The 72089-nt window shown below is 42.4% G+C and overlaps 1 protein-coding gene across 1 annotated transcript; it reads left to right on the top strand.

Moving 5' to 3' along the window:
• Window positions 1-17306: 17306 nt before the first annotated feature.
• LOC133800573 (uncharacterized) lies at window positions 17307-41643 on the top strand. The gene is made up of 2 exons (XM_062238572.1): window positions 17307-17590; window positions 35745-41643. The coding sequence occupies exon 2, from the start codon at window positions 39416-39418 to the stop codon at window positions 40964-40966; it is 1551 nt and encodes a 516-aa protein (XP_062094556.1). The 5' UTR covers window positions 17307-17590; window positions 35745-39415; the 3' UTR covers window positions 40967-41643.
• Window positions 41644-72089: the final 30446 nt, after the last annotated feature.

Here is a 72089-nt window from a genome sequence, read left to right as displayed (position 1 = left end):
AAATAATTGTGTGAATCAATAAAAAAAAGTTTTTAAAAAAATTAAACATTAGATCATAGTATATTCACATGATTAATCATAAACAAACATATTATAAGCCATGTTGTTGACCCTCATTTTGGTCAACGACACGGAGTCAAATATACGACAGGAAAATAGTACGATGCTTGAGAAAACAATCTAATGGAAAGTAAAGAACACAAAGAATTATAGTGGTTCAGCCCCAGTGATTGGTAATGACCTACATCCACTTGATACTATTATTAATGTTGAGCTTCAAAGGTGTGATCAAAGAACTAGGGTTCTTGAGTTTCACAGACCTTAGAAGGAGAAACAATACAAACGATGGATAATAGTAATACAATTTGGAAAAGATCAAAAGATCCCTCGTTGAGCTATTTCTTGTATATTTATAGGCTCAAGGAGGGTTACATGAGCCAATTAATCATATCTTTCCTTAATAAACGGATATTCAGGTTATAATGAAGAGATATCCTCGGATATCATTACAACTATACAAATTTATACATAAATAAATGGAGTATACAACTAGGCTGGTCGTATATAAAACTTGAAATTTGCATGTGAAAGTATCCCTGGTCGATAGGCAAGCAGCATCTCTCCACGTGTCAAAAATTCTTGCCACGTCATCAACAGCTGTTTTTTGGATAAACATTTGCCCCCAAGTTTATTTATTGCGACCAGCAATAAGTAAACTTAGGAAACTAACCTTTCGTATACCCCATGAAATCTGTCAAAGCCACTCGTGCGTCCTCGAAAAAGGTGACCTAATCATGTCCAATCACGCCTTTTCAGTTTCCAAGTAATCCTATGACACTCTCCCATGCCTTGAAAAAGGTAACTCATGATTACCCCTTTTTATCATATCTCAGCCATTATAAATAATCCCCAAATTTACTTTTTCACTTTTTACTCACCATTTTCTTGCCAAGAACCCTCAAGAACTTCATCTCAGAGTTCAAAAACTTCGAAGATCCTCTGTCGCTTTGTTATGAAGATCCTCTGTCCGCACGTCCAAAGTTGCTTCATTTCAGAACCTTCGACCTTCATCTAGGTAAATTTCTTCAACTTTCAAGCTCTTTGACATGCCATGCATTCTGCTATACGCTTGCTTTGAGTTCTGAAATTTTTAGTGTTCTTGGGTAGAAATGCATGAAGATTGTGTGTATACTGATTGATGCTTGATAGGGTAGTGTAGTTTTGCTCTGTAGGAGTTAAGAGCCAGTTTGATAGTCAAGATCGTAAGTTTAGGGCGTAAAATCGAAGTAAAAATTCGATTTTTAGGCTAGTTGAAAATTTGGGTTTTTCCCGCCCCTTCAGAGTCGAAAAAGCTTTTTTTTCCAAAAAACTTTTTATTTCCGCTTTTCAATCTTTTTTTCAAATTGCTCGCGTAGAACTTAGTGTTTCTGTTAGAATGTTGCTGGTCGTAGACGCGAGCAACGTTATTCCAACTTTCAACATAAGCTCTCAGGCTGTGCGTCTTATCTCCTCCTTTCTCTGTTCGCAGCTGACATGCAAGATCCGTGGGGGGGAGAAAGACCTATCGATGACGACTTATTGGCTCAACAGCTTGACGACGAGGAGCAACCACCTTCACTGATACCTGACATTCCATTTTCTCGTGTCACTCCAAACACTCCACCTGTCCTTACTCAAAATATGGCTCGTGCTAAAACCAAAGCCCAGAAAAAGAAAACCCCCACTCCTTCACATCAGCCTACTCCTTGGGCTGAAACTCCCTCGACCAGTGGTTGAAGAGAAAATATTCCTGACCCTAACATCCAAAGACACTCTCAACCCTGACATGCCATTTAGCTAGATGCTGAGTGGTATTTGGTTCCTGAAAGCCAAGTGATGATCAGGATGATCGCCAACTACATCAGGAAGTATGGTCTCACAAGGGTGCCTTAGTCCGACCTAACCAAGACCAACGGGTGAACCTGCCTGGAGGCACCTTCAGCGCCTGGTCGAGGTTCCACCTCGAGGCAGGGGCTACCTTGCCTCTTCATTCATTTTTCCAAGGGGTGGCCAACTATTTCAGAGTTACCCCCTTTCAAATAACTCCAAATGGATATAGAATGCTCGCAGCACTCTATATCCTGTACAGCCACAAAAAATGGCCCGTGCCAACTCCTCACGAGGTTAACTACTTGTTTGATCTCAAGTCGAACCCCAACCAAGAAGGCATGAGGTTTTTTCACTTCTGTCATCAAGAAACTGGGCGCACCTTCCTGACTGACACCACCCATATATCAAATGTGGGGAGGTACTACCAGGATTACTTCCTCACGACCGACATGATCGCGGACAACCTAGCCTTTGCTCAAGGACGTAAAAAATTTGTATCACTGGCTGTTACTCTTTATTTAGTGTGCTCCTCCACTTTCTCTTAAATTTTTAATGCCTTTCAGGCCCATGGTTGCGACCAGACCCAACTCCAGACATGGAGTTGAGATCAACCCTCTTGGCCAGCATGACTGACGTAGAAAAAAGCGTCAAACATCTGGTCACAGAGGCTAATCTTAGGTTGGTTGGCCTCTTGGCCACTCATCAGGACGTGAGGGAGTCAACAGCAGGGAGTGCCACTGCCGAGGAGGAACCCGAGCAGCAACCACCAGTGTCGCCTCCATGAAGGAGACCAACCGAGGTCATGATCAAGGAACCTACTGGCACACCTCCAGCAGAGAGGCCCTCTGCCCCCTTGGGGAAGGGGAAAAAGAAGGCCACCGAGCCTGTTGAACACTTGGACGAGTCTTCAGACAAAAATGGTACAGTTATTTCGCTTTTAGATAGCTTGCCAATTCCTTGTCACCTATTCAACGGGGATGGCAATTTTATATATGCTCTAAATTTATGTCCAGACTTCTTCATGTCAGAGAGTGAGTATAAGACTAGTAGAGTCTATAGTATAGCGACCAGTAATAATAGCTCGGGTATTTGACTTTGCAATCTTTCTTTATTTATTTTCCTGATGTAATATACTTAGTCATTTATGCTATCTCATTGTTCGACATTTTGCTTCTTTTCCAGACATGGACTCCGTGAATGTGTTCGACATTTACAGCACTCTCGAGACTCTCGTGGCTCCCCCAAGTAAAAAGAAGGCAAGCAAGAGGCACCCTGGGGAAAGCAGCAAAGCGCCTCAGGCTAAGAAGCCTCGCAATGCAGGCCCCACAGAGGATGGGCCCTCAACTAATGCAACTCCACCCTCTCCTCGCGAGTAGCAGAGTCCCCTTGCTCAAGCCGGATCGACTCCTTCTCCAGCGGCCCCAACCGACCAGACTCAGTAGGCCGGTCTTGCTTCGACTGGGGGTGACATAACTAGTCGCGCTTTCAAATCGATCAAGGATAGGGTCGCGAAAATTGTAAAGCACGACCGCTGCTGAGAGCCGATGGCCACGACCGAGGCGATGGACGCCGACCTGATCTTAAACCGTGCCTTGAACGAGTTTACCAGTGTAAGTCATTTTTTTCTGCGGAGACAACCCTTCTATGCTCTACAGTTAGTCTAACTTCTACTCTGACCGCAGGCAATGCTGACCCTTACTGCCGGCCATCTCCGCTCGGGTGCTGTTACTGAGCAAGCCAAATCTTTGGAGCAATGGCATGCTGATGAACTCAAAGCTGCCGCAGAGAATTATGTCGAATAGCTTGCAGTGGTGCTCGAGGAGAAGAATAAATTGGCTGAGGAGTTGAAGGAGAAACAAAAGTCTCTAGACAAAGCCATCGATCAAAGGGACCAATTCAAGGAGCCTAACCTCGTTAACTACCGCGCGACTAAACAGCTCGAGGAGGACTTGGCTGGGAGCAGATAGGAGAATACAACCCTGGAGGGCCTGATTGAAGAGCTTGAGAAAGCCAATGCTAGCAACTTGGAAAGGTATAAGAATGCCACTCTCCGATGCTTCTACGATTTCTCGAAGCACAACCAAGGTGCCAACTTCAATTACCTTCCTGAGAATGCAAGAGACGCCAAGCTCGCTCGCTGTGCTGCTCGACTGGCAGAGGAAGAAAGAGCAAGGATTCCTGCTTACCCTGAGATCTCGCTGACCATTGGGATGGACGGGGCAGACAATGAGGTTGCAGACGTCGTCAATCAGGGCCCTCCTCAAGATCCTCTGGCTCCTCAAGATCCTCCGGCTCCTTGATCTTTTTCTGTTTATATCTTATCTTTTTAACTGCACGACCTACGGGTCGTGATGTAAAGACAATATATTTTTATTACTGCATGGGCAGCTTTTACTTTTATTTGAACAATTACATCCGAGCAACGACTGCTCGTGGTGTAAAAGGATACATTTTGATATTATAATATATATTTGCATATTATAATAACATCTGTTCGCATGACCGAACTTAGCATAGTACTTTGGTTTGATTTAACAAAATAACAATATTTTGAAAAATACTCTAAGTACCCCTAGCAGGCTTTCACTTATTTTGCTCATGTTTTTACATACCTTTTAACGATATGCTTTGCTTACTTGTACCTTATATTCCCCCCAAGTGATCGAGGAGCTTTAGGTCCTTGGTCACTTGCCTTGACCAGAACCTGTTCGAACATTACTGCTCGTAGCAATATGATTAGAATTATAATACAGCAAAACAACACACGTAATGAGCAAATACTTGTAATGAATACAATAATTGGCAAGAAATGACTGGCTGTGCACAGTCCCTTTTATTTCTCGTAATAAATGGACTAAACATGTATGTACGAGTGATCAATAAGATCTTACACTTATAAGCGATCAGGCACATAAAATGACCAACCCTTTTTCAAAACTTGTAAAAAGTAGAATTAATACAAGACAATTCTTTAAGAAGAATTGTTCATTGGTAATACTTGCGCAGGTGTTCTCCATTCCAATAGCGAGGAACAAGATCTCCATTTAAGCATGCAAGTTTATAGGTGCCTGGGTGAAGGACCTCATCAATCTGGTATGGCCCTTCCCAATTAGGCCCGAGTACTCCAGCAGCTTGGTCGCAGGTGTTTAGAAAAACTCTTCAAAGTACAAGATCTCCAACATTGAATTTTCTTTCTCGCACTTTAGAGTTGAAATACCGAGCGACCTTTTGCTGGTACGCAGCTACTCGGAGCTGGGCTTGTTCACGCTTCTCATCAATTGAGTCCAGGGATTCCATCAATAGCTGGCTATTAGAGTCTTGGTCGTATGTTAATCTGTGGTGCGAGGGTGGATCCAACTCGACAGGCAACATAGCTCATACCCGTATGCTAAGGAAAATGGGGTATGATCTGTTGTTGTTCGGTGGGAAGTTCTGTACGACCAGAGCACTTCAGGCAATTGTTCCCGCCACACTCCCTTAGCTTCCTCAAGTCTTTTCTTTAGGGTATCCTTCAACATTTGTTAACTGCTTCGACCTACCCATTCGCTTGGGGATGAGTAACTGAAGAAAAGCTTTTGATAATACGATGCCGTTTGCAGAAGTCCATGAATAAATACTGTCAAATTGGGTGTCGTTATCCGAGACTATCTTCCTTGGTAATCCATAGTGACAAATGATGTTCTTGACTACGCAGTCAAGCACTTTCTTGGTCGTTATGGTTGTGAGTGGCTCAGCCTCGGCCTATTTGGTGAAGTAGTCAACAGCAATCACTGCATACTTTACACCACCTTTTCCTGTAGGCAAAGATCCGATTAGATATATTCCCTAAACTGCGAAGGGCCATGGACCCTGCATTTGCTTTAACTCGTTAGGGGCTACTCATGAGATTTTGGAAAATCTCTGACACTTGTCACATCTCCGCACGAACTCCATTGAGTCTTCATTCATGGTTGGCCAGAAATATCCTTGCCTTAGGATCTTTATTGACAGACTTTGCCCCCCAGTGTGGTACCCGCAAAAACCTTCGTGCACCTCTTTCATCAACTCTTTAGCTTTCTCCTTTGTAATACATCTGAGGAGTGGCAGTGAGTATCCCCTTCGATACAGAATCTCATCGACCAGGATATACCTAGCAGCTTGCCGCTGAAGGGTCCTGTCTTTGTTTCTGTCTTCTGGTAGCATGCCGCTTGACAGACACTCTACATATGATGCCATCCATGTATCCGTCTTTTGGATTACCAGAGTGGTTTCTGCCGCTTGGATGCTTGGTACTGATAGTCGCTCGACTGGCACTATGTTCAGAGTATCAGCATCCTTTGCACTTGCCAATTTGCCAAAGCGTCCGCGTTGGAATTCTGATCGTTAGGTACCTGCTGGAGACTGTATCTGTCGAACTGGGCTAACAGATCCTTCATTTTGTTCAGATAGGCAACCATCTTTAAACCTCGAGCTTGGTACTCTCCCAGGACCTGATTCACCACCAACTGAGAATCGCTATAGATGTCAAGCACTTTTATGTTCATATCCTTGGCTAACTGCAATCCAGCGAGTAGTGCTTCATATTCAGCCTCATTGTTAGAAGCAGTGAAGTCAAATCTGATTGCACAGTGAAATCGATGCCCTTCCGGTGTTATCAATATCACTCCTGCCCCTGTGTGGGATTCGTTGGATGAACCATCTGTGAACAATTTCCACGAGGGTGCTTGGATTTAACACTCAGGCTCGTTGGGCTCTTTAGTCTGCTCGCCACCCGTGAGCTCTGTGAATTCCATGATGAAGTCAGCCAAGGCTTGTCCATTTATCGTTGCTCGCGACAAGTAAGATATGTCGAATTGCCCGAGTTCGACTGCCCACTTTAGCAATCTACCTGCAGCCTCTGGCTTTTGCAGAACTTGTCTAAGAGGCTGGTCGGTCAAGACCGTAATTGGATGAGCTTGGAAGTAAGGCCGCAGCTTCCTAGAGGCCAAAACTAAACAATAGGCTAACCTTTTGATGGGGGGGATACCTCAACTCTGCTCCAATCAGCCTTTTTCTTACATAATAGACAACCTTCTGCACCCCTTCTTCTTCTCTTTCTAGAACTGCACTAGCAGCGTAATCCGTGATTGCCAGGTAGATGAACAAAGTTTCTTTATCGATCGGCTTTGACAGGATGGGTGGTTGCACCATATGTGTCTTTAGTGCTTAAAAAGCCTGTTCGCACTCATCTGTCCATTCAAATTTCTTATTGTCTCTTAGTAGATTGAAAAATGGGACGCACTTGTCTGTCGATTTCGAAATGAATCTACTGAGAGCAACAATCCTCCCGGTCAGGCTTTGAGCATCTTTAATCTTTACTGGCAATTTCATCTCGATCAGGGCTTTTATTTTCTTGGGATTGGCTTCAATTCCTCTTGAGTTAACTATAAATCCCAAGAACTTCCCTGATCCTACTCTAAGGGAACATTTAAGGGGATTTAACTTCATCCGATATTTATTCAGGACGTTGAAGCATTCTTGCAAATCCCTTACATGCCCTTCTGCTTTCTTCGACTTAACCAGCATGTCGTCGACGTAAACCTCCATGTTTGTGCCGATCAGCTCCTTGAACATGTGGTTGACGAGTCTCTGGTAAGTTGCACCAGCATTTTTCAAACCGAAGGGTATCACCTTGTAACAGTAGAGCCCTGTATCAGTTCGAAAGCTAGTGTGATCCTCATTAGGGGGATGCATATTAATTTGATTATACCCGGAGTACGCATCCATGAATGAGAGGATCTCATGCATTACAGTGGCATCGACCAGCTGGTCGATCCTCGGGAGTGGGAAACAATCTTTGGGGCAGGCTTTATTTAGGTCTGTAAAATCCATGCACGTACGCCACTTGCCATTTGGCTTGGGCACTAGTACGGGATTAGAGACCCACGATGGATAAAATGCCACCCTTATGAACCCATTCTCCTTCAGCTTCTCGACTTCCTCTTTCAAGGCCTTTGATCTATCTTTGTCGAGCCGCCTTCTTTTTTGTTGCACTGGTGGAAAGTTTTGTCGATGTTCAGGACATGGCTGATAACTGCAGGATCTATCCTGACCATGTCTTTGTGCGACCAGGCAAAGACCTCCTGGTTCTTCTTTAAGAACTCCACCAGTGCTTGTTTTGTTGTTGTCTCTAAGTTTTTACCGACTTTCACAACTCTGGTCGGATTTTCCTCATCGAGTTGGACCTCTTCAAGGTCCTCGATGGGTCCTACTTCTTCTTCAAAATCCCCAAAGTGAGGATCTAAGTTTCTATCCTCACTTTGGGCAACGCCCTATTTGGTGAGATTATCACCCAAGCGGGCCTGAACATCAGTTGCCATTTGCAACTCCTTTCCGGTGGCATCTCTCAATACACCTTTCTTCGCCTTGGTGATCGAGGCATTGTAGCACTCCCTCGCCTCCCTCTGGTTTCCCAACACGCATCCTATCCCTGAGTCCATTGGGAATTTCATAGTGAGGTGCCATATAGAGGTGACGGCTCGCAGGTCGACCAAAATTGGTCTCCCTATCACAGCGTTGTACGCCGAAGGACAATCAACTACTATAAAAGTAGTGAGTAATGTCCTATTATCAGGTGTAGTGCCTGCTATGACTGGGAGTCTAATCGACCCTGTTGGGGCGAGCCCTTCTCCAAAAAAACCATAAATGGTTTGGTTGCATGGCTCTAGGTCCTCTATGGACAACTTCATCCTTTCTAGCGAGGACTTGTATAGGATGTTGACCGAACTTCCTGTATCGATCAACACCCTTTTCACCATCATGTTTGCAATCTATACGTCCATGACCAGCAGATCAGAGTGTGGGAATCGTGCGTGTTGGGCGTCGTCATCAGAGAAGACGATCAGTTCCTCCTTTGTTTGAGCCTTTTTTGGTGCTCGATCCTCAACACTCATCATCTCGATGTCTTGGTCGTGGCGCAGGGTTCAAGCATATCATTCCCTTGCTTTTCCACTATCTCCTACAAGATGTGGGCCTCCGCAGATGGTGAGTAGGGTACCTACCACAAGAGCTGGCTGTAAAGGTGGCGAGCGTTGGTGTGCAGGCGCTAACTCGTTGCCACCTTGAGCCTCTCGCTGAGAACCTCCCGCGGCTCGTACATATCTTCTTAAATGTCCCTGTCTTATCAGGAACTCAATTTTGTCCTTCATCTGGTTACATTCATTAGTGTCATGCCCGTAGTCGTTGTGAAAATAACAAAACTTTGTTGCATCTCTCTTGGAGATATCTTTCCTTATAGGTGCAGGTCGTTTGTAGGGCACGCTTGAGCTGGTCGCCTAGTAGACCTCGGCTCGGCTTTCAATAAGGGCAGTGTAGTTGGTGAATCTCGGTTCATACAGATTACCTTTGGGGCGCTTACTCTCAGAGGTCGAGGGTTCATTACTCGCCCACTTTCCACCATTCTTACCATTGCCATTCCTGTTGCCTTTGCTGTTGCCATTGGGCTTCGACCCGTTGGCAGCTTTGGTGGGTTCTTCCTTGGGCCCCTTGTCTATTGTTGGCGATTTCCCTTCGTTGGCAATCACATCCTCGAGCTTGATGTACCGATCAGCTCGATCTGAAAACTCCTGGGTACTTTTAACCCCATGCTTTCTGAGGCTACTCCAAAGGGGTGAATGGTGTTTAACCCCAGTAGTTAGGGCCATCATCTTACCTTCATCGCCCACAGTCTTGGCTCCAGATGTAGCTCGCATGAAGCATTGAACATATTCCTTCAATGGCTCCCCCTCTTTCTGGCGTATCGCAACCAGTTGGTTCGCCTTAGTGGGGTGTACACGACCCGCATAGATTTGTCCGTAAAACTCCTTCACGAACATCTCCCAGGAGACTATACTTGCAGGAGGGAACTTAAAGAACCACTCCTGGGCGGCATCAGAAAGTGTTGCTGGGAAGATCCTGCAGCGAGAGTCTTCAGAGACTTTCTGAATATCCATTTGTATCTCAAACTTGTTGACATGAGATACTGGGTCTCCATACCCGTCGAAATTTGGCAGTGTTGGCATCTTGAACTTACTGGGGGTTTCTGCCACAGCAATCCTCTGTACGAAAGGGTGCCTCTCCTCCGATCGTACTCAATGTGGGATGTTCGCCCCCCGACCAGCTGTTGCACAGCCTGGTTCAGGGCATCGATTTGAGCCTGAACAACTTCTAGAATTGCTGGGGCCTATAGTGCCGGGGGAATGTACTCATCGTACCTTTCTCGGCGGTCGTTAAGTACATCCCTCAAATCATCGTCTCTTCACCGCTGCTCGCTGGCTTCGAGCCGACTAAAGACGTTATTCTGCCTGGGCTGCCCCCCAGCGTTATGACCTGCAAGTCGGTCTTCTCTAGGTGGGGGGCTCCTGCCTCCACCTCTCTCTTCGTTCCTCTGACTAGCATTTTCTCTGCCAGAGTCAGCTTCATTGTAGCCGTGACCATCTCTGAATTGTGGCTGGCTATGGTGTGATAAACTATTCCCTTTGTTGTCTCCTTGGGCTGGCATTTCCTGAGCGTTAGGGGGAGGCCTGCGCTGGTTGGTGGGTCCCCGTGCATCGTTATGCCGTGGCGGGCCCCTGACCGCAGAGCCTGTCTCTGAGTTCTTCCTGTTGGCAGAAGGACGCTACTCCCTGCTCGGTGGATGCAGCTCTTCATCCCCTGGGCGTCTAGGGCTACGGGGTTATTGCCCAACCCTATTCTACCTCGGACACGGGGGATTGCCTAGACCAGCTTGAGACGGAGGCTGCTGCTCAGGATCCCTAGGTGGGACATCATCCTGAGCCATAGGTGGCTGCTCCGGCCTCTGAAGGCTTACTGGCTGGAGTGGAGGACTAGGATTGGGACCCCTTTGAGGTGGCCCGTTTGGTGGCTGATCTGGCTGGGAGGCTGGCGCAGCTTGATTCCTAGCCAGCTGGATGGCTGCTTCAAGGGCGGGCATGGCATCCCTCTGGCGATGGTCTATCTCAGCCTGCCGCTCGCTCAGCTCCTGACGCTGGCGTGCTATCTCCCTTTGCTGCGACACCATTATCTCGGCAGCATTCTCTTGATTGGCCCTCAGATTGGCCAACTCATCCTGCAACACCCCCAGTGTTGCCTTCAGGGTCTTAGAATCTAACTCCTCCTCATCAAACTCCAAATGAGGTTCATCTTCAGCCACATTTGGGGGAGGAGGCTGGGATGATGTAGCGGCAACAGCCTGCCCGGTCTTCTTGGTAGTTTTTGCCATTAGATTCTTTCACAAGCTCTCAATGAAAGCACCAGAATGTTGACCCTCGTTTTGGTCAACGACACGGAGTCAAATATACGACAGGAAAATAGTACGATGCTTGAGAAAACAATCTAATGGAAAGTAAAGAACACAAAGAATTATAGTGGTTCGACCCCAGTGATTGGTAATGACCTATGTCCACTTGATACTATTATTAATGTTGAGCTTCAAAGGTGTGATCAAAGAACTAGGGTTCCTGAGTTTCACAGACCTTAGAAGGAGAAACAATACAAACGATGGATAATAGTAATACAATTCGGAAAAAGATCAAAACATCCCCCCTTGAGCTATTTCTTGTATATTTATATGCTCAAGGAGGATTACATGAGCTAATTAATCATATATTTCCTTAATAAACGGATATTTAGGTTATAATGAAGAGATATCCTCGGATATCATTACAACTATACAAATTTATACATAAATAAATGGAGTATACGACCAGGCTGGTCTTACATAAAACTTGAACTCCGCATGTGGAAGTATCCCTGGTCGATAGGCGAGCAGCATCTCTGCCACGTGTCGAAAATTCTTGCCACGTCATCAACAATTGTTTTTGGATAAAAACATGCATTTAATAAAATATTGTGATAACAATGCCAAAATTGAGAAATTAATATTGGAGTCAAAAAATCGTCCCAAAAAATTTGATATAATAATAATAACCCCAAAACCGAAATAAAACGACATGTAGTTTGACGAAAATGACATGTAGTTTTGGTATAAAACGACATGTCATTTTATCGCTAGGAAAATGATATTTTACACAAAAATGACACATCGTTTCTCTCAGGTCATCCGTGGCCTCCAAACATGTCAACCCGACCCGTTTCGGACCCGGAAGTCGCACCAGTTGAGTTTTGACCCCCTAGAACTCTATTTTTGACGTTGTTTTGGGGGTTTTGCTCCAAATTTCATTTTCTATTGAACCATAACAATTATTTGGCTAAAACAAGCTTAAAAAATGATATCATCCCAAACCATTTTGAACTCAAAAAAGTTTGAAAAAACTCATTGAATTGGCCAAATATGTGACCAATAATCATAAAAAATATCACCCACAAGTCACATTCATGATGTTACAAACTCAGTGTAACATTTATTTGAAATAAAACTATGCATTTCGAAATTTGGATTGATAGAATCAACAAAAAACCCAAAAATCTGAAAAATAGTCAAAATATTAAAAAAAAAAACTATTTTGACAACCCCAAACTCTTATGAGTTGGGATGAGTAGAAAACAATAACAATCATATTCTACAACATCAATCACAATATATATAATCTCATAGAATATTGAGGCATGTCTTTAATGGAAATTGAGTTAGAAAATTACCTCCAACATCATCGTTCATGGGGCGATTAATGGCTGCGTACTACCTGCCAAAAGAAGCCAAAAATAACAAGAGGAGCAAGGGGTGTCTATGAACATTACTCTCTTGAATTTCTCTCTAAACCATACACACCACACCAACATATGCTAGGGTGTATCTCTCTTTTGTATGAACATAAATGGGCCTAGTGGGCCTTAATACATAAAGAGAGGGAGAGTTAGATGTCTTGGCCTAATGAGCTGGCCGAAAGACGTTGAGAGTGTGTCCATGGGCCCCGAGCATATTAGTATGTTATGTCCATCCCATTATGGCCCAATCATAATACCATGGATATAAATATATAGTTATCGTAATATGATAATGACACTAAGTAAGCAACGCTTAATTATGTCAGTCCAGATAAAGTATTCTAACATCACTGCCACAAAAATCATATGAACTTGAGCCAATTTAGTTTTCTTAAAGAAATAAGATCAAAATACAATTCAACAGCTTTTCAATACTCAATAAATCATTAAAAATATACTTTCATCATAGCCACCTATTTATAAGCTAACATTTGTTACATTTTAATTTAAAATAAATAACTAATCCTTCCAAAATGCCCGAAAGACAACTCATCCTTCATTTAAATCAAGCCAACAACTAAAATTGTTTCAATATGAATACGTTTTGTACCCTTTCTATGTATTTATTAGACAAGGATGATACTTAATTGAACAAGTCATTGTTGGGAAAGTCAGATTACAACACCTTAAAATTACAACTCTAAACAAAATAATAAAATTGAAATATCAAAGAGGGAATCACAAAAGATTATGGAAAACATAAAATCAAAAGCCAAACGCCTTTATGTTGTGAGAATTGACATGTTGCACAAAAGCTTGTCTACGATGAGAATCATTGTCCGAAATCTCCATTCCAAGCCTTATAAACGATGCTTGAAGCTTCTACACATATGGAATGAGAAGTGGGATATAACAAGCCTTGAAAATCACACAAGTCAAGAAATTCTTAGTGATTTTCTTGGAGAAATGAGTGTTATTGGTGAGCTAGAAAGAGAAAAGGAGAGGGAGGGTTGAGAAGTGTTATTAAGGCTTCACAACTCTAAAAGGATCATTTTATAGTATATGCATTGTCATTAAGTCTAACCAATAGGATTAGAGCTTTTATATTATAAACTTAGAGACAAAAAAATCCATGTTCGTACATGTCGCCAACTATGTGGAAGCATATCGTCTGTCAGGCAACATGTCACTATTGTAGGTTTCGTGACTTTTGAAGTCATGCACGATGGAGGCAATGCATCACCTTTTGGCCTGGTCAACTTGTAATAAACCTTAAACAACTCCACATGTTCCCAAAATTTTAGGAGATGCTCAAAAACCTCATTGTACTATTTTAGACCTAAAATGACAATTTTTAAATGCCTACAACAAAAGCTTAAATTTCATACCTCTTTTATGTGAAACTGTTAAAGGGTTATACACCTCAATGTATAAGACCCTATAGGCTTTGCATTTAACCAATTCTAATATTTCACCACTTGATTAAATACAACCCTCTTCCTCTGGCTCAAAAAAATATTAGTGTATAAAATAAAGTATTTTTTTATTTGAACTTTACCTTATTTAAGCATTACAAAGCTTTATCGAAATCATTTGTTTCATGTATGCATTGAAACAATTATTCCTAGTGATAAAATCAATAACTCCTCAGAAACCTCCACTTGACCACAAATTTTATCAGTGTTTGTGCTTAACACTAATGTAGCATTATGCTTATCCATCCAAGAACTTTCTGGGGAGAAACACCAAATCTTATGAAAGGAAGCACCACTTCTAAGTTCACATATTTTAAGTTCTTACAACATCGTTGCTACCTTTCGAGATGCTCATTAAACTCAGCTAAAGTTCATTAAAAGCCTTAGGCTTAACCGTCACTCTGTAGAAACCAACACTAACAATCTCATATGGTACTCACAATTATTTAGTGTTGAAAACTATCCACTTATCAATAACTTATTATGACCCATTGAACTATATACTCAATGTTGATGTGCTTTGAGTTGGGTTGCTATTATTGATGAATCTTTATTCAAAGAGTTTTAGTCCTATCCCTCTAGATGTAGAAATTCCCAAAACTGTTGTAAGAGAGTTAGTGAATTCTCACTTGTTTTGACAAAGAAGATCAATATGATTTCATATTGCATCAATTGTCTAACATAAACACTATTGATGCTCTAGCTAAAGTTTCTTTACTATTACAATGTATCAAGAATGTCGATACCTCAAGAAACTAAACCCTCACTAAGTGTAAACACCCAACAAGTGGTGGAGAGATGTCTCCAACACCCGATATCCAACTTACATCAAAATATCCTTTAAGTATCTTAGGAAACTTTAAGTAATGGAGGCTAAGTTCTATGGTTACTTTAGATATCGAAGAACTCTCTCAATAGTCTATTAATGCTTGATACTTGGACTGATAGTAAAACTGCTCAGTATACTAATCGCAATATGAAATATCCACTCTAGTTTAATGAGCAGCCTTTATTGGAACGATTTAGTCTTTCAAGCCAACCTAGATGAATATTATCCCTAGTTACCATTTTTGATCCTAATGTGATTCTTTTCTTGTTTAAAACCATGTAAATGAGCTTATTTGAAACCTTGTTATCTTTCCTTTCCTTTCGTTTGTTAATATTAAATAAGAAAAATATCAAAATATGCATCATAATGTATAGGGAAAAGATTTTTAAAAAAAAAAAAATCATTAATATCAGTCAGGATCATACATATATAAATATATTAAATAACACATATAAGGAATAAAGATTACTTCTCTTAGCCTATCAAGTGTCATTTAGTCTTTTAGTAAAATTAGCGATCTTCCTATTCTTATGAAAGATCACACCTCAGCCATCAAAGTCGTTCCTCTAACACACAATGACGTGTGTAGGCACGTAGGATTCACAGGTTAATTTAGGCTCTCTAGCTGTACTCAACACATGACATCTATAGAGGTTTGAGAAGAGAGAGGCTATGGAAATTTCTAGAATTTAAAACTTTGAAAATTCTATCATTTCTTTCTTTTTGTGAGAATTTGACAACCTAGAAATAACTGACTTAGAAAAGAATCACTTCTTTTCAAGTTTATAAAGATAATTAAAATATTTTAAATAATCTTCATTTAATTAAAATAAAATTGATGAGTTACAACATATTTAAAAATAATAATTAAATAAACAAATTAATTTGAAATTCAAAATTCAAATCTTTGGAATAAGGATGTGTGTGGCGCCACTCACTGTCAGATTCAATGAGTGGTGTGCGCCACTATTTTCTATCTCTAATTTTCTCATTTGTTTGTTTAATTGATTTTAAGAGGAGATATTTATCGCAAAATAAATATCAGTTAATTATAATTGACTTTATCTTAAAAAGTATCTGTTTTAAATAATTATCTTATAATAAGATAATAATTACTCTCCCAAATACTAACCCAAACATGATTAATATTTCTTTTAACTAATTTAATTTTTTTAAAAACTATATATTTAATTACTTAATTAATTCACAATTAATCAATTGTCCATAATTATTACAAAATTATTTTCTTGCCCTGGAAAATTAATTTCTTTTCAATTTAGTCATTCTCTATATTAATCTTCCTTGTGACATCCTTACCCTTGATAGTGTAGAACAGAGACGACCTGAGGAACATGGACCTATAATATGAAACTCCAATAAACCAGAATATTAATTAAACTCTTTAATTCAATATTCTTATTTATTCATTTCATGATTGCTCCACCATAAATATATAATTTCACTCACTACTACAAATTGTATTTAGACGATACACATGAGACAACAATTGTCGTAAAACTCTTGTCTCGTGTTAAAAATAGGCAAGGAATGACAGTAGCTCTCGAATTATTGTGTCATGCGAATTAAAACTTATATGAGAAGACAGTTCCAGTGAGACTGTTGTCACGTGTCTTCTTTTAACACGGGGTGACATTTTGACATAAATTGTGGTGTCGTGAATAAGAAAGAAGGAAAATGATGCGAATTCATAATGCCATATAATTTTTTTAGATTTATTAATTAAATTTTATGTTTTAATATAATTTAATAAATATACTTAATCTAACATATTTATAAAAAAGTATTAATTTGTAACACTAAAGTCTTAGTTAGAAGAAGTTATTTGAATAATTTGTCAAACTTTATAATAATATCTAATATTAGTTAATAATAACTTACTTATTATAATAATAATTAATTATTAATTAAATTATAATATTTTAATTAATTTAATAAATATGCTTAATATAGAAAATATTATTAATTAATAGTTTATAATATTAAATGTATTTTAGTTAAAAATAAGTTATTTAAATAATATATCCATTTTTAATAATATTTAATATTAGTTATAAATAAATTATTTATTATATTATATTTTTAATTAAATATAATTAGAGAAAGTTTCTTTATAGAAAAAATTATCAACAATATTTATTAAGATAATACAATAGTAATATATTTTTTTAAATAATAAAAACAGGTAGTTTTATAAAAAAAATAAAAAATTTCAAGTAATTATTACATATTATATATATTTAATTAAAAAATTGATGAAAATATATTACTTATTATATATTTTTTATTAAAAAATTGATTGAAAATTTATTAAGTTTATAGTTATATTTTTTTTTGGACAAATACAGTTAATTAAAAATTTGTTAAAATTAGCCTAACCATAATTCAATTAAAAATTGTCGTCTAGTTTGCTTTAATCCCACAAAAAAACACAGCTTCTCTCCCCTCTTACATTTAGGGTTAAAACATGGCAGTTCTTTATTTCTTCTCCAAAGTCGTGGCCCTAGAGCAGTCTGTGCCCTGCTCGAACCCTTTCCTCTCATGCGACGGAGCCCTTGCGACCATCCAGCCGTTCGACGGCAGAAGGAGAAGATGAGGTTGGCAGGTTGCTCCATTTTTCGACCTAGGCAACGTAGAGGACGATGCGGACCGCCATTTCTGGCGGCTCGGAGCTCTTGTCGCCGTTCGGTCTCCTTCTCGCACTAGCAAAATCACTTTCCCTTCTTGCCATAAACAGGTTCATCATTTTTGTCTTGGATGGTTTTCAGATTTTGAACAATGTGTTGCAATCTAACGTGATCAAATTTAGTTTTATTAGGTCTACATTACAATGTGTTGAGATCTTTTGTAATGTGGTTCTTTGTTTTGATCTGGCTCTGGGTTTGGCATTTGCGCTTGAGATGGGACTTAATATCTAAAATTCTTGTAGCTATTGTCTTAACTGTTGTTATTACTAATTTACTTGGATCAATTTCTACTTTTGTTATGAATCTTTCAACGAGCAAGGTCGTAGCATAGCTTGAATTTCACAACTATTATGTTGGAGCTCATTTTTGTTCAAAATGCTCATAGGTGTTTGGTTTTATTGGAGCTATTTTTGGTTCAAAATGTTCCTCAATATTTTTGGGAAATTTGTTTGTGAAAATATACAATTTTATGATAGTTGTTGAATCTTCTTAACTCAAACAATCATCATTGGTTTACATGGTCTCATGTACATGTAGATCAGTGGCTTACATGGTCTTATGTACATTGCCCACAGCTAGATCCAATAGAAATTCATTTTCTTGTCACCCCATGGTATGTGCAGGATTTATACTTCATAGGATAATAACGACCTTCGTCCACATGCATCTTACTTTTATATTATAAATCATCATCATATTTCCACGAGAATTTGCCTTGTTGAAGAGTCATACCATCTTTTGTTTTGGCTTATGATAAAACTATTAATTGGTGTAAGATGAATTTTTGTAGGGCAGAAAGGTGAATCTTTAGAATTTCGAGGATACAGTATTATATTTGCTAGAATCAATAATGATATGTTATATGATGTCAAGTCTTTTTCTCTCTGCTGAATTCTTGTTTTTTATTATATGATGTCAAGTGCTGAAGCATAGAGATACATTCTCATTTCCTCTTCTTCATGACGTGCCGTAGGACATTGCCCTTTGGACAGAGTACTTCTGTGTCTGGTCATTAACTGACCTTTTTTAGAACTCTCCAAGGAGAACCTTTCAACCACTTTATCTATATAATTTGTTTTTTCTATCCCCGAGGGATTCCCAGAACATAGCTCACTTCGCCCAAATTGTTCTTTGGAATTTTTCAGCTAACTATTTATTCACATTTGATAGTGTCTCTACATCATTGCCAATGAGAAGAATGTCATCCACATAAAGAACTAAGAAAATCACCACATTACCTTTGACATGTTTACACACATACATCGTCGACATTCTGTTCGAACCTATATGTTTTAATTGTCTCATCAAAGTTGATATTCCAACATATAGATGCTTTCTTCAATACATAAATGGATTTTAGCAATTTACACATCTTATAATCTTCTCCTTTTTTAACGAACCCTTCTGGTTGTACCTAGCCATTAAGGAAAGTTGTCTTTGTTGGTATTAAATTAGAAAAATAAGAATACGCGACAGAACAGGATAATTTACAAATCATTAATTCTAGTGAGGATCATACATATATAGATGTATTAAATACCACATAAAAAGAATAAAGACTATCTCTCGTAACCTATCAAGTGTCCTTGAATCTTGTTGTATAACTCAACTATCTTCTTATTCTTTCTGAAAGCTTACACCTTAGTTTTCCAAGCCAATCCCCAAACACACAACGACGTGTGTGGGCACATAGGATTCAAATGTTGATTTTGTTGATAACTGGTTTACTATATCCGCAGGGGGAAAGCATGGGGTGTTGGGCCCAAAGATTTCAAAAAAAAAATTATTTGAACAATCTTTAAATAATCGAATCCATTAATATGCAAAATATTAATCATAAAGAAATCAAAATACAAGAATTTACTAGTTGAAGAACTATCCAGAATCATTGTTATCTTTTTTTGTCTCCTGCGAACATCCAATCCAAAGCAATTCTTTAAATACTCTGACAAAGATCTTCCAAGATGTATCTGTATACCTCAAGATGTGTTTGGGCACATAGAGTAATGGTAAGAAAATTTATGTTTAAAAATATATTCTCAATACATGAGATCTTGGAGTATTAGGTCCGAGACATAGTCATAAGACAGATTTTAGGGATAGGAAAATATTACGATATATTTTATCTCTCTAGAACATTCTTAATATTACGTATATTATGAAAACTATACTCCTGATAGATTTATAAAAAGAACTACTTAAATTTAAAATTTAAATTCAAACTATAAATATATTATTATTAAATAAATAAAAGAAAAATATCAAGATCCAATCTTGATCTGTTACATAGAGTACACGCCAACTATAGTCCATGGACTGTGGTTGGCGTGTAACATCCTTATATTTAGGGATGTGTTACAACAAATTTTCTTTTAATTATATTTAATAATTTATTTATTAAAAAATATCTAAACTTGATAACTTATCTTATTAGATTAATAAAAAAATAAAATATTAATTTAAATTCAAAACTAATTTGCATTATCATAAATATCTTTTTCACATTTATTTAAATAAATAAAACCAATTAATTATAAACATATATTTATAGAGTACTTTTATACATAAAAGTGTCCATCGATTTTGTACGTCCTAATTTTCCACGGGCTATTAGCAAGCTGAGATATGGCATAGTTATATCAGCCACGTGGATACCACGTGGTCAGAGCTGCTGTCGTCAAGTCCTACCTCTTTAGCCCGAGGTAGCCAAAGGTTTATCAAGATTATTTAAGGGCCGAGACAGGGATATGAAGACCGTAAGCCAAAAAGGCATCCAGCTCGAGGTACGAGCTGGAGTGGGAAGCCATGACTCCTTATAAAGTTAACCACGCAATGTAAACGTGCATATATCAGACATCACGTGTCTGATATATCCCTGAATTCTCGGACATGCAGCATGAACGTGCGTATTCAGGCACCCCAACGATTGGGTTGGGCCGTGCGGCCCATTATCCCCCTTACTTATTGATTAGACCACACTTCATTTGTCAGGTTTTAGGAATTAATCATGAATGTCACAGAAGTGACATGATGGGTAAGAAGGTCACGGGATGACCACCTTACCAACTTCCAGGTGCCCTCTCCTATAAATATGGAGACCCTGGGAGTTGCAAGGGGTTGGATTCTATTGTGTAACTAAATATCCTGTAAAGAATACCAGAAATGTAGCAATAATATTGGCTGGTGGAGTAGAATGATTTTAACTTTTGAACCACCTAAAAACGTAATTGTGTCATCAGTCCATTTAAAGATCATTCATCTGTTTCGGTTCATTATTAAGCACTAATCTCTTTCTCTTATTTTCTTAATTGCCTGTTGGCGAAGAACTGCGTCAACAGTTTGGTGCTTTCATTGAGGCTTGTTAGATTGGCGCTATCGCGAATATCCAACTATGGTGACCACTCGATCAAGACACGGTAACGAGGTGGAACAACATGATGGGCAGGAGGCTCATCATGCCGCCATCTCCGGTGAGCAAAATCTTGAAGTCCAGCAGCAGCCGAGCAAGCAGCCGATAGGCCAGGATGACACTGGAAGTTCGGCACCCCGGCAACCTAATCCAAACCTGGATTTTTACACGGCGGTAGAGATGGAGAATGCTCAGCTGAGGAGCCAACTGGCGAATGCTAGTCAGCAGATTAAGGAGGTGTTGGCCCGATTACCCCCTCTTACAACCGACGCTAACGTCGGAAAGAGGAAAGGCGAGACTCGTAAGTCCCACCGGGGTAATCGGTCCAGGCCTAGCCGCTCGGTCAGACCTCCGGCGTCCAACTCTACTCCCTCATCGCACCGTCAAGAGGCAAACTTCGAAGAAATACCTAGAGCCGAACAACAGTATAGCCGCTCGGTCCGAACTTTAACTCCCAGCTCACTACCAGCCTCGAGCGCGCCCAGGAGGGCTCGAGGGAATTCTAGAAGGAGATCCGGGAAGGGCTCACAACACCAACCCGTCCCCGCCAGCTGTCCTGCGCCTCGTCCAGATCACTAGGCACAGGGCCCGCAGGTTGGAAAGGCCGAAAGGCCCCCACCTAACTTGATCCGCCCTGACGGAACCAGGATTGCATCCCCAATCAGACATCCTCCGTCACCAATAAGATATCCGTCTCCTCCTCGGCCTATCCGAAATATTTCAGTTTATGGAAGCAGCAGGAGAAACCCGCCATCTGCAGGACCTTCCCGTCGTAGCAGGGCGCCTAGAGGGAGCCCAGATCCTCACCCCCAGAGGCGGACTCCGAGCTTATCTAACGGGAGCTACTGGACCGGCAGTCGCCGGAGTGACCTTTCTGGCGGAGACCTGCGTCAACGCTTAAGCTCGGCGCAAAGTCCTCAAGCCACCCCGAGGGGCGACCTCCGAGATCGCCTTAACTCTCATAGGGGGGACCCGGTAGGAGGTGGCAGCCATGCTTGCTCAGGGGAAGACCTGTCCGAGGTACGTAACGGCGGGAATGTCCCAAATAACCTATCTCAAGATAGGAGGGGCAATAACCCACCAAACGTATACAATGGATCCGGAGCTGTTGAACAACCCTGGAGTAACCATGAAAATCAGGATAAAACCCTTGAGCGCCTGGCTCAGATGGAGGAGCTAATGAGGAAGCTCCTGTCGGAGAAAGATAAAGATGAATATGATTCGGGGGACGAGCTTGAGCTCTTCGCCCCCAGCATAGCAGCAACGACATACCCACCCGGTTTCCGTATGCTGCACCTGTCCAAATTCAACGGAGACGGAGATCCGTCAGATCATCTGGGGATGTTCAATACCCTGATGATGGCCCACAACATTGGCCCTGAGCTGAGGTGTCTGATATTTCCCTCCACACTGACCGGGCCAGCCAGACAGTGGTTCAAACAAAGCAAGAAACAATCAATCAGCTCCTGGAAAACTTTCTCTGCTGACTTCAAAAGGGCATTCCGAGCCTCCCAGGCTGCTCGCGTCAAGGCCGACTCCTTGGCTAACGTGAGGCAACAACCCGACGAGCCTTTGAAGGCTTACCTGAGTAGGTTTGCGAACGTCGCTGCTCGGGCCAAAGACGCAGATGATAACTCCAAGCTCATGGCTTTGAGAACTGGAATCCTCGTCGGAGGGGGACTCTGGAATGAAATACGAAGGAAGGGAGTCAGCTCAGTAAACGAATTCCTAAATAGGGCCCAAGGGTGGATCAACTTGGAGGAGGCTCAAGTCTCAGCTGTAGGAACCAGCCAGGTCTCTGAGTAGCCCACTGGAGTGGGAACGGAGGTTGCGACAGCGACCCAGAACGTTACGCAGAATAACCAGTTCGATGGAGGCAAAAGAAATGGGAACGACGAGGGCAACCAGCACGGCCCAAAGAAGAATAAGTCCGTAGAAAAATTTAAGCCGGTCTACGCAACTTATACAGAGCTCACCCACTCTAGGGAGAACATCTTCCTAGCGAACTCTGCTCGCCTCACCTGGAAGAGGCCGGAGCCGTTAAAGCACCAAAAGGGGAAGAGAGACACCTCCAAGTTTTGCCGTTTCCACAACGACGTTGGCCACAATATCGATGATTGTAGGCATTTGAAAGATGAGATCGAAACTCTCATCAAAGTTGGCCCCTTGGCTCAGTACGCGCGAAACAGGGTTCCAACAAGCCGACCTGCTCCGAAAGTCCCGGTCAGTCAGCCCAGGTCTCTGGTCGATCAAGACGTCCCTCCTCCAGTGATAGGAGGAGAGATATCCACAATCTCGGGAGGTCCGCATTTGTCTGGCATGAGCAGGGGTGCCCAAAAGAGGTACGTAAACGAACTCAAGGCACATAATGGAGTAGAGTTCGTCCCGGAGCAGCATCTGCCAAAGCAACAACGATTGGAGAGGCAACCAATCATTTTTACGGAAGAAGATGCTGGCAATGTTCAGTTCCCTCATAACGACCATCTGGTCGTAGCAGTGCAGCTCGCTAATCGGAGGGTTAGGAGAGTGCTGATCGATAATGGGAGCTCGGTAAACCTTCTATTCCAGTCCACGTTGGAGAAGATGGGTTTGACTGTCGCCGAGCTGAAGATGACCTCCATGATGCTGTATGGTTTTTCGGGAGAAGGATCAGCGACTATAGAGACGATCGAGCTGGTGATCACCTTAGGAGAGGGACCTCGGACAGTCTCAAAATTCCTCGAGTTCGTGGTCATCAACTGCCTCGCTGCATACAATGCTATTTTGGGCCAACCCACACTTATAGCTTTTGAGGCCATCACCTCCGTTCGCCACCTCGCGCTGAAATTCCCTTCTTCCACAGGAATATGCACGGTCCATGGCGATCAGCTCACTGCCAGGGAATGCTACAGCATTTCCATGAAGGGAAAATCGAAACCCGGGCAGCTAATGATGGCCATCCAAGGTGGAGGAGAGGAATCTGAGGAACCTTTGACTAATCCTGAGATTGAAAAACCTCAGAGCGCCGAGGGGGAAAGTATCATCCTAAGTAAGGATATTGACCCCCGAATAGGTGAGGACAAGTCCGAGCTCCAAGCTATTGAAGAGATCGAGGAAGTAAATATCAATCCACAAAATCCTTCACGGATGGTCAAGCTCGGGAAAAACCTCTGTGGCAAGAGGAAAGTGGAGCTGATCAAGTTTCTGCAGGATAACTTGGATGTGTTTGCATGGTCACACGAGGACATGGTGGGAATCATTCCAAATGTCATCATGCACACCCTTCATTTGGATAAGAGCGTTCCTGCAAAGTCCCAGAAGCAGAGGCGCCTGGGAACAACTCGGGTTGAGGCCTTAGAAGAAGAAGTAGCCCGGCTCAAGAAATGCGGCTTTATCCGTGAAGCCAAGTTTCCGGTTTGGGTCGCCAACCACGTGCTGGTCCCGAAGCCCAACGGGAAATGGCGGACCTGCATCGACTTCTCCGACCTGAATAAAGCCTGCCCCAAAGATTGTTTTCCCTTGCCAAGGATTGATCAATTGGTGGATGCCACGGCGGGGCACGAGCTCATGTCCTTTATGGACGCGTACTCAGGCTATAATCAGATCGCCATGAATCCGGCGGACCAGGAGCACACCAGCTTCATGACCCCAACTAACGTCTATTGTTACAAGGTCATGCCATTTGGGCTGAAGAACGCCGGTGCTACATACCAGATATTAGTGAATAGAATGTTCGCCAACCAGATCGGGAAGAACATGGAAGTGTACGTTGATGACATGCTGGTCAAGTCAAAGACTGCTGATAACCATGTTTCCGACCTGGAAGAATGCTTCAAGATACTAAGAGAATACGGCATGAGGCTTAACCCTCAAAAGTGCAATTTCGGGGTCGCGTCTGGAAAATTCCTGGGTTTCATTGTCAACACTAGAGGAATTGAGGCGAACCCCGATAAGATCAGGTCATTGCTCGAGTTTCCCTCACCTAGGTCGCGTAAGGACGTTCAAGGCCTGATAGGAAGGGTGGAAACCCTTAATCGGTTTATTTCAAAATCCACCGACAAGTGCCTGCCGTTCTACAACCTGTTCCGAGGAAATAAGAAATTCGAATGGATAGAGGAGTGCGAAAGTGCTTTCCTCGACCTGAAGGCACATCTGGCCGAGCCGCCTATATTGTCCAAACCAAAGGCAGGAGAGCCCCTTTTCCTCTACCTAGCTGTCACAGAGGATGCAGCTAGTGCCGTATTGGTCCGAGAAAAAGACCGGGTTCAGAAACCGGTCTACTACATCAGCAAGAGACTTCTCGGGGCTGAATCCCGATACCCGTTGATGGAAAAATTGGCGTTCTGTCTTATCACGGCCTCCCGAAAGCTCAGGCCGTATTTCCAATCCCACTCAATACATGTCATGACCGATCAGCCTTTAAAGCAGGTTTTGCAAAAACCTGACGCATCGGGACGCCTGTTGAAATGGGCTATCGAGCTCAGTCAGTTCGAGATTTTGTACACCCCACGAACTGTTATAAAAAGTCAAGCCCTGGCCGATTTTGTGGCAGAGTGCACAGGATTCAGGGAGGATCCTGTGGAAGACTCACCCCAGGTCACCTCGGCCCAGACGTCTTGGAAGATCTTCGTGGACGGCTCATCCAATGAGAACAGCTCAGGGGCTGGAATCATTTTGATATCCCCAAAGGGACATAGATTCCACTCGGCGCTGAGATTCGGATTCAAGGCCTCCAACAATGAGGCCGAATACAAAGCTTTGCTGGCCGGGCTAAGAGTAGCCTAGGAGCTGAAGGCGAGCTTCGTTCAGTGCTTTAGCGACTCCCAGCTCGTGGTAAACCAGGTGCTAGGTGAATATCAAGCACGAGGAGCCAAGATGGCTGCTTACCTGGCCAAGGTAAAAGTCGAACTGTCCGCGTTTGAGCGAGGCTCAATCGAGCAGATACCTCGAGAGCAGAACGCTAACGCAGACGCTCTCACCATGCTCGCTACCTCTGGGGAGACGGAGGCTCTGGGGTTAGTATCGGTAGAGTTCCTGGAGAAACCAAGTATAGAAGAGGTCGGGGCGGAGGTTGAGATGATCAACGCCAGACCGACCTGGATGACTCCCATCCTCGAGTACCTCACCGAAGGAAAGTTACCCGAGGGACGTAATGACGCACGGCGGGTACTATACCAGGCTCTAAGGTATATGATGGTAGATGGGGTGTTGTACCGATGTGGGCATTCCCTACCTCTCCTACGATGTGTTCTGCCATGCGAAGCAAAGACCATCTTGCAGGAAGTGCACGAAGGTTTTTGCGGGGATTACACTGGGGGGCAAAGCCTGGCCCTAAAAGTCTTAAGGCAAGGGTATTACTGGCCCACTCTATCAAAGGACTCGATCTCATATGTCAAGAAATGTGACAAGTGCCAGCGATTCGCCACAGTTGCCCGAGCTCCCCCAGTCGAGCTGAAGATGATCTCGTCCCCATGGCCATTTGCGGTCTGGGGAATCGACTTGGTTGGCGCCCTCTCTACTGGAAAGGGCGGGGTCTGCTACGCTGTAGTGGCCATCGACTACTTCACGAAGTGGGCTGAGGCAGAACCTTTGGCAACAATCACTTCTAAGAAAGTCCTTGACTTCGTGGTCAAGAGCATTATCTGCCGGTTCAGGTTGCCGAAGAAAATCGTATCCGACAATGGGACTCAGTTCGACAGCGACCTCTTCACCGAATTTTGTGAAAGGTACGGAATTGTGAAAAGCTTCTCGTCCGTAGCCTATCCCCAAGCAAATGGCTAGGTCGAGGCTGTCAATAAGACGCTAAAGGCGAGCCTTAAGAAGAAACTAGACGAAGCCAAGGGGGTCTGGCCAGAACAGCTCCCCCAGGTTCTGTGGGCATACCGGACCTCGCATCGGACTCCTACGGGTCATACTCCTTTCTCTCCGACTTTTGGGAGTGAGGCAGTCCTCCCTGTCGAGGTTAAGGTATCTTCGCTTCGAGTCCAGGCATATGACCAGGACCAAAACCGCGAACTACTTCGCGCCTCCCTCGACCTGATTAATGAAAGACGAGAAGATTCGCAGCTTCAGCTCGCGCATTACCAGCAAAAAATCACTCGTTATTTCAACTCAAAGGTCAAAAAACGCGCCTTTAGCATTGGCGACCTGGTCCTCAGAAGAGTCTTCTTGGCCGGTAAGGATCCCAAAGATGGAGTATTGGGACCGAACTGGGAAGGGCCATATCAAATCACCGAGGTCATTAAGGAAGGAACTTATAAAATAGCTCGGCTTAATGGAGGGGCAGTCCCATGAACTTGGAACGCCATCCATTTGAAGAAATATTATCAGTAGCACCCTTGTAAGGCTTAAATGCCACTTTTTTTTTTTAAGCAATGAGAATTAAATCTTTGTTTATTATTGTGTATATTTGTGGGTATAATCTCAAGTAACCACGAAAGACCCTTTCCTAGTTACTTGGGGGGCATATGGTGCCTGGATATAATCAGGTCGCCTTAAAGGCTTAGAAGTTGATTCAAATTGATTGATCGTTGTTTTTCTTAAAAAACACGAGATATTGATAAAGGATTAACGCGAACTAAATCCTATCCTGGATATAACCAGGTCGGCTCAAAACTTAGAAGTTGATTCAAATTGATTAATCAGTGTTTTTCTTAAAAAGCACAAGATATTAGTCAAGAATTAACACGAACTAAGTTTTCAAACTAACGTCCTGGACATAATCGGGTCATAAAACTTAGAAGTTAATTCAAATTGATTAATCGTTGTTTTTCTTAAAAAGCACGAGATATTGATAAAAATTAACGCGAACTAAGTTTTCAAACTAACGTCCTGGACATAATCGGGTCATAAAACTTAGAAGTTAATTCAAATTGATTGATCGTTGTTTTTCTTATAAAGCACGAGATATTGATAAAAATTAACGCGAACTAAGTTTTCAAACTAACGTCCTGGACATAACCAGGTCATAAAACTTAGAAATTAATTCAAATTGATTGATCGTTGTTTTTCTTAAAAAGCACGAGATACCAGTAAAAGGTTAACGTGAACTAAGTTTTTAATGCAATGTCCGGAGTGCAACCGGGACTTATCTTAGAAGTTGGGTCAAGATTGGTTAACGTGTTCTCTAAGAAAAGTATAAAAGCATCAATCATATCACCAACAAAAAGAAAAACCTCGAGGCAAAAAAAAGAAAAGTGTATAGAAGCAAAAATGGATAAAGCCAGTTGTCTCGAGGTGGAAAAACCTCATACAAAAGTTACAAAAAATAATAATAATACAAGTGTTCGAAAAAGAAATGCCCTAGGCCCCACCGGGCTGCTCCGTTGAGGTCGCCGTCTCGCCCTCCTGCTCGGCCGCTGTGGAGGTCTCCCCGGTCTCAGAGGGCGCTCTTGCTGAAGACGAGCTTTAAACCCCTCTAGGAAGGGCTCCCAGACTTCCGCTCATAGGAAGGAAAAGTCGCCGTCCGTGTTGAAGACTTAGCAGTGGTATAGAATGTCCTCCATGGCGGAGCTGGAAGCCGCCTTCTCCTTTTCCAAGGCGGCCTTAGCCTCCTCGGCCTCGGTTTTTGCTGAGTCCAGCGCGGCCCGGGCAGTCCTGGCCTCCTCGAGTTTGGCCGTTACAGCGGCTAGGGCGGCCTTGTTAGCCTCGGCCTCTTCCAGCTTGAGGCGGGGTGCGTCCAACTCAGCCCGCGCGGCTGCCAAGGCATCCTTGGCCTCCTGTTCCTGCTTTTGGGCAGTCTTCAGGGCGGCCAAAGTAGTCTGCTGGGCGGCCAAAACAGCCTGATGCTCGCCCCTCATGTCCTCGAGGCGAGCCTTGGACCTGGATATGCTCCGGTGAAGAGCCAAGGCACCCTGCAAAGCAAAGAGGCAACTGCCTTAGAAAAGAAAAAAGAAAGAACGTACGATGCATGGTAACCGAAGGGTACAAAATGTAAAGCCAGCTTACCGTTAGAGCCATTCCCAGTGAAGACTCCATCACGCTCTCCGAGCTCCTTGTTTCGATCGCCCGCAGGTCCCTTTCGATGGCGCCGTAGTAGTGGTCGACGGTGTAGGTCGTCGTCTCATACACCGTCCCCCGAAAGACGTCAGGAATTTTCTCCAGGTCCTGGGGGTCCACCGGAATGCGCACCTCGAGGGTTGCGGTTGCCAAAATCTCAGGCTCTGCCCCCATATCCCGAACAAAGGCGGGAGCTCATGGAGGGGGCGGGGGCATCTTCTCCACTGCGGCAAGAGGTGGAGGTACCTTGGTCTAGGCAGCTGGGGTCTGGTCTTTCCACTTTGCAGTGGACTTGGTTGGGGTCCCAGCTACTTTCTTCGCCACCTGGAGCTTCTTCATTTTGGGCCCAGAGGCTCCAGCAGAAGAGTTCCCTCCGGTGAACATAGCTCGCAGGTCTTTGTTCCCGGGCTGAGACATTTCCTCTGGCAAAACAAAGACACCATTAGTATACAAGTAAACATTTATGCAAAAACAAAAATAAGGGGGAAAAAGCAGAACTCAAGTATATATATTGAAAGGAATCCTACCCCCCGAGCTAGAAGAGGAATCTATGGTCATGACCATCGGCCCCGGAGCTCCTGCGGGGGAATCTAAGACAATGACTTCGCAAGCTGGAACAGGTTCTGGGTCTGAATCTGGTCCGGGACTAGACTCTTCTACATACTGTCTAAGACCCGGAGCTACAATACCCTCCCGAAGAGAGGGCCACGACCGGAGATTAGTCCCATACTCCTTAAAGAGGGCTGACCTAAAGACTAAGATGTTGTCTACGACTACAGTACCCCTAGGGCGGCTACTCTCGTAATCCAGCACGAGCTGGTCGACACACTGGAGTAGGGTTATGTCGAGGTCGGGGTTGTTTCGATGGCGTTGGACGGGCTGGTTGGGATTAAACCTAGCTAACCGAGGATCGGCGGTTGCCCTATTTAAGCCCTTAAACATGTAAGAATTACCTTGCCCAGAGGGACCTGCGACTGCTCCGGGCCGGATCCTCTCCTCGTCCGTTCTTTGGGCGACCTCCAGCGCCTGTTTCCTCCTCGTCCTTACGAGGGGCACCTCGTCCTCCTCGTCCTCATCCTCTCCTTCCCCCGCGGCCTCCTCCTCGGGGATGGGCCTCATCTCGCGAGCTGGGGGAAACCCCCGGGGTCTCCTCAGGGCCAAAGTATGGCCCAGAGAGATCAGTTTGCACGCCAACATCGTCTCGTCTGTCACGAGCTGGCGATAGTCATTTTCACTGGGGGCAAACCCGCCAGTGTCTCGTACTGACTCCTGAGGATCACAGACTTGTCTGTCCTCGCGAAAATGGCTGCAAAATTATTCTAAGTCAGATATGGATAAAGGGGGGAGCTAACCAATACTTAACCTACGAGCTAAGAGTAAAATGTACTTACGAGGACGGTTGAAGTAGTGCAGTTCGCAGTTGCGAAACCCCTTGGACATAAAGAACTGGTCTTTGAAGTCGTTGGGGTGGCTGGGCAGCTCGATGACCGTAGTCGTATTTGGAAATCGGGTCATGTAATAGAACCCGTCGCCTCGCCCCCGCTGCTCCAGGCTGGCCTTAAGGCAGAAAAAATACAAGATATCCGCCAGAGTGGGGACCTTCCATTCCTGTTTCAGGAACAGGTATCTCAACCCCGCCGATAAACAGTAGGACTTGGGGGGAGCTGGAAAGGATCCAACTTCACGTAATTGAGGAAGTCGGCGAAGTATTGGTCCAGCGGGAGGAAGGCCCCAGCCTTGAAGTGCTTGTCACTCTAAGCCGCATACTCCTCGTCGAGCGGTGCGCAGCTCCGCTCCCCTTCTGCGGGAGGTCGGGCGATCAGGGCGCCCCTTCCCAACTCGATGTTGTGGGAAATGAATATTTTATTCATTTTCCCCTGGTCAGTGATCTTCGAGACGATCCTCTTGGCTTCGAATAAAGCATTGGGCGCCACCTCGAGTTCCTGCTCCATGGCCGGCCCGAAGATGGGGATTGGGGAGTCTGTCATCACCTCCTTTCCTTTGGATTGTTGGGAGGACGAGCTGCCTACGATCCTCTTAGGAGCGTTCTTCTTGGGTCCCATCTGGTCGCTTAACGAACAAAAGAAGTAATTTTAAAAAAGGGCGACCTAAACATAAGGGAGAATCTAAAGAGAAGTGTTTCCTTTGCACGGGCTGAGGTAATCTCAGTCCGTGGAGAGTGTGACCACGCGGTTCTATGAACACACGCCTGTGCTCCCAACAGATCCCGGATTACTCAGAATTCGTGTGTTAGGAGGGTCAGGGTAAAATTTTGACTTGGAAGGAAAGTTTCAGTAGGCAAGAGGTGCAAAACCGCCTGTGAAGCGTGTCCCCTAAGCTACCCGGTTTTTCACCCAAAGTACTGGATATTTTAAACAAGCATACCAAAAATCCTACCCAGAAGATTTCCCCAGAAAACGCACCCTACTGAACCATGCTCCTAAATGGTTTCCTTCTACAATCGATGCCCTAAAATAAAAACCTACACCCTTCATACCCACAAAAAACCAACAGAATATTGCATGCAGCTACAGGAACTATTTACCTAGGCTACAGTGAAAAGAAAATTTAAAACATGCACAGTCAGAGAACTTACGAAGTGTTTTGCTGTGGGGGAGATGAAGCGGTCGTCTGAGTTGGGGCCTCGCCGGAATGACTGGTTCCAAGACCTCAAAGGAGTCCTTGCACCTGATCTTCTGGAGTGCTGGGAACGGTGACCGAGAGAAAAAGAGGGTTTTTTGAGAGTGAGAAGAAAGAAGAATATGAGAAATTTAGAAAATTTTCAAATAAACGGGTGACCCATGCGTAAGGTGGCCACCCCTCTTATATACATGAAAGGCCATGTGAGGAGGGCCGTTGGATTGCCCTAATGTGGGATCCGAGGCTCTCCACTCGAAAGGTGAAGCGACGGCTGGGCATAGGCTAGGCCATTTAATGTGGTTCTCGGAAGACGTACTGTCACCAACCACAATGCTCCACGTATTCGGCGCTTGCGTAATAGGTGGAATATGGAGAATCCATAGAGTAGCCTAAAAGCCCCCACTGTGGCCCTAGATGGCGTCGTATGCCACGAGCAGAGGCTTGGGGGGCAAATGTACGCCCTAATTTTCCACGGGCTATTAGCGGGCTGAGATATGGCATAGTCATATCAGCCACGTGGATACCACGTGGCCGTAGCTGTTGTCGTCAGGTCCTACCTCTTTAGCTCGAGGTAGCCAAAGGTTTATCAAGATTATTTAAGGGCCGAGACAGGGATATGAAGACCGCAAGCCAAGAAGGCATCCAGCTCGAGGTACGAGCTAGAGTGGGAAGCCGTGACTCCTTATAAAGTCAACCACGCAATGTAAACGTGCATATATCAGACATCACGTGTCTGATATATCCCTGAATTCTCGGACACGCAGCATGAACATGCGTATTCAGGCACCCCAACGACTGGGTTGGGCCGTGCGGCCCATTATCCCCCTTACCTATTGATTAGACCACACTTCATTTGTCAGATTTTAGGAATTAATCATGAATGTCACAGAAGTGACATGATGGGTAAGAAGGTCACGGGATGACCCCCCTTACCAACTCCCAGGTGCCCTCTCCTATAAATATGGAGACCCTGGGAGTTGCAAGGGGTTGGATTCTATTGTATAATGAAATATCCTGTAAAGAATACCAGAAATATAGCAATAATATTGGCTGGTGGAGTAGAAGGATTTTAACCTTTGAACCACCTAAAAACGTAATTGTGTCATCAGTCCATTTAAAGATCATTCATCTGTTTCGGTTCATTATTAAGCACTAATCTCTTTAACTTAATTTCTTAATTACCTGTTGGCGAAGAACCGCGTCAACAGATTTAATCACTACATTCAATTTAATCTTTGACTAATGGTTCATAATTAAAGTAGGAATTACTACTGTTTAACCTCTTTAATTATATCTTGTCTCCTTAAGTACAATTAACTTTACTAGTGAAAGTTAATTCATAAACTTATTTATGAATTTGAGCTCAATAACCTTTCAGTTACCAAAGTCAACCCTTAAGATAACCATTATTTAGTTCCTCTCGAAAAGGAATAGACTCCATATATGTATGTACGTCTTGAAATTCAGCACGAGTCTTTTTAGACAGCTCGGGTACAGCTGTCTAGCCCATTACTATAATAGATGACCCACAATTTCACATTTCCTCTGTAAAGACAATGCGATTCCCCAAGTAAATAGCACGAGCTGATGAGTACAAAGCAATAGGCACGAGCTAGGAACACTTACAGGCATCCAACACCACCTCGTTCCGCTCAAAACGTTCCTACTTATGGGGACAATAGGAAGAATCCTCCTCCGCTGCCCCTACTCATGCCCCAGAGCACACAGACATATCCCAGATCCTCATCCTCGACCGCAAGCTCTGAGTTTCTCTAATGGAAGTTATTGGACGGAGGGTTGTCGAAGTGGTAGGACCGACACAGATTTGAGAAATCAGCTGAGTTCGGCTCAAAGCCCTCAAGTTGATCCACAGATCGATCTACGAGATCGTCTGAATTCACAAAGGAGAAATCCAGCTCGTGATGGAGTCAGTAACACTCACCACGAGAGAAGTCCTTCCGAAGTACGTGATAACGGGAATGTCCCACCAAACCAAGCTTGAGCTTGGAGGGACAATAACTCGCCAAACGCATACGACCGAATGGGGGCTGTTCAACACCCTCAGGGAACCAATGACCAAACCCTCGAGAGGTTAGCCCAAATGGAGGAGCTGATGAAAAGACTCCTATCAGAAAAGGAAAAAGACGAATATGACTCAGGGGATAAGCTCGAGCTTTTCGCCCCCAACATCGCAGCAACGGCATACTCACCGAGTTTCAGGATGCCCCATTTATCGAAATTCGATGGAGATGGAGATTCGTTCGACCACTTGGGAATGTTCAATACTGTAATGCCCCGGATTCCCTAATGTGGTTTAACGGCTGGATTTGTAGGCCGGGAGGGCCATAATTGCTTAATTTTGCCATTTAACGTGTTTATGTATGTTTATAAGAATTATATTATAGTATAATGTTAATTGTATGCATGTCGGTGATATATGTTGAGACCACATTATGATGTGGGTTTGTTCGAGTTGTTCGACATGAGACGGTCGTAGATTATTGATTAGCGGTTTAGTCACAACAGGTTTAAGTGCCGGGACTTGGGTTGAGTCTCGGGGTGATTTTGATGATTAGAGCGTTACCGGGAGATAAATGGTAACGTGATGTGAATTATTGGTGTTTATGATTTTTGAGAATAGCGGGAATTAGAGAGCGTTAATTATGATTAACGAGTTAGGAGGAAAGTACCAAAAATGCCCTTGGGAGTCTTTAGAAACCATTAATTGACCTAGGGGTAAAATGGTCATTTCACCCATAGGATAGATATAACCTTATTTAGCTGAAAAAGGTGAAGGAAAAACAGAGTATCTTTGAGAGTTCTCCCGTACCTTCTTCTCCTCACTGTTCTTTGTGGTTTCTGAACCAATTTTGAGGATTCAAGCTTAGGAAGCAAGCCTTGGGAGTTTGGGAGTGTGTTCCATCATTGAAGAGCTTCATAAGCCAAGCTTTGGGTAAGTTTCTAACCATAGTTTCTCTGGTTTGCTCTGTTTTAGTTTTGTTTTGCAGCTGAGTTTTCTAGGGTGAATTCATGGGTTTTGTTGGGAGTTTTGGCTAGGGTTCCCATGCTTGTGATGTTTGGGATGTGTTGGGATGGTTTTTGGGTTTACTTGGCATCAAGAATAGGCTTTGGAAGCTTGGGAATCGAGTTAGAATCGAAGAAGATGAAGAAAGTCGGTTCAGGGGTGTTTTGGGCTGGAGGTAGCGCTACAGCGCCCACCCTAGGGCGCTATAGCTCCTCAGGAGGGTTTCTGGCACTTGGGCGGTTCTGAGTATAGCGCTGTAGCGCTAGGGGTTGAGCGCTGTAGCGCTACCCTGTTCCTTCCAAACCCCGTTTTGAGTGTTTTTAAGGGTTTTTGACTTGGGGTTTCAATCCTTAAGGCCCGGGATCGATTCTACTCACCGTGTGGGCATGTTTCGAGGTCCCGAGGGTGGTGCTTAGGTTAAAACCCTATTATTGTGGATTCTCATTAATGGAGGTTATAATTGGTTGTGATTAGGTAACCGCTAAGGAACTAAAAGACTGATCGTTCTTAGGGGTCGTCTTTATCATACTTCTCGCTCGAACTTGAGGTAAGAAAACAGTGTATGGATACAGTTGCACCCTGTACAGGTATATGACATGCATGGTTTGATATTGAAGCATGTTGGTTGATATATGTGAACGTGGATTGCATATTAAATGCTAATGAATGCTGATTACCTGTTTAAGACACTGACTAGTCAGGGACCGACTCTAAAGTCGATGATCACGCATTGAATGGCCCTATGGCATTAATGCGGGACCGACCCTAAGGTCGAAGAACTTATAAGCGCTTGCCTGGTCTACAACCAGATGATTATAGCCAAGGTATATGACCCCAGTGACCGTTTGTCACGTGGCTAAGGGACGTTGTCCATAGTTTCGACTCTAGAGTCGTGAGGAAGGTTATGTTGGTGACCAATCACCATGCACCTGTCCTGAACAAACTTATGAATGAAACACTTATCGATTGAGCCCTGGTGACCCTATCGTCACATGGCTAAAGAGAGCAATGGTCATTATAGTAACTTTCGGCTATTGTCACCTGTTTGCTGAACTGATAGTCCTGGATGATTATTATGAATGTTGTTGATATTATATCATGTTTTATCATGTTTTCTTGCTGGGCCTTGGCTCATGGGTGCTGTGTGGTGCAGGTAAAGGAAATGAAAAACTTGGCCAGCCTTGAGTGGAGAGCTTGGGCGGTGTGATGTACATACAGGGCCGCTTGACCGCCACGGTCAAGGAGTTCTCAGAGGAACTAGGGGTTTACCCTATTTTTGCCGCTTAGGCCGGCGGAGTTTGTAAATTTGGAACTATAGCGACTCTTTTGTAATACGAACTACTTGTAAACATTTTCAAAGGCTCATGAGCAGTTTATTTACTTAATGAAATGTACCCTTTCCTTTTTACTGGTTTTCCACCTTAACCTGATAATAACACTTAGATCACGTTTTTAACCAAAGGACTCGGGTAGCAGGTCAAATTTCCGGTTCACCGTTCTCCGTAACTGTTCTGGGGTAGCCAGGGCGTTACAAATACCCTGATGATGGCCCACAATATTGGACCTGAAGTGAGAGGCCTTGTATTCCCTTCGACTCTGGTCAGACCGGTTAGACAATGGTTCAAGCAATACAAAAAGCATTCTATCAGCTCGTGGAAGGGCTTCTCCGCTGATTTCAAGAGGGCGTTCCAGGCTTCTCAAGTGGCTCGCATCAAGACAGACTCCCTTGGAAATGTAAAGCAGCAGCCTGGAGAGCCTCTAAAAGCATATTTGAGTAGGTTCGCCAATATTGATGCGCGAGCTAGAGACGTGGACGAAGGTTCTAGGCTCATGGCGATGAGAACATGAATCCTTGTTGGGGGCGACCTATGGAAAGAAATCCAAAGAAAGGGCGTCAACACCATGGATGAGTTCCTTAACAGGGCTCAAAGGTGGATCAACTTGGAAGAGGCACGAGCTTCGGTCGCAGGAACTAGCCAAGTCCCTGTCAGCCTGTTGGAGCGGTAATGGACGTCGCAGCTACGGCTCAAACCGTTACGCAAAATAACCAAGGGGGAAGTAGCAAGAGGAAGGGAAGTGATGAGGGCGACCAGAATGGTTCAAAGAAAAACAAACCCGTGGAGAAGTTCAAACCGATCTATGCGACTTATGCCGACCTCATAGATACTAGAGAGTGTGATGAGGACACCAAGACTAAAGATCCAAGTCTAGTTCCAGTTGGTCTGGTGACGAGGGCACGAGCCAAAAGACTCAGTTTAGGAGCTTGATGAGTCTTATTGTATTTTGTCATCTTGTATTTTTTATTTAGTCTTTGTTTATTTTTTTGTGAAAAGTCAAACACTTGACTTGGGTGAGTCCAAGAGTCCTTTTGCTTTATTTTTCGGTTTTATTTTTTCGGTTTTCATTAGGAAGACAAAAGGTTGTCTTTATTTTTCGGTTTTCTTTAGGAAGACCAAGGGGTTTGTGTGTGTGGAATTTTCGTCCTTATTAGGACTGCCAAAACTATTGGAAAACCAGATTATGTTGAATGAAATTGTGAGTTTATTTCTTCTTGAGTTCTTGAAGAAACTTTTGAACTTATCAAGGAGATTCCTTGTGGCGTTCATCCTGACTTATCAAACGGATTCCATCCCCGTTTGTGGCGTCTTCCTCATACCAAGGTTCGTGCTTGGCTAAGAATTGGGTCGTGGTTCCATTCCAATCTCGTATGTTCTTGGTGGCTGTTCCATATTTGGTGTCGGGTTTCATCACAATGTTGGTGTGGTTCGTATCAGTTGGTATCAGAGATTAGGATCATCCGGTTTGGCCTATCCTTTTTCATTTGTGTTTTCTATTCAATTCGTTTTTTTTTTCAATTCTGAAATAAAAAAAGAAAAAGAAAAAGATTCATCATCTAGTCGTGTTTTGATTTCTTTGTCCTTGTTTCCTTGTGAAATCTGAAACTATTCTAGAGCTTGTTGTTTTCCTTATTTCAATTGTTTCCTTGTTTGAAATCCGAGCCTAGGTTCATACGGTTTGGCCTATCTTTTTTTTTTTTTTTGTTTTTCCATTTCGTTTCTTTGTTCAAATATTGCAATTGAATTAGGGTTTCTGAAATTTCCCCTATTTTGTTTTCTTTTCGTTTCTAAAATCTTGAATTAGGGTTCTTAATTGTGAAAACCGAATTTTCATTGAGTTCCTCTTGTTTTGTTGTGAAATCCGAATGTGCTTTGGGTTTCTCTTGTTCTTATTGTGCAATCCGAATTGGCATTGAGTTTTCTCTTATTCTTATTGTGAAATCTGAAATTGGGATTGAGATTCTCTTATTCTTATTGTGAAATCTGAAATTGGGATTGAGTTTCTCTTGTTCTTATTGTAAAATCTGAAATTGGGTTTGAGATTTCTCTTGTTCTTATGGTGAAATCTGAGTTGGGCTTGAGTTTCTCTTATTCTTATTGTTAAATCCGAATTTTGCCTTGGGTTTCTCATGTTCTAGTTGTGAAATCCGAAATTGGTATTGATAATTCCCTTGTTTCAATTGTGTCCCTGGTTTCAATTGGTTCCTTTATTGGTTGTGGAATCCGAGACTGTTATAGTGCCACAAATTATTTTGGTTTTGATTTTATTGGTTGAATCACAGATTAGATTTTGGGAATAATCGTTTTGTGTTATTGGGATTGTTCTTGAATCTGTTATAGTACCACAGTTTGCTTGGTTTTCAGATTGGTTCTTTGGTGTTCTTAATTTCAAGGGGATCCGAACTCTAAAAATAAAAGAGTCTGGAAACCCCTCTTAAAAATTTTTGTTCTAATCTTGTTCCTTATGGTCTAGAGGCCTTTTGACCAAAACCCCACACAAGTGTTCCAAAAATCCTCATTTTTCGTCATTTTCACCTGTTTTCGTCGGTGTTCGTTTGGTTTGTTTGGTTGGATTTGCTGCTTGAATACTCCATATTACCGTTGGATTAGTTTTGAAAGAACTTAAAGAAGAATACGAGTGGAAAAAGGCAGAGGTGTGAGCCTATTTGAGGGTAAAAGCCATTGAAATTGAGTGAAACACGAAGGGATTTGAGTGAAAATATTATTTGAGCGAAACACGTGAGGGAGTGTGGTGAGGTCTTTTCTCCATATTATTCTAACCTTATTTTGCAGATTTCCATCATGGCACAAAATCCAGAGAAAAATGCAAGCAATGATATTCCACCACTTGAAGTTCCGAATCTGCAAATGCAAGCACTAATTGGGGAGATGCGAAGGATGATGAGGGCGGAGTGTGAGCAAATACATGAGAGGTTGGATAGGGTAGAAGAAGGAACACAACGGAGGCCACGGAGGAATAGGGTGTACCAAAGGGGGGATGAGAATGAAGGGGATTTAGAAGGGGTAGTTTCTGATGATGAGTTTGATAGGATGTCGACGGGTAACCATAGGAGGTATGGTGGGAATAGAGAAGATAGGAACCAGGTAGATAATTATATGGGGAATATCAAAATGAGAATCCCAGCATTTCAAGGGAAGAGTGATCCTGAAGCATACCTTGAGTGGGAGAAGAAAATGGAGCTAGTTTTTGATTGTCACAACTACTCCGACATGAAGAAGGTAAAACTTGCTACCATTGAGTTTACTGATTATGCTATTGTTTGGTGGGATCAGTTGTGCATCAACAGGAAGCGGAGTGGAGATCGCCCTATTGACACATGGGAGGCCATGAAGAGGGTGATGAGGCGACGGTTTGTACCACCTCATTATTATCGAGATCTCTACCTTAAGTTGCAGGGTCTTCGTCAGGGCTACAGAAGTGTTGATGAGTATTACAAGGAGATGGAGATGGCTATGATTAGAGCCAATGTTGAAGAGACTATTTGAACTTATCAAGGGTATTCCTTGTGGCGTTCAATCCGACTTATCAAACGGATTCCCATCCCCGTTTGTGGCGTCTCCCTCATACCAAGGTTCGTGCTTGGCTAAGCATTGGATCGCGGTTCTTCATTCCATTTCGTGTGCTCTTGGTGGCTGTGCCATATTTGGTGTCGGGTTTCACCACAATCGTTGGTGTGGTTCGTATCAGTTAAATGTGGAAGAGGATCGGGAGGCAACCATGGCAAGGTTTTTGAATGGGTTGAACCGAGAGATTGCTAATCCAATTGAGCTACACCATTATGTGGAATTGGAAGATTTGGTGCATATGGCAATCAAAGTTGAGAGGCAACTCAAGAGGGGTAGTACAAGTTCAAAGCCAAGACCGAGCCCACACAATTCAAGTGCAACACCTTGGCGGTCAAACTATCCAAAGAAGGAAGAAGACCAACCTACTTCATCCTTTACAGCAAAACCAGCCACGACCCCTCAAGGTAAAACAGCCCCTACTTCGTCCCGTTCTAGTGAGATAAAGTGTTTCAAATGTCAGGGGCGAGGACACATAGCTAGCCAATGTCCAAACAAGAGAGTTATGGTGATTCGAGAAAGTGGCGAGCTCGATTCTGAAGATGAAGATGATCTTGCTGACATGCCACCATTGGAAGATGCTTTTATCGATGATGAAGAGTATGGGCCAGAATCTGGTGAGATGCTTGCACTAGTCACACGACGAGCTTTGAATTTGCAAGCAAAAGAAGAGGAAGAAGAGGTGCAGCGGGCGAACATCTTTCACGCTCGTTGTCATGTGAAAGACAAGGTATGTAGTGTGATTATTGATGGAGGTAGTTGTACTAATGTTGCTAGTTCTTCCATGGTTGAGAAGCTGGGGCTCCCAACGCTTAAACATCCTTGTCCATACAAGTTGCAGTGGTTGAATGATAGTGGTGAAGTGAGGGTTACAAAACAGGTGCTGGTATCATTTCGAATTGGCAAGTATGAGGATGAGGTATTGTGCGATGTGGTTCCCATGCAAGCTGGACACCTCCTTCTAGGAAGGCCTTGGCAATTTGATCGGCAGGTGCAGCATGACGGCTTCACCAACAAGTATTCATTCACATTCCGTCAACGAACAATCACTCTAGCGCCTTTGACACCAAAACAAGTATATGAAGACCAAGTGAGGTTGCAAAAATTGAGTGATAAAAAAAAATTGAGTGAGCAAAAGAAGGAGAGTGAAAAGATGAATGAGAGTGAGAAAAAAGAGAGACAAAGAGAGAAAATGGTCGAATCAAGTGAGAGAGAAAAGAAAGAGAAGAGTTCGATCAATGCGGGAAAATTAGAGAGAAAACAAAATAATTTTTATGCAAAAAAAAGTGAGGTTAAGGAGGCCCTTTTAAACACTAACCAACTTGATGCTAACAAGGATCGTCACAAGCAGGTTTTTGACCCCGGTGATTGGGTATGGGTACACATGAGGAAAGAGCGATTCCCAGCACAAAGACGTTCCAAATTGCTACCTCGAGGAGATGGTCCATTTTAAGTGCTAGAAAGGATCAATGACAATGCCTACAGACTCGATTTACCAGGTGAGTATACTGTTAGTGCTACTTTTAATGTTTCTGATTTGAGTTCTTTTGATGCAGGTGAAGATTTGAGGACAAATCCTTCTCAAGAGGGGGGGGAATGATGAGGACACCAAGACTAAAGATCCAAGTCTAGTTCCAGTTGGTCTGGTGACGAGGGCGCGAGCCAAAAGACTCAGTTTAGGAGCTTGATGAGTCTTATTGTATTTTGTCATCTTGTATTTTTTATTTAGTCTTTGTTTATTTTTTGTGAAAAGTCAAACACTTGACTTGGGTGAGTCCAAGAGTCCTTTTGCTTTATTTTTCGGTTTTATTTTTTCGGTTTTCATTAAGAAGACAAAAGGTTGTCTTTATTTTTCGGTTTTCTTTAGGAAGACCAAGGGGTTTGTGTGTGTGGAATTTTCGTCCTTATTAGGACTGCCAAAACTATTGGAAAACCAGATTATGTTGAATGAAATTGTGAGTTTATTTCTTCTTGAGTTCTTGAAGAAACTTTTGAACTTATCAAGGAGATTCCTTGTGGCGTTCATCCTGACTTATCAAACGGATTCCATCCCCGTTTGTGGCGTCTTCCTCATACCAAGGTTCGTGCTTGGCTAAGCATTGGGTCGCGGTTCCATTCCAATCTCGTATGTTCTTGGTGGCTGTTCCATATTTGGTGTCGGGTTTCATCACAATGTTGGTGTGGTTCGTATCAGAGTGCATTTTTTTGGCGAATTCTGCCCGCCTTCCATGGAAAAAGCCGGAGCCCTTAAAAAATCAAAGGGCGAAGAGGGACCCTTCAAAATTTTATCGACTCCACAATGACATTGGTCACAACACCGATGATTGCAGCCACTTGAAGGATGAGATCGAGACACTCATTAGGGCCGGACCTTTGGCTCAGTATGCCCGGAATCTATTCACTCCCAGTCAGCTCACTGGGCAAAACATTCAATCAGCTCCGGAGGTCCCCGCAAATCAGACCGGAGCTCAGGTGAATCAAGATACCCCTCCTCCGTTAACAGAGGGAGAGATAACAACCATCTCCGGAGGCCCTCATTTGGCAGGCACGAGCAGAAGTGCCCGAAAGAGGCATATCAATGAGTTGATGTCTCACAATGGAGTTGAGTTCGTCCCGGAGCAACGTTTATCTAAACAACAACGATTAGAGAAACAACCAATCAATTTTACTGAAGAAGATGCTAGTCATGTCCAATTCCCGCATAACGATCCTCTAGTCATAACCGTCTAGCTCGCCAATCGGAGAGTTAGGAGGACACTAGTGGATAACGGGAGTTCTGTGAACCTACTATTCAGGTCCACACTGGAGAAAATGAGATTGTCTGTGACCGAACTAAAGGCAACCTCCATGATGCTATATAGGTTTTCCGGCGAGGGATCAGCAGCTATCGGAACGATCGAGTTAGTGATAACCTTGGGTGAGGGACCACGAACTATTTCCAAGCTTCTTGAGTTTGTGTTCGTCGATTGTCCGACTGCGTACAATGCAATCTTGGGTCGACCTACGCTGATGGCATTCGAAGCCATAACATCTATCTGCCACCTTGTGATCAAATTCCCCTCCTCTACGGGAATATGTATTGTCCGAGGCGATCAACTTGCTGCCAGGGAATACTACAACATTTCCATGAAGGGAAAATCACAACCCGGGCAACAAACGATGGCCATACAGGACGAAGGCGAGGAATCCCAAGAAGTAAGGACTGCTCCTGGAATGGAAGTAAGGCCGTCTGAGCGGCTTGGAGCTCGGCTCGAAGCTCGTCATTTCTGGCTCTGGCTCGAGCTATGCTTCGGTGCTGAGCCAAGAGTGTCTGGAAAAAGTAAAGAAGCAAGTTAGACACGTGCTGGGATAAAATCAAAAAAGTATATTTGACTAAGGAAAGTTGACTTACTGTAAGGTTCATCCCCAGCGCGGACTCCATAACATTCTCTGGGCTCCTCGCCTTAATCTCCCTCAAGTCCTTCGGATTGGCCTTGTAAAAATGCTCCACCGAATGGTTAGCCGTCTCATAAAGAGTCCCCCAAAAGGTATCCGGGATCTTCTCCAGGTCCTGGGCGTTGACCGGAATACGTACGGAGGCGGTGGGGACTATAGGCACTAGGGGATCAACTTGTGCTGCCTGATCCCGAGCAGAGGAGGGCGGAAATCGAGGAGGAGGTGGAGGCGGGCCTCTTTTCTCCTAAACAGCAGCAACTAGAGCTGTCTTCCCCTTAGCCGGGGATTTGGAGGTTGTCCCTACCGCAGGTTGCACCTTCTTAGCTGTAAACTGGGGCTTCTTTAGTAGTGGCCCTGAGCTGGACTTTCCCTCCTGGAAAATCACGCGGATGTCAGGAACCCCTTGTTGTGCCATCTCCTCGCCTGAAAAAGAGTGAGAAAGAACATTAATATACAGACAAAGTCATCAGTTTACACAAAATGTATATACGGTATAACAAAAAGTCCTACCCTCCGAGGTAGTGCCACGACCTCCGACCTCGGCACCGCTACGGGAGAGGGAGAGCCTAAGTCTACAATTTCTTGGATTAGGGGAGGTTCAGGCTCAGGGTATATCTCGGGGCTGGACTCCTCTACGTATTGCTTAAGTCCGGGGGCAAGGATACCCTGGCGCAGGGAGGCCCATGACCTAAGGTTGGTTCCATACTCTTCAAAAAAGACCGACCTAAAAGATAGGGTGTTATCCACGATTACGGTGCTCCTGGGATGGCCCATGTCGTGACGTAACACTAGGTGATCCACGCACTAGAGCAGGGTTATGATACAGTCGGGGTCATTAGGGTGACGTTGTACGAGATGATTTGGGTTAATTAATTAAATAAATAAAAGTGAAAAATCCATTCCCTGATTTCTATAGTTGCACGCCATACATAGTCCAGAAACTGTGTGTGTCGTGTATCACCCTATAAAATATGGGAATGCAATTTTTCCACGATTATTTAATTATTTATTCAAACTACCTTATCAGATAAAATCCAACAACTTGATAATTAATTCAAATTTGAATTTATTATCTTTTTAACTAATTATCACATATAATTAATTATTTGAATAAATATTAATCTTTTTAAATTCAAATATGTTGTACCCTAATTTTAGCACGAGTTTACTCACTCAGATCGGGCACACCTGGCAGGTAAATACGTGGAAAAGATGACTAAGTAGAATACCTAATCATTAACCACTTAAGCAACTCGAGATTCATGGTGGTCAGACCCGATATTGGGCATCCTGATCACTACGAGCTAGGAGTCAGATAGTTGTCAAGCTTTAGCTCGTGTTTGATATTCAGCTCGAACCCAGATATAGTGCATACTAAAGGATCCCAAGAGACTCGAGGATTCTTTATACGTTCATTAATGACCAGGCTGCATCATATTTACGTCATTTATTACCCAAGATAGCAGGAACGCGTTTATTATGTTATCTAATCATATCCCAATGTAAAAGGGAATAATCTGTATTAATTGTATACCATATGTGTAATTACGCATTTTGTTTACACGGTGACCTAAGCTTGTCCATGGAATTCCCCTATAAATACTGGGAATATTGGACAGGAAAGGGGGACCATTATTCTGTGTTACTGAAACTTTGCCAAAATAGAGAGAGAAACAATAATAATATTGACTCGTTGACTAGGTGGATTTTAATTACTGAACCACGTAAAAGTTCGGTGCTTTTGAGTGAGCTCTTGCTATTTCATTACAGTTTATTACTAAGCACTAATCTGCCTTTTCACTTCTTAATTTCTCGTTGGAGAAAAATGGCGTCAATAGTTTGGTGCTTTCATTAAGAGGGAATTAGTGCTACACAAGTCCCAGTTCATTTTTCGTTATGGTGGTCACTCACTCAGTGCACGATAATGAGACAGAACGGCTTGGTGGGCAATAGGCCCATCATACTGGCGTTCCCAATGAAAGGGGACCGGATGTTCAACAACGTTCGGGAAAGCAATCGGCAGATCCAAGCAATACCAGGAGTTCAGCGCCCTTACTGTCAAATCCTGATCCAGACTATCTAACGGCCATCGAAATGGAAAATATGCAGATGAGGAGCCATCTCGCTAGGGAAAACAAGCAGATTGAGGAGGCTTTGGCTTGGTTACCCCTCTTGCAACTGAAGTTAATCTCGAAAAGAGGCAAAGTGGGTCTCATAAGTCCCACGGGAATAACCGATCCAAACCAAATCGATCTGTCAGAACCGCCACTCCATGTTCTATGCCTGCGGGGTGAGATCACCATAATACTCGGCTCAGTGACCATCACAGGGATCGTCAACATGTCAGTCGGTCAGTCAAGACTGCAACCCCAAGTTCGGTACCTTCTTCACAGGCTCCCAGGAATGTCCATGACAATCCACGAGGAGGGGCTGGGACAAGCTCTCAAAGGCATAATGCTCCAACAAATCCTTCTGTACCACGATCAGATCATCGGGCACAAGACCTAGGGATGTTGGAATAGAACAGAGACGAGCTAATCTAGTCCGTCCTGACGGAACAAGGATAGCCTCACCAATAAGGCATCCTTTGTCACATGTAAGACATCCGACACCACCTCATCCTCAACGAGATATTCCAGCTTATAGGGACAGCAGGAGAAATCCTCCCCCATCTGCGAATAATTCCGCTCCACGAATGCGTGTTGAGAATCCAGGCCCTCGATCTCAACCATGAGCTGTAAGCTTCGCAAACGGGAGTTACTGGGCTGACACCTAAGAAATCACTTGAGTTCAGCGCAAAGCCCTCGGTATGACTCGCAGCCTGATCTATGCGAACATAAGTATTTCCCCCAACAATATTTCATTTACCAATAATCCCTCAAAATCTACAAAATTCTCAAAATACCCCTTGGCTCACCATGAGTCGGGTATTTGTCCCCTTTGTGACTTTTCCGCTAAACTTGCTCGAAAGGACTCACTCACTCTGAATATAAAAAATATCCACATAATAATGTTGTCCCAAGCACATAACACATAAAATTATGAATATACCCTCAATAGGTCAAAATTACAAAAATGCCCATTTTTAACAAAAGCGGGTCTTTAAACACGTTTAATACACATAATCATGTATACTCAATCATATAAATCAGATAAATCAATTAATTCACACATAATTATCCCGCGTTCCCTCCCGACACAATAATCAAAGCACTTAATCTATTAGAATTTTCACGACGACAGTATCGATGGTCAATCATTATCAATCCAATCCAGGATTGAGTCATTTGGTTGCAGTAAAGAATATTCTCAAGTATCTTAGGAAAACTAGAGAATATATGCTTGTATATTCAGGTGGTGACTTGAACCCCACTAATTACACTGATTCTGATTTTCAATTAGACAAAGATAGTCAGAAATCGACTTTTGGATCAGTGTTCACACTTGGTGGAGAAGTTGTAGTCTGGAGTAGTATCAAACAAACCAGCATTGCAAATTCTACCATAGAAGCATAATACATAGTGGCTTGTGAAGCAGCTAAAGAGGTTGTGCGGCTTAAGAAGTTCTATATTAATTTGGAAGTTGTTCAAGACATGGATAAGCAACTGGTCCTATTTCATGAAAACAATGGGGCGGTAGCTAACTCAAAGGAACTAATGAGTTACAAGAGCAGAAAGCACATCAAGAGGAAGTACCACTTGATCAGGGATATAGTCCACAAAGGAGATGTAGTAGTTATGAAGATAGCTTCAGAATATAACCTTGCAAATCCCTTCACAAAGCTTTTAGCTACTAATTCTTTTAAGGATCATGTTAGAAACATGGGTTTGAGATAGATGCCTCATTTGCTTTAGGGAAAGTGGGAGATTGTTAGGAATGGTGCCCTTTAATGCATATGTATTAGACAATGTTTTTATGAAATAAATAATTGAGACGAATTTTTGCATATGTTAATTGTTTATTATTATTATTATTTGAATAATATTATATGAATATCAGAAAATTCTCAAATTCATTATTGTGACTACAATCTTGTATTTGTAAGAGATGATTAAGATTGTATGGAACAAATTTAAAATAGTTCACAGTAAAACAAAGTTATATGAAATCTTTGGATTAACTATTGTTAGTACGGGTCACTAGTATTTTGAATACGTGTAATTTAGATTCGGATTATTGATGTAGTATGACATCTTAGCGGAGGTACTTTGTATAATGTGATTATACAAAACTAGACCCAATATGTTCTTAATACTTAGTTAAATATTGTTTTGTTTTATAAGTATTAATCAAACATATCAATAAGATGATCATATACAAATCTATCTCAATCCTAAAGTTACTATGAACTCATGTTTATGTCATTTGAGTCCTTTGATTCACTTGTTATGGCGTGTCAAAATGATTAGGCTAAAAAACTTTTATTTTGGGGACTCATTAATGTAAGTGGCTGGGGACATAGTATACATATATGGAATCTATACATTTCTGAGAGGAATTGAATAATGGTTTTCTTAAGGGTTAACTTTTGGAACCGAAAGGTTATTGAGCTCAAATTCACAAATCAGTTTATGAATTAACTTTCACTAGTAAAGTTAATGGTACTTAAGGAAACAAGAAATAATTAAAGAGGTAAAACAGTGATCTTACCCCTGCTTTAATTATGAACCATTAATAGATGAATAAATTGTATTTAATGATTAAATCGATGGATGCTTTTTATCTTTAAAAAGTACTATTTACCCAAAAAAACAGACTTCCTGATGACGTGGTAGGATTGGTCTACACGTGGGAAGCACGTGGCTATTTTAATTAAGTGTATCTTGCTCGGCCATCGACCAGAAGGTTATCGGCTTATCAAGCATCATAGTTATGGATGACCAGTCTGGTCGCATATATTCATTTATTTCCTTCAAACATGTAATCTTGTAATTATGCATTAATTGTAATTTCCCATATTATTTAGATACGCATGTATTAAATGTAATTAATGCCTATTGACCCATGTAGACCCCCTTGAGCCTATAAATAAAAATCAAATGGCTCAAGAGAGGGGATTTTTTGAATTTTGGAACATTTGGCTTGAGAATGCTTGAGCTGAGAGATTCAAAGAGAAAAAAAGTGTTGTTATCCATCACAATTGTATCTATCTGAGAATTAGTGAAACTCGTGAACCCTAGTTCATTGATCACTTTTATTGGATTACTACATCAATAAGAACACTAAGTGGATGTAGGTCATTACCATCTTATTGGGGCTGAACCACTCTAAATTGTTTGTGTCGTTTACCTTTCGTCTTAATTTCTTTTTATTTTCATCTTATTTTATATCGTTTATCTGACTTCCTATTGTTGACCAATTTGATGGTCAATATTTTGGTGCTTTCATTGAGAGGTCAACGCAAGACTTCCAGAAAAATCAAATGGCGAAAACATCTAGAAAGTAGGGACAAACCTCTGGTGCTACATCCACTCAGCCTCCTCCAACAAATGTGGCTGAAGATGAACCACAGCTGGATTTCGAAGAGGAGGAGATGGATTCCGAGACCTTGAGGACAACATTGAGTATGTTATAGGAGGAGTTAGCCAATCTGAGGGCTAATCAAGAGAATGTGACTGAGACAATGGCGTTGCAATAAAGAGAAATTGACCGTCAACATCAAGAATTAAATGACCGGCAGGCTGACATGGACCGCCAATAGATGGATGCCATTGTCTCCCTGGAAGTGTTGGCCTGGGGACAACCTCCACCAAGGGCACCACCATAACAAGGCCCAAATTCAAGTCATCCACCTCAATCGGCAAGCCCTTGAAGGCCGGAGCAACTTCATACTGCTCAACAGGATATTCCATTTCAAGATCCTAAGCAACAACCACCTTATCGTGTTGGTCGAGATAATCCCCAGCATCAAAGGCAGAATAGGGCCGGCCAGCCTCCCCAAAACCCTAGACGCCAGAGTGCTGAGGAGCCGAATCCTCCGAGCAGGGGATAGCATCCTTCTACTAACAAAAGGCATGCTGAGTCAAGCTCTGTGGTCAGGGGCCCTCCACGACATAATAATGCTCGGGGACACACCGACCAGCACAGTCCTCCCACTGACGCTCGGGACATGCCAGCAAGAGGAGGTGACAGTGCGATCAGCAGGTCACGACATAACCGGTCGCATTTTTGAGATGGACACGACTACAACGAAGCTAATTCTGGCTGAGGGAATGCTAGTCGAAGGCAATGAGAGAGAGGTGGAGAAAGGAACCCCCCACCAAGAGAAAATAGGCCTGCAAGCCAGAACGCTGGGGTGCAGCCTAGACAACATAACGTCTTTGATCGGCTGGGCGCTAGCGACCAAAGGCGTAGAGATGATGACTTGAGGGACGTGCTCAACGATAGGCGTGAAAGGCACGATGAGTACGCTCCTCCGGGACTAGTCGCCCCAGCGATACCAGACGCAGTACAAGCCCAGATCGATGCGCTGAACCAGGTCGTCCAGCAGCTGGTGGGGAGTCGAACATCCCACATCGAGTATGATTGGAGAAGAGACACTCCATTCATACAAAGAATAGCAATGGTAGAAACCCCTAGCAAATTTAAGATGTCAGTATTGCCCAAGTTCGATGGATATGGAGATCCAGTATCTAATGTGAATAAGTTCGAGATACAGATGGACATCCAGAAGGTGTCGGATGATGCTCGCTGCAAAATCTTTCTGGCCACCTTATTCGATACTACACAGGAGTGGTTTTTTAAATTCCCTCCTGCTAGCATAGTGTCATGGGAGATGTTCGTAAAGGAGTTCTACGGGCAATTCTATGACGGTCGTGTACACCTGACGGAAGCCAACCAACTAGTCGAGATACGGCAGAAGGAGGGAGAGTCCTTAAAGGAATATGTCCAGCATTTCATGCGAGCAGCAGCTGGAGCTAAGATGGTTGGCGATGAGGGGAAAGTGATGGCACTTACTGCTGGAGTGCGGTGCCACTCACCCTTATGGAACCGTTTAAGGAAGAATGGAGTGAAGAGTACCCAAGAAATCTTGGATCGAGCAGACAGGTATATCAAGCTTGAAGAGGCGATTGCTAACGAAGGGAAGTCTCTTGCGGGAGACAAGGGACCAAAGGAAGATACCGCTAATTCCGCCAACGGGTTAGATAAACCCAATGGCAACGGCAAAAACAACGGTAAAAATTGTGGAAAAAGAGCAAACAACAAGCCATCGACGTCTGAGAATAAGCGCCCTAAGTGTAACATGTACGAACAAAGATTCACTAATTACACGGCCCTTGTCGAAAGCAGAGCAGAGGTGTACTAGACGACCAGCGCTAATGTCCCTTACAAGCGACCAGCTCCGATAAGGAAAGATATCTCCAAGAGAGATACAACCAAGTTCTATCGTTTTCACAATGACTATGGTCATGACACCAACGAGTGCAACCAGCTGAATGATGAAATTGAGTTCCTTATCAGACAAGGACACCTGAGGAGATATGTATGAGCCACTGGAGGTTCTCAACGAGAGGCTCAAGGAGGCAACAAGCAGGCACCTGTACGCCAACGCTCGCCCCCTTTACAGCCAGCTCCTGTGGCGGGTACATTGCTAACCATCTGTGGCGGCCCACACCTAGTAGGAGATAGTGGGAGGGCAAGGGAGCGATACGCCTGAACCTTACACCACGATCAGGACATTGAAATGCTTAATGTGGAGGAGCGAACTCCCAAAAAAGCTCGAACAGAGGAAGAACTGATAACTTTCTCTGTACTTGACGCTCAGCATGTCCGATTTCCTCATTCGGACCCTTTGGTCGTGGACGTCCAAATCGCCAATATGATGGTTAAGCGGGTGTTGGTGGACATATGGAGTTCAATAAACATTTTGTACAAGTCTTCGCTGGAAAGGATGAAATTATTAGTGAAAGATCTGGAGCCATGCAACCAAACAATTTATGGTTTTTCTGGCGAAGGGCTCGCATCAATAAGGTCGATTAGGCTTCCAGTTACAATAGGAACCACACATACAAACATGACATTACTCACCACTTTTATAGTAGTTGATTGTCCTTCTACATACAATGTTGTAATTGGAAGGCCCATCCTAGTCAACCTGCGAGCCGTAACCTCGGTCTGGCACCTTGCCATGAAGTTTCCAACTGACGCAGGGATAGGATGCGTGTTGGGAAACCAGCGAGAAGCGAGGGAATGTTACAATTCCTCGATTACTAATGCGAAGAGGGGTGGATCGAGGGAAGAAGCCAGAAAAGAGTTGCAATTGGCTGATGAGATGCAAGCCCAATCAAGTGAGCACGTCACCAAATAGGGTGTTGCCCAAAGTGAGTATAAGGATTTAGATCCTCGTTTTAGGGATTTTGATGAAGAAGTTGGATCAGTCGAGGACCTTGAGGAGGTCCAACTTGATAAGGCAGATCCGACCAGGGTTGTGAAAGTCGGAAAAAACTTAGAGACAACAACAAAACAAAAACTTGTGGAATTTTTGAAGAAGAACCAGGAGGTCTTTGCCTGGTCGCACAAAGATATGGTTTGAATTGACCCATCAGTTATCAACCATGTCCTAAACATAGATAAAAGTTTCCCACCAGTGTAATAGAAAAGAAGGCTGCTCGACAAAGATAGATCGAAAGCTTTAAAAGAAGAAGTCGAGAAGTTGAAGGAGAACGGATTCATCAGAGTAGCGTTTTATCCATCATGGGTCTCTAATCCCGTACTAGTTTCCAAGTCAAATGGCAAGTGGAGAACATGTGTGGATTTCACAGACCTCAATAAAGCCTACCCAAAGGATTGTTTCCCACTGCCAAGGATCAACCAGCTGGTCGATGCCACTTCTGGGCACGAGATCTTGTCATTCGTGGATGCATATTCTGGATACAATCAAATCAGTATGCACTCACCTGATGAGGATCACACTAGCTTTCAGACCAATACATGGCTTTACTGTTACAAAGTAATGCTTTTCGGTTTGAAAAATGCTAGTGCAACTTACCAGTGATTAATCAATCACATGTTCAAAGAGCTCATCAGTGTAAATATGGAAGTATATGTTGATGACATGCTGGTTAAATCAAAGAAAGTAGAAGAACACATCGGGGACCTGCAAGAGTGTTTCAATGTCTTAAACAAGTATCAGATCAAGCCGAATCCCCTTAAGTGTTCCTTCGGAGTTGGATCAGGGAAATTCTTGGGATTTATAGTGAACTCGCGAGGCATTGAAGCTAATCCCGAAAAGATCAAAGCCCTGATCGAGATGAAGTCGCCAACAAAGATAAAATATTCTCAAAGCCTAACCGAGAGGATTGTTGCCTTGAGTAGATTTATTTCCAAATCAACGGACAAGTGTGTCCCATTTTTTAACCTATTTAGGGGCAATAAATAATTTGAATGGATGGAGGAGTGCGAACAGGCTTTCCAGGCTCTAAAGTCTCATATGTCACAACCACCTGTTTTATCTATAAGCCAGTCGAAAAGGAAACCTTGTTCATATATTTGGCGGTCACAGACCTCAATAAAGCCTACCCAAAGGATTGTTTCCCACTACCAAGGATCAACCAGCTGGTCGATGCCACTTCTGGGCACGAGATCCTGTCATTTATGGATGCATATTCTGGATACAATCAAATCAGTATGCACGCACTTGATGAGGATCACACTAGCTTTCAGACCAATACATGGCGTTACTGTTACAAAGTAATGTCTTTCGGTTTGAAAAATGCTGGTGCAACTTACCAGCGATTAGTCAATCACATGTTCAAAGAGCTCATCGGTGTAAATATGGAAGTATATGTTGATGACATGCTGGTTAAATCAAAGAAAGTAGAAGAACATATCGGGGACTTGCAAGAGTGCTTCAACATCTTAAACAAGTATCAGATCAAGCTGAATCCCCTTAAGTGTTCCTTCGGAGTTGGATTAGGGAAATTCTTGGGATTTATAGTGAACTCGCGAGGCATTGAAGCTAATCCCGAAAAGATCAAAGCCCTGATCGAGATGAAGTCGCCAACAAAGATAAAATATGCTTAAAGCCTACTGGGAGGATTGCCGCCTTGAGTAGATTTATTTCCAAATCAACGGACAAGTGTGTCCCATTTTTTAACCTATTTAGGGGCAATAAAAAATTTGAATGGACGGAGGAGGGCGAACAGGCTTTCCAAGCTCTAAAGTCTCATATGTCACAACCACCCGTTTTATCTAAGCCAATCGAAAAGGAAACCTTGTTCATATATATAGTGGTCACAGAATATGCTGCTAGTGCTGTCCTAGTAAGAGAGGAGGAACAGGTGCAAAAAGTTGTGTATTATATAAGCAAAAGGCTAATAGGAGTAGAACTGCGATATCTGCCCCTTGAAAAATTAGCCTACTGCTTGATCCTAGCCTTCAGAAAGCTACGACCGTACTTCCAAGCTCACCTCATCCCAGTATTAACCGACCAACCCCTATGGCAAGTCCTGCAGAAACCAGAAGCCGCTGGTCGATTATTGAAATGGGCAGTTGAACTTGGACAGTTTGATATTTCTTACTTGCCACTAGTAGTGTGAAGGGATAGACTCTAGTAGACTTTGTCGCAGAACTCACTGGGCTTCAGGACATCGAACCGATAGAAGAGTCTGAGCCACAAATCCAAACTCCCTCTTGGAACTTGTTTGTAGATGGCTCTTCTAACGAGCACAACACTGGAGCAAGTGTGATTCTGGTTACGCCTGAAGGACATCGATTCCACTGCGCAATCAAATTCGACTTTACAACGTCCAATAACGAAGCCGAGTATGAAGCTCTACTCGCAGAACTAAGATTAGCCAGGGACATTAACATAAAGTCGCTTGAAATCTATAGTGACTCCCAATTAGTGGTTAATCAAATCACTAGAGAATATCAAGCCCGGGGTCTGAAGATGGTTGCTTATTTAAACAAAGCAAATGATTTGTTGGCGTAATTTGAAAAATACACTCTCCAGTAAGTACCTCACGACCATAACTCAAACGTTGATGCTTTGGCCAAGTTAGCAAGTGCAAATGATGTTGACACCTTGAATATATTGCTTGTTGAACGGCTATCCACACCAAGCATCAAAATAGAAGAAACATCCCTAGTCATCCAAGCAGCAAACACTTGGATGACACCTTTCATTGAGTGCTTGACGCATGGAGTAATGCTGATAGACAGAACCAAAGCAAGGGCCCTCCAGAGGCAGTCTGCTCGGTTCATCTTGGTCGATGAGAATTTATACAGTAAGGGGTACTCAATGCCACTCTTAAGGTGTGTTACAAAGGAAAAAGCCAAAGAATTAATGGGAGAAGTCCATGAAGGTTTTTATTGGAATCATGCTGCGGGGCAGAGTCTATCAAAAAAGATCCTAAGGCAAGGATACTTCTGGCCAGCAATTAATGAAGACTTTGCGGATTTTGTTCGAAAATGCGACAAGTGTCAGAGATTCTCTAAGATACTGCGAGCAGCCCCTAATGAGCTAAAACAGATGCAAAGCCCATGACCATTCGCAGTATGGGGGATAGATTTGATTGGGTCTTTGCCCACGGGAAAAGGCAATGTCAAGTATGTTGTGGTCGCCGTTGACTACTTCACGAAGTGGGCTGAAGCTAAGCCACTCATAGCCATAACAACCAAGAAGATGCTAGATTTTGTGGTCAAGAACATTGTGTGTCGCTATGGGTTGCCAAGACAAATTGTCTCAGACAATGGCACACAATTCGATAGCGATCTGTTCACCAATTTTTGCGAAAGGCTTGGCATTATCAAAAGTTTTTCATAAATTCATAGAATTGACTTATTTTTTGTAAAAAATTTAATTAATTTGAATTTTTTGATAAATTCTAGATAATTAATTGTGCTATTTTTGTAAATGAAATAAATTGTGGTATTTTTGCATAAATTCATAGAATTGCTCATATAGTAACATGATTAGACCCATCCAATTATAACATGTTTGTTTACACTATATGTGGTATTTTTGCAATTGGGCTTAAATGCATATAGTAGCCCATATGTTTATTAGATATATGGTATTTTTCCAAATAAAATATTCATAAAATGATAGGTTTTATTTGGACCCATTAGAAAATGTAAAGTTTAAATTTCTCTCTTGTGGGTGATTCCACTTATGAAGGCTCATTTGCTTTGCATGACTATAGTGGGCCTAATCAATTAATAACAATTAATAAAACGAAGGTTTAAATTCCTGTCTTTTGGGCCTTGTATGGAAGATAGGTGGCCTTTGTAGTGGGAACGGCATACTGGACCCAGCCCTCCTCCATACAAGCCCAATTGTTAAGGCCCATTTACCTGAGTTTGACTTAATTGTATAGGTTCATTATATTAGTTAAACCTAAATATTGATTAGCATCAAATTAATTCCAAATTAATAAGATTCCAAATTAATAAGAAATTATAGGACTTTGGTTTTAAAAATTTTAATCTGTTTAATTTTTTTTTTGGAAAATCATAGTCATTAATTTTCTAAAAATAAATAATAGAAATACTATTTTTAATTTTATAATGAGCTTATTTTAAGAATTTTATTTGATCTCCACCGTTGGTTTAACATAGTCAATAGCTTAATGGAGCCTCGAGGCGCTTTGATTCGTCCCCCTATGGAAGGTGTTCATTAATTATTTTGACAAGGTTAGATTTCAAAAGATAGATAATTATAGGAAAAATTCTACTAGACTCACCCCTACGGTTACTACTAGGGCTAAATCTATGATTATTGAAACCGTGGGTCTAGCTCATAAAATAAGACATTTTATTTTCTTATTTTGATTAATAGTAGGTTGTTAATAGTGGTGTCCATTATTAAATGAGTTTACTACTCTATTTAACTAGTGGTATTTTTTACTCTCGCCAACTAGGACAAGGATATCATAGATTAGTTACAAACCTAAAGAAATAGAGATATGAATGTTTTTTATATTTTTTTCTCATATCTTACATATTTTTGGTATATGTTGTGCTATTTCTTGAAATTTGTGTGAATAGAAGTTTTATTGAGCAAATGTGATTGATTTCTATTTTATTGGTAATTTGTAGTTTTAAGCTATGTAGTGTCTGTGTCTACTCCCATCCTTTCTCAACTTTCGATGGAGAAACTCACTGGAGAAAACTTCCTTAATTGGAAGCAGAATATCTACATAGAGTTGATTGGTGACAACTCTGAATTCGTCATGATTGAAGAATCCCCAGAACGAGCACCGTGTCTACACGTTAGTGATGGCACCGTCAATGCTCGTGATGGTACTGTAAATGCTTGGATAGCATCGTCTCTGCACGTTCGTGATGGCACCGTAAATTCTCGGATGACACCGTGTCTGCACGTTCGTGCTTAACTCAACTATGGTCTGACGCAGCTCAAGAACGAGCTTCAGATTATTGAACCTGTCATGGGTGGACCTAGTAAAGGAGGTGAAAATAAGACTACTGATGTTGCTACTGATCTAGCTAAGGTTGAAGCTTATCAAGCTTCGTCTTCGAAAGCTAGAAACAAGAGGAAAGGTGGACAAAACAACAACCCCAAGCCTACAAAGGCTGCAAAGACGAGTGCATAATCACATGCACAACACCTAAGGGGAATAACATGAAAAACAAGAAAGGTAAAGATAAATGTTTTCACTACAAAGAGAAGGGGTATTGGAAACAAGATTGCCCCAAGTTTCTAGCAGATAAAAACAAAGGTAGTGATTATAGTTCATTTATCTTGGAAACATGTGTTTTAGAGAATGATAACTCTCTTTGGATTATTGATTCTGGATCTACTAACCATGTTTGTAACTCTTTACAGCTTCTTGAATCGTGGGAAGAAGTGAACGAAGACGACTTAAAATTTAGAGTTGGGAACGGAGCGTTCGTTGTGGTCCAAGCTAGAGGAAGAGCTCATCTGAAGTTCGAAAATAAATTTTTAATTTTAAAAGATATATTTTTTATTCCGAATTTTAGTAGAAATTTAATTTCAGTTTCCATGTTGCAATTAGAACGAATTGTTATGACTTTCACAAGTTTTAATATATCTATTTCTTTTAATGGATCACAATTGTGTATTGCATGTTTGGAAAACAGACTTTATATTCTGCGACCTAACGAACCCATCACTCTTAATAATGATTTATTCAAAGTAGCTAAACCTAGGACCAATAAACGTCAAAAGACCAATAACGATAATATGACGTATTTATGACACTTGAGACTAGGTCACATTGGCTATGATAGGATTCAAAGACTTACAAAGGACGGAGCTTTGAGGGAACTCACCTTAGGTGAATAACCTATCTGTGAATCTTGTCTAGAAGGCAAACTGACCAAGTGTCCATTCTCTGCAAAGGGTGATAGGGCCAAACAACCACTTGGTCTTGTGCATTCAGGTGTTTGTGGACCTTTGAATGTACAAGCCAGGGGTAGTTTTGAGTATGTCGTCACTTTCATTGACGATTACTCTAGATACTCATGTCTCCACCTAATGCATAGGAAATCATAAACATTTTCAAAGTTTCAGGAATTCCTAGCAATGGCTCAGAACCAATTAGGTAAAACGTTAAAGATATTGCGATCTGATAGGGGTGGAGAATATTTGGATATGAAGTTCCAAGATCATTTAACTGAACTTGGGATTTTATCACAACTTACTGCCCCAGGTACTCCGCAACAAAATGGTGTAGCGGAACACCGAAACAGAACTTTATTGGAAATTGTTAGATGCATGCTTAGTTACTCAACTCTACCAACTTCGTTCTGGGGACATGCAATTGAAACTGCGAATGACATTCTCAATGTCATGCTGTCAAAATCAATCCCTGATGTGAATTTGATTCACATTTAATTTGCTGTTATGATCAATAACATCTCATAAGAACCAGACATTCAAACATGAATTGGAATTAAAACTTAAACCAGAAAATAAACAAAGAAATGGAACTTAGCTCGAAATTCAAATGGCAGCAAGAATGAATTCTTTATTGATCATCAGCACATTACAATCAGAGTTCTTGAACTCACTACTCTCATCAATGGTACATTACACCAATTACAAAATCCTCACCTGAGGTACCCTTGATCAGATACACAAGGGCCCTGTACAACCCTCCTTTCACTCACAAAAAAATTACACTTTGAGAATAAGAGAGAAAAATTCTAAAACAGAGAGAGAGACAATTCTTAGTGCTGAGATATTCCCCGAGATGGTGTGCTGATGACTATTTATAGACATTGAGTTAGTTGAGCTGAGAGAATAGCTAACTAACCAATTGAATGACTAAAAAGAATAAATTGCTGACATGGCCATCTGTTTTTGTGAGCTAATTCTCCAACAATTCCCAAAACACCTTTAGAACGCTGGAATGGTCGTGAACCTAGTTTACGCTATTATAGAATCTGGGGGTGTCCTGCTCACGTCCTGAGGAAAAAGGAGGGAAAGCTAGAACCGCGAACTGAAGTTTGCATGTTTGTTGGCTATCCTAAAGGTACTCGGGGTGGAATTTTCTATAGTCATTCAGAAAAGAAAGTGTTTACTTCTACAAATGCTACTTTTCTGGAAAATGACTATGTCCAGAACTTTAAACCTCGCAACAAAGTAGTTTTAGAGGAGATGGTTAAATAATTGACTCCAACCAATGTTCCATCGTCATCAACGCAAGTCGATGATGAAATTCCCACTCTTTATGTATAACCGACGCAAGTCGTTTTAAATGACGAAAGTAGCACTATTCCTAAGCAAACAGTCACGGTGCCTCGTCGTAGTGGGAGGGTTTCTAGAAACCCAGGTCGCTATGGTTTGGATGGTGAAACCAATATGGGTTTTGGTGACACTAGTGATGACGATCCATTGTCTTTCAAACAGGAAATGGCTAGCCCTGAAAAGGAACTATGTCTCGAAGCCATGAAACAGGAAATGGAGTCCATGTACTCAAATTCCGTCTGGGATCTTATGGAAGCACCTAGTGACTTTAGGGCCATTGGGTGCAAGTGGATCTACAAAAAGAAATGAGGTGGAAAGGGGTTATACCCAAAGAGAAGGCGTGGACTATGAGGAAACTTTTAGTCCGGTAGCCATGCTCAAATCCATTCGCATCCTCCTATCCATAGCAGCCGCTCTCGACTATGAGATCTGGCAAATGGACGTCGAGACAGCTTTTCTTAATGGAAAGCTTGACGAAGTCATTTATATGGATCAGCCAGAAGGATTTAAAGTATCTGGACAAGAAGGAAAAGTTTGCAAGTTGAATAGGTCCATCTATGGACTTAAGCATGCTTCTCGTTCCTGGAATCTTAGGTTTGATGAAATAATCAAGACCTATGGCTTTGAACAAAATATTGATGAGCCCTGTGTTTACCAACTGAAGGCAAATCAAATAGTGGTATTCCTGGTTCTTTATGTAGATGATATCTTACTCATTGGAAACAATGCTAAGAAATTATCAGATGTGAAGAATTGGCTGAGCACTCAATTCCAGATGAAGGGTTTGGGTGAAGTGAGTTATGTTCTAGGTATCCAGATCATCAGGGATAGAAAGAACAAACTTTTAGCTCTATCTCAAGCAGCTTACATTGATAAAGTGCTTGAACGTTTCTCAATGACAAATTCCAAGAAAGGACGTCTGCCGTCCCGCCATGGAATTCATCTTTCAAAGAAGCAGTCTCCCCAGACTCCTGAAGAGGAAGATGCAATGAGAAAAGTTCCTTACGCATCTGCAGTTGGAAGTCTGATGTATGTCATGTTGTGTACTAGACCAGATATCTGCTATGCAGTGGGAGTAGTGAGTAGGTATCAGTCAAACCCAGGACCGGAACAATGGATAGCGGTTAAGCATATCCTGAAGTATTTGAGACGGACTAGGGATTATATGTTAGTCTACAAGGGTGGTGTTCTGAACCCTGTAGGCAACACCGATTCAGATTTTCAGACTGATGTCGATGACAGAAAGTCTACTACTGGAATGGTGTTTACTCTTGGGGGTGGAGCTGTGATTTGGAGAAGCGTAAAGCAGTCTGCAATCTCAGATTCCACCATGGAGGCTGAGTACATAGCCGCGTCAGAAGCAGCTAAGGAAATAGTCTGGCCAAAGAAGTTCTATTCGGATCTTGGTGTTATTCCAGAAATGGATAAACCGCTTGTGTTATTTTGTGACAATACAAGAGCGATAGTGTAACGACCCAAATTCGCTAATAAGGCTTAAGGGCCTTGATTAGTGTGCCTGGAGGGCATAATGGGAATTATTAGTGACTTTAATGATTAAGATGCATGATTATGATTTAAAGCATGTTATATGACTATTTGAATATCTGGAGTTCCAAGTTGGGGACCACGTCTTTCTTCGAGTTTCACCATTGCGAAGGGTGAGGAGGTTTGGAAAGAAGGGCAAGCTAAGCCCTAGATTCATTGGACCATTCGAGATCCTAGAAAGGATTGGTTAGGTGGCTTACAGGTTAGCTTTGCCGCCATCGTTGTCTGGAGTTCATGACGTGTTCCATGTCTCCATGCTTCGGAAGTATGTCTCAGATGTGACTCATGTGTTGAGGTATGAAGATTTGGAGTTACAGGCAGATTTGGCTTATGAGGAGCAACCAGTCCAGATCTTGGATCGGAAAGATAAAGTGTTGCGGAATAAGACGATTCCTCTGGTTAAAGTGCTTTGGAGGAATAGTAGGGTCGAGGAGGCGACCTGGGAGCTTGAGACAGCGATGCGGGATCAGTATCCCGAGTTGTTCAGGTAAATTTCGAGGACGAAATTCTCATTAGGAGGGGATAGTTGTAACGAACCAAATTCGCTAATAAGGCTTAAGGGCCTTGATTAGTGTGCCTGGAGGGCATAATGCGAATTATGAGTGACTTTAATGATTAAGATGCATGATTATGCTTTAAAGCATGTTATATGACTATTTGAATATCTGAGATGCATGACTATGTGTACTAGTATGCATGTAGGCCCTAATTAGGTTAGAAGGGCATAATCGTAATTTTGGCCACTATGGGCATAACTGCTTTGATATATGTGATAATTTTCGAGACCACATTATTATGTGGATATATCTGTGATCTGTGACTTGAGACGATTCTAGTGAGCAAAGTAGCGAAAAAATCATAGCGGGGATTTATACCCGACTCGGGGTGAACCTAGGGGTATAAATGGGGATTTAGTGAATATACTGGGGTATATCTTGATATTGAGGAATATTATTGGTGATTAGTTAGGTATCGGGAGTTAAGCGGGAAATATTAGAGACACTCGAGGGGTTAGCGGGAATTGGGTAAAATGACTAGAATGCCCTTAAGTGGGTTAAATGACTCGAAATAAAGGGGAGGGCATTAAGGTCATTTGGCTTTCTAAATATGGGAATTACTGAGACTTTATGTTAGTGGGAATTATAGAGAAGTGTAGAAGTCTGAAAAAGAAGGAAAAGGAAAGGAAAAGAAAGGGGAGAAAACAGAGAGAGTTTTCTAGGTCGGTTTATATTTCCTTCATCAGTTTCTTGAGGATTTCTAGAGCAAAGCTCAGAGGAGAGCTGGGATAGACTAAGCATCAAGGATTCTAAGCTAAGTTTGAGGAATTGGCAGAGGTTTAGCAATGATTCATCAGCACTTGAGGTAAAATTCTGTAAGTTTCTTCAGCTCTGGTTTTGGTTCCTAGCTAAGTTATTTAAGTTGTGTTGATGGGGAATTTTAGGAAAGTTGGAGCTAAGATTTGAAGAAGAGCAAGCCAAGGAAGACTAGGGACACCTTGAGGTCGAAATTCCACCAAAGGTATAAATTCTAAGCTCTAACTTTGATGTTCAACTGGTTTCTGCTGAGTTTCATTGTTTAGAAGTGGCTATGGTGAATTTTGAGTTTGGGGATGCATGTGCTTGAGTTCTAGGTATTTGGGGTGCTTGGGATGAGTGGAGTATGGTCATAAGGTTATTTTTGAGTTTGGGAAAGATTTGGGGGAGTTTTGGTTGAGGTTGGTTCGAGGAAATCGCAGGAGGGAAAAACTGGTGTTAGCCTGCCTGTGACTAGCGCTACAGCGCTAACCTTTGGGTGTTGTAGCGCTAGACCAAGCTTGATGAGGGGATTTCGCTTCTGTTTGTAGAGCTGTAGAGCCCTCCCATGAGCGCTGTAGCGCTACCCTGCCTTCTGAAGAGGATTTTTTGCAAGGGTTTTTTACCAAGGGTTTGGGGTTTGATTTAACCACCTTGTTTGGTGGAACTAGGACTTCCCAGGGGCTCGGGTTTGGCCCCGAGGCTAGGTTTCGGACTTGAGGTTTGATGATGACTTTGGCCTATGATTGTGTTTAGGTGAGCGCTAGGGCTCGAGGGGGATCGTGCTCAAGGAGTCGAGGGATCAAAGCTAGTGAATTGGAAGGTAAGAAAACTGCACCCAGTTATATGTTTGTGATGGGACTAAGTGCTCCCGATATTTGTATCATGTCAATGATGGTATTATGCCATGGGACATGTGAAAGCGGCCTAAGAGTGCCGTACATAATATTTGCGCACAGGGCGCGGCTTGGCCACTGGTAGCCGAGCACAGCTTATATTCACTGAGCTCGGTTTAAGCGGGCCGGAGCCAGTGGGATAACGGAGGGAGCAGCCTGAGAGCGCTAGCCCTAGTTATCATTTGTGCAGTGATATACAATATGAGTTGATATGTTTAGTATGTTTAATACTTGGTTTTACTGAATGATTATATGTTTGAGAACTTGAGATGCAACGTGAGATATTGATTTGTCTGTTGATTGCTTATGCTCTGTTGTTGTGTTTTCTTGTTGAGCCTTGGCTCACGGGTGCTACATGGTGTAGGTAAAGGCAAGGGCAAGTTGGACCAACCCTGAGATGGAGAGCTTCGGGGTGGAATGTACATAACCAGTTGCTCGATCACCACGGTCGAGGAGTGGATCAGGACAGGGATTGCCTAACTGTTCGATTTTCCTTAATATGGCTTGTTGTTGAATCTAAACTTTATAACTTTTGTAAACGGTGTTTGAACTTAATATTTTCGGGATCCCGTGTAAATAGATAATGTTTCTTAATGAAATTGCGACTTTGAGACCAAAACATTTTAACCCTAGTTCCTTTATAGCTTCAGTAACATGATTTCGATTAAATGACTTGATTAGCAAGTCTGGCACTTTATAAACACACAGTGTAACGGTCTTGGCTATCCAGGGCGTTACAGATAGCCAACTCAAAAGAACCTCGAAGTCACAAGAGGAGTAAGCATATAGAAAGGAAGTATCACATTATTCGAGAATATGTGGGCAGGGGAGCTGTAAAGGTTATGAAGATTGCAACTGAAGACAATCTTGCGGATCCGTTTACAAAGACACTACCAGAAGCTACATTTGATAAGCATATCTAGGAAATAGGATTAGTAGAATTAAGGCATTAGTTTCAATTAGTGCAAATGGGAGTTTGTTGGGGTTTTATGCCCTAATTAAAACTCAAATTCTTTGTAATCTCATTTTATTATCAATAAAAGAATAGAAATCATTTTTTGACTTGGTTAATCACTTAGCTCACATGTTTTATTTTCATGATTATTTGTTTAATATAAACTTCTATTAAATCCTGAGCATATAGCTAATCTTATTTATAGTGATGTAGTCACAGTGGAATATAAATATGATTATATGTTCAAAATAAGTTAGTCCTAAGATTAGTCAGTCCACTGGATTTACACTGACTTGCCAATCTACGATATGATCTACTTACACATTACAGTGTTATGTTCTTTCCAAAACATTAGCAAAGTAGATAAGATCAGATGTATTTATTACTTCGGACAGGACCGATATTGACAGTTGATAAGATAAGTAAACATATCATTATTATCTATTCTAGTTATATCATATAGTTGACCATAGGTCAATTCAATCTCAATTATAAGTGGTTAGTATTCTAAGTGATTGTATTATTTGAGTTCGTTACCAGCTTACCCTACGGACTAGCCCATACTTATATCTTGGGAACTCGGTAGTATAATTGAGTGGGAGTGTTAATCATAGATATGAACATCTATAGCTTCTGATGAAGAAGTAAAACGATGGTTTCCTTTTAGTTTGGTTCAAGGTGCTGAATGATAGAGATCTCATTTCAGTAATTAAACTAGTTTACTGAAATATCATTTACAAGGAACTATTTTAAGGATAAAATACAATAAGGGGTAAAACAGTATTTTAGTCCTATCTCATTGTAGACCGTCCATAGAGGATTGAGTGACAATTATGGTTGTAACAATGGATAATTAATAGCGTATCTATATTTGTTATAGAGCGTTCTATGAATTCAAGAGTGCAATTCTGAGTCTATAGTGTAGTCACGAGGAATTAATAAGTTAGTAAATTTATTTGTTAGATTTATGATAACTTATTGGAGCTTGATTTCATAGGCCCATGGTCCCCATTGTACCTTGGATAAAATTATCTAGATAGTCTCAATTAATTAATTTAATCATCATTTAGAATTATCAAAGTTGACCAGGTCAATTTTGGATAGTTTCACAGAATTGAGTAATTTTGAGAAGAAAAGAGAAATTATGACAGATTTATTAATTAAGATAAATTGATATCTAAATTAATAAATAAATTTAAATCAAGGTTCAAATTATAAATAATTAATTTGATAAATGATTTAAAAAATTATTTAATTAATTAAATCAATAGAAAATAATACAGGCATTGACTTTAAGTCCAATGGGCTTATAATCAAATGAGAAATTTCACGGGCCTATTGCCCATAATAATTTCGACCTAGGGCTTCAAAATGGCTATTATTTTATTGATTTTTTAATTAAATTAAATGACCTAATTGAGTCTATAAAAGAAGTGCTTAGAGAGACGTCAAAACATAAATTTGATAAGTCACAAGTCAGATTTTCTGATAGTTTTAGATTCGCTCTAAACACAAGTCCTTTTCTAAGCCTCTTTGTTATTTTCTCTTCTTCTCTCTATATCTATCTCATGTGTTGAGAATTGCCCACACTATTCTAGGTGGTTCTAAGGATACATTGGAAGATTGTGAAGAAAATAGAAGATCGGTTCAGTTTCTTGATAATACTCTACGACAGAGAGGATACAAGAGTTAGAGAAACTGAAGGAATGACTGTTTCATTCCGCTGCGTATACTGTAAGTATTCTATTCTTTGTTTCTCTTTGAATTCAATTTTAGAAACATGTTTTAGGCTATCTCGTATTAATTTGTTTAATATTAGATATACATGAAAATAAATAAAGATCATGTATAAGCTAATCCAACATATACGTTATGCTCAGTCATGAAGCTGGTATGCTATTGGTCTGCTGGGTTCATCATGATCTTGTTATATCCATAATACGCGTCCATGAATGTCATAAGCTCGTGACCGGCGGTAGCGTCTACCAACTGATCAATTTTAGGTAATGAGAAACAGTCCTTAGAACAGGCCTTGTTGAGATCGGAGAAATCAATGCAAGTTCTCCACTTCCCATTTGGCTTTGGGACCAGAACAGGGTTAGCAACCCATATTGGGTATTTTTCCTCCCTGATAAATCTGCATTTCAGTAGGTGAGCTACTTCTTCTTCCAATGCTTCCGACCGTACTTTCCCCAAAATTCTTCGTTTTTGGGACATTGCAGGCACATTCTTGTCCAAGTTCAAAGTATGCATTATTATACTAGGACTGATTCCCACCATATCTTCATGCGGCTAGGCAAAGATGTCCAGGTTCTTCCTCAAGAACTTGACCAGCTCCTTCTTCCTTTTAGCTCAAAGATTTTTCCCAACTTTTACAACTCTTGAAGGTGTTTTTGGGTCGATACTGATTTCCTTGAGGTCCTCTACAACTTTGAGCTCAAATCTATCTTCGCCTATTCGCGGGTCAATGTTGTCCTGTTGTGCGACCTCGTTTTCCCCTTCTCGAGGTTCTTCCGTCCCATGGGTAACTTCCACTACCCGGGACTCCTCACCTTCTTCGTCCATGACCATTGCCTATTGCGCGTGTTGTGATTTTCCTTTTGTGGCTACGCTATAGCATCCTCGGGCGGCGAGCTAGTCTCCACACACCGTGCATATCCCCAAGGCTGAGGGGAACTTCATTGCCAGGTGTCGGATCGAGGTAATGGCCTCAAAAACCATCAATGCGGGTCATCCCAAAACTGTGTTATACGCTGTCAAAAAATCGATTACAACGAACTCATGTATTTTAGTAACAGTTCGTGCATCATCCCCTAGTGTAACCACTAGTCTGATTGTCCCTATGGCCGCCGTCCCTTCACCGTAAAATTCATACAGCGTCATTGAGGTCGCCTTTAGATCAGTCACAGATAAGCCCATATTTTCTAGGGTTGACCTGAAAATCACATTTACTAAACTTCCATTGTCTACCAATATCCTTCGTACCCTTTGATAAGCGAGTTGCACGGTTACAACCAGAGGGTCATTATGTGGGAATTGAATGTGGATAGCGTCCTCCTCCGTGAAAATGATTGGTTGTTTTTCCAACTGTTGTTGTTTTGATAACCGTTGCTCCGGGATAAATTCCATACCGTTATGAGTTTTCAGGTCTTGTATATACCTCTTTTGGGCTCCATTGCTCGTGCCCACCAAGTGAGGTCCTTCGGCAATAGTAGTTAAATCTCCTCCTACTATTGGGGGAGGGTCAACTTGGTTTTGATTCATCTTATCCATCTGAGTCCTCGGTTGACCTGTCAGATTTTCATGAGCTGGACGAGAATTCTGCATGGTAGATTGATTAGGAGCTACTCGATTTCGGGTATATTGGGATAACAGTCTAGCCCGAATGAGAGTCTCAATCTCATCCTTCAATTGTCGGCAATCATTGATATTATGACCGATGTCATTGTGGTATCGGCAAAACTTTGAGGGTCCTCTCCTTACCCTCTGATGCCTTAATGGCTCTGGTTCTTTCCATGCAAGGTGATTAGAGTTTGCCAGGAAAATATGTTCCCGTGTATCTGTTAGGTCAATGTAGGTGGCATAAATGGGTTTGAATTTTTCCTCGGACTTGTTTTTCTTTGTGTTGTTCTGGTTTCCCTCTCCATTTCCTTTCCTCTTGTTGTTTTCCGCTTAGTTATTCTAGGTAACAGTTTGAGTTGTAGTTGCACCGCCTGTCACTGCTCTCGTGGGCTGAATAGGGGCTTGGCTGGTTCCTGCAACAACAGATCATGCGTCTTCCAAGTTTATCCACTCCTGATCTCGGACCAAGAACTCATCTACACTTTTGACACCTTTTTGTTGGAGCTCCTGCAATAGATCGCCTCCCACTAGGATTCCTGTTCTCATCACCATGAGCTTGGAACTATCATCAACATCTCCAGTTCATGTTGCAACGTTGGCGAATCTGCTCAGATACGCTTTGAAGGACTCACCAGGTTGTTGTTTTATGTTGGCCAATGAGTCGGCCTCTACGCGAGTTTCCTTTGAAGCTTGGAACGTTTTGAACTCTGAAGACAACTTCTTCCAAGAGCTTATCGAATGTTTTTTTGTACTTTTTGAACCATTGTCTGGCAGGTCCGATTAGAGTCATGGGGAACAGAATGCACCTTAGGTCGAACCCGACATTGTGGGCCATCATGAACGTATTGAACATCCCGAGGTGGTCGGGTGGATCTGTGTTTCCATCAAATGTTGGCATGTTCGGCATCCTAAAGCCAATAGGATACGCAGCTACTAAAATGTTCGAGACAAAACGCTCGAGCACCTCATCGGAGTCACATTCATCAATCCCTTTTCTAGATAAGAGATTCTTCTTTTGCTCCTCCATCAAGGCCAGTCTCTCGATGGTCGGGTCTTTGGTCTCTAGGTTAGCTGGGAGTTGTTCACCAGCTCTGCAGCATCCCAAATTTGCTAATAAGGTTTAGGGCCTTGATTAGCGTGCTATGAGGGCAATAATTGATTTAATTATGTTAAAATGTGAATTTAATGTTTATGTGATTAGAAATCCAAGTTTAGGTGAATTAAATATGCATGCGGGCCCCATCTGGTTATTAGGGGCACAATTGTAATTTCAGCCCGTTGAGGGCATAAATGTGATATATGTGTGCGTTGTGATTAAGACAATGAGTGAGTGGTGATATACTTGTGATGCACGATCTAAGATGGTCTTAGGGAGCAATTTAGTTCAATAGTCACAACGGGGTTGAATACCCGGCTCGGGAGGAGCCTAGGGGTATTTTGGGAATATAATAGGTGTTCGGGAATTATCGGGTAACGGGTAGCAATTTAGAAATTATATGATTATGTCGGGATTAAATGGGGATGTATAGGAATACTCGAGGATTTAGCGGGAAGTGTCATATGACGAAATTGCCCTTGGTGGCACTTGAGGATTAAGATAAGCTTAAGGGCATTTTAGACTTTTGGCAAAGGGATATACAATGGTTTAGGAAGCTCAGACTCTAGAGGGAATTAAAAGAAACAAAAGGAAAAGAAACAACAACAACTCTAAGCTCTCTCTCTTTCTCTCTCTCCCTCTCTATGGTGCTTGAAGATTTTGGTGAAGCCTTGAGGATTTTAGGCTAAAGAACTCGTGGAGTGGCATTGCTGAGCTTAAGGGAAACATTTCAAGGGAGGAGATACCATAGAGGTAAGGGCTAAATCTGACTTTTTTTTCACTTAATTCTCCTGTGAATTGAAGGTTGCATGAGAGTTAAACTCTAAGTTTGATTTTTAGTGTTGATGAGTGTATGGAGTTGTTTATGAATTTGATGTGATGTTTAGGTTGAGTGAAAAAGGATTCTAAGTTTAAATGGTGTTTGGGGTATGAATTTGGGGTTTAGGCTCAAGGAAAAACATAGAAAATAGCTAGAATTTCTGGGTTTGGGGGCTCGGGTCGCAGCCCTGTTCTCTAGGCGTCGCGGCTTGCGTGCTAGAAGCGGTTGGAGAAGCCTTTAGTTTGCCCAGGCATCGCGGCCCATGTGCTAGAAGAGGCTGGAGAAGCCTCTAGTTCGCCCAGGCGTCGCGACCCTTGTCCTCCAGCAGGGAGGGCCTCGACTCTAACCAAGTAGTGGGCCACGACCCTATAAGGCATGTCGTGCCCCTAACTAGAGAGAAAATGGGAATTAAGGTTTTAAGCTCGGGAATTCAAAAGTTAAGGCTCGGGAAGGATCCTACTACCCAGATTAGTGGAATTCAAGGTCTCGGAGCTTAGATTAATATTTTGAAGTTATTAATTGGTTTAGAACTTGATGGATGGTTATTATGAATGCGTTGTGACGAGGTTTTCAACGAGGCTCGGGTTACAGGACTGTGCTCGGGATCGCGATATTCAGATAGCCTGGGACACAGATAATAAAACTGTTGTACCTGTAGAGCAGGGCATGGCCCTATTGTGCGTATTATAGGGCACAACCTTAATGTTTATGTTTAATATGAGTTTAAATATCTGTGAATATTATGTATGTTTATGAATGAACGGCAAGGGCTGAGAACGACAAGAAGCCGAGTAAGGCATGGGTCCAGAATTGGCTTGAGCACGTTGAGTGTAGGCCGCTAGGGTGAGCCCCTTTTAGGGTGCTACATCCCTCCGCTCGGTGAAGACCATGAACCCAGGGCCTGGTAAAGCGCCTGGAACGGCGTAGGCCGCTATGTGTTTAGCCCGTTGGCTGCTTTGATATATAATGTTGAATGTTATGTTATATGTTATATGTTGAGTTTTCTTGTTGGGCTTCGGTTCACAGGTGCTCTATGGTGCATGTAAGGGCAAAGGAGGTCGACCAACCATGAGTATGGAGAGCGTGGAGTGACAGGTACATGTTTGGCCTGCCTGGCTGCCACGGCCAAGGTTATTTTTGGAAAAATGTACTGTAATGTTTGTTTTATCGCCTAGGTCGACCGTGTGTATATTTTGAGTTGTAATACAATTTTCTAAACAATATTTTTGGGATCCCAACTGTATAACTTTCTATAATTTCAGTGAATGTCCAAATTTTATAATTTTTGTCATTAAATGAGTTTAACTTCAGTTTAGTCACACTTTTAACCAAAAACCTTGATTAGCAAGCTAATGGCACATTTTTAACTCACATAGTAATGGCTCTAAGGAGTTAAACTTGGTATCAGAGCGTGCCAAGGCTTATGGTTCCTAGAGATCGACCGAACATGTACGTTCGCTGTCAGTGAGAAGCTCAACTCAGGGTTGGTTGGTAATTAATGAATTACAAGCTTAATTGTTTATTTAAGTGCCCTGCTTGCCTGAAAATATATAGATAGAGCATGATTAATGTGTTAATATATATGCATGATGTTAGGGCATGGCCCCTTGATTGTTTTATGTTGTGTGTGACTTGTGGACTTACTGGTTATGATTGGTTGATGATGTGGTTTTGGATGTTGTTATCATGCCTGATGTGCGACGTCATTGATTGTAGGCATATTGCAATAATGCCTCGGCGATCAATCAGACTTCGCTGCAATTGGGCCGAGGATGAAAACCAGGGTCAGGATCCTCCACCTGCCCCACTGAATTGGCAACAGTTATTTGTCGAGATGGAAGATAGACTCCATCGAACAGAAGAAAAGCTTCGACAATTGAGGCAACATGCCCCTCCTGGGGTGTTGGGTTACAGGTTCCACAGGCTATGACACCAGTGTCAGCCTAGCTTGCTATGGAGAATAAGTGGGAACCTTTGTACAAGAGGTTCAGGAAGCAGCATCCTCCCACCTTCGAGGGTGGTCCAGACCCACTGCGGGCAGAGCAGTGGATGAACATGATTTCTTCCATCCTAGATTTCATGAGGGTGGAAGGGAATGAAAGAGTAGCCTGCACCAGCTACATGTTGAGAAAGGATGCACGCATCTGGTGGGATGTTGTGTCTCAGAGAAGGAATATTGCAGTTGTAATGCCCTGGATAGCCAAGACCGCTACACTGTGTACTTATAAAGGTGCAAAACTTGCTAATCAAGTCATTAATTTTAAAACGTGTCACTAAACATGTATGAGCTATTTTGGTCTCAAAAGTTTCATTTTATATAATTAAACTGTTATATACATGGGATCCCAAAAGAAACAGAGTTAAAAGTAGGTTTACAGACTTCCAAAAGTACATAAACAATTATTAGCCATACTAAGGCAAAATAGACAATCTTTAGGTCTCACGTCCCTGCCTAAACCTCAATCATGGCGGCTGAGCAGCTGGCCGTGTACATTCTGCTTGCTGATCTCTCCTAATCAAGGCGGATCAAGTTTGCCCTTGCCTTTACCTGCACCACGTAGCACCCGTGAGCCAAGACCCAGCAAGAAAGCATGTGCAACACAAACAGTAATAACAGACAGCAAATTCATTAAGCATGAACTCTTATCAAGTAATTCACATAATATCTTTTAGCATATATTCAGAATCATGGATGCAATCAAACACTTGTAACACTCATATCACATAATAATCAGGGCCGACAACTTAGGCCGCATCCTCTGTTTACCCCACTGACTCCGGCCCGCTTAAACCGAGCTCAGTGCATATTAAGCTGTCCTTGGCTACCAGTGGCCAAGCCGTGCCCTGTGCACTAGTGTAACCCTTGGCACCCTTAGGCCGTTTGTTCACTAATTAGCTTGCATGGCATAATACCATATTTTCAAGCATACACAATAGGGAACCCTTAGTCCCATCACAGATATTCAACCAGGTGCAGTTTTCTTACCTTTGATCTTTGCAGTTATTGTTTACGAGTAACACTCCTCAAGCACGATCCGTTCCCGAGCCTAAGATTTTATCACCTAGTCACAACCAAAGTATTAGGTTTCATTAATATCCAAATATAGGTTTTCGGGTACAAAACAAACTTTCGGGAAATCGAATCCCACCAAGCACGGTGGTGAAATTGATCCCGAGCACTCTAGGCTCAATTCCCGACCTTAAAAACCCTAAACGTTCAAGTGCACAACTAAGGGCTGCGGCCCTTGAAGCTTAGCCGCGACCCTGGTCTCAAAATAGAACCAAGGTCAGCCCTGGACAAAGACACGCGCCGCGGCCCTAGCAATGGGCGCCGCGACGCTCACCCCTGGCCGAGCCTCCTTGGCTCATCTTCAACCTAGGGCTGCAGCTCTCTAGAACAGAGCCGCGGCCCTTCCCTTCGAATCTAGAATTCCCACCATTTCCAACATCTAAACCTCATCCAAAGCCATCCCAAGGCTTCCCATTTCAACACCCAACAATCCCAACACTTTTAGAACA

The sequence above is a fragment of the Humulus lupulus genome, chromosome 9 (assembly GCF_963169125.1).
Source record: "Humulus lupulus chromosome 9, drHumLupu1.1, whole genome shotgun sequence".
NCBI lineage: Eukaryota > Viridiplantae > Streptophyta > Magnoliopsida > Rosales > Cannabaceae > Humulus > Humulus lupulus.
This window is presented reverse-complemented; position numbering and strand designations above follow the sequence as displayed.

What these genes read in the sequence shown, in the direction of transcription:
- LOC133800573 (XM_062238572.1), top strand. Translation starts at nt 39,416, where the DNA reads ATGTTGAAGAGACTATTTGAACTTATCAAGGGTATTCCTTGTGGCGTT.